The sequence below is a fragment of the Macaca thibetana genome, chromosome 1, assembly GCF_024542745.1.
Source record: "Macaca thibetana thibetana isolate TM-01 chromosome 1, ASM2454274v1, whole genome shotgun sequence".
NCBI lineage: Eukaryota > Metazoa > Chordata > Mammalia > Primates > Cercopithecidae > Macaca > Macaca thibetana.
The window spans coordinates 84745573-84817661 of record NC_065578.1 but is presented as its reverse complement, the minus strand read 5'-3'; the positions used below and the strand labels follow the sequence as shown (position 1 = coordinate 84817661).

At 39.5% G+C, this 72089-nt stretch overlaps 1 protein-coding gene and 1 long non-coding RNA gene across 2 annotated transcripts in view; both read left to right on the top strand.

Annotated features, from left to right (window-relative positions):
- The first annotated feature begins 17908 nt into the window (after window positions 1–17908).
- On the top strand, window positions 17909–66334 carry LOC126943460 (uncharacterized). The gene is made up of 4 exons (XR_007721761.1): window positions 17909–18602; window positions 18719–18869; window positions 37333–37448; window positions 64850–66334. It is a non-coding gene; the product is annotated as an uncharacterized LOC126943460 (long non-coding RNA).
- A 1652-nt stretch (window positions 66335–67986) lies between these two features.
- The window catches only part of DDAH1 (dimethylarginine dimethylaminohydrolase 1), a 142768-nt gene continuing 138665 nt past the window's right edge, over window positions 67987–72089 (top strand). Inside the window, exon 1 of the mRNA XM_050771916.1 lies at window positions 67987–68444. Coding sequence (XP_050627873.1) covers window positions 68142–68444 — 303 coding nt within the window. The 5' untranslated portion in view covers window positions 67987–68141. The remainder of the gene's footprint in view (window positions 68445–72089) is intronic.

The following is a 72089-nucleotide window of genomic DNA, read 5'->3' as shown; positions in this document are numbered from 1 at the left end:
CCATGCTGTACATCCTCCCAGGATTATTTATTCTGTTTTTTTAAGCTTTTCTTTAGGTGCAAATTCTCAAGTTCACCTCTATGCCTCATTAAATTATCATTTTTACCTTCTGTTTTCATCTCTTTTACCTCCTTGAAAATCCATCTGTACTTGTTTTTTCTAAGAAAACAGTAAACTTATTGAAGCTCCAGTTACTTTAGATTTTACAATACTTTCTTGGCTGGGTGTGGTGGCTCATGCTTGTAATCACACTTTAGGAGGCCAGGGTGGGAGGATAGTTTGAGGCCAGAAGTTTGAGGCCACCCTGGACAATATGGTGAGACCCCATCTCAATTGAAAAAAGAAAAGAAGAGAAAAAAATACTTTCTTAATGCAGTTTTGATTTTCTCTTAAAGCCTTTTAATATAACCAAATCAATGTAGCAATTTGTAAAGGTTAATGTAAAATAAATTATTTTAGAATATAAAGAGATTTTCCCTCTAATATCTACTTGGTGTCTTGAGTAACTTAAAAATATTTAAGACCCTATGAGGTTCTTTGGTGAAGGGACAAAAAGTGCAGAATGTACCTAAGTGAGTTTTCTCCAGTTTAGTAAAAGACTATAAAACCAAGTCTTCAGCAAACCTAGAAATGACAACTATGATTTTATAAGTATGAGAACAAGAATCATGTTTCTTTAATGCTGGTTATACCTTCCAAAAAAACTTCCTTTTAAGATGAGCCAGTTCTGCCAAACCAACATATCATCTTGGAGCAATTAAAGGTTTTAGGGTTTCCCCCTCTAGAATCTTATTTCCAGTTGACAGATTTTGAAGGTTCCCCAAGGAGACCCATTTGGTAGATGTCACACACTTTCTAATGTAGGGTTGCAAAAAGTAAATGATCACTTTGTTCGAAACTGGGGGCTCATAGTTGGCTTTGCTCTGTGAACCCCAGAGTTAGCATCTAAAGTGGCAGAAGACACTTAAAAGAAGGATTCTCCCCTTCATATGCTGCTCCACCATTTGCTAGATAGCTGTGTGGTCTTGGGCAAGTTACTTAAAATTCTAGTGCCTTCTATAAGATGGGAGTAACAACAGCATCCAACTCGTAAGTTGTGAAATAAGATAATCTAGGCAAAGCACATGGCAGAGTGCCTGGTCCATAATAAACATGCAATAAACGTTAGATTTTATTCATCCCAAATGTGGTGAAACTGAAGGTGATTTGTGTTGAACTCAATTCTTTTAGAAAACCTTCAGAGAATTTAGTATTCACATTGTAGTTCATAGCTTTATAATACTAGAGACTTCTAGGTTTTTTAGTTACTCAAAGCACAAAAGATTGTTTTTCTTTATAGGGATGTTAGAGGAAAAAGTCACTTTATATTCTGAAATAATTTATTTTACATTAACCTTTACAAGTGTGTTATATTGATTTGGTCACATTATAAGGCATTTAGAGAGAATAAAGAGTGCAGATGGACAGTTTTTGACACATACCCTCTGCAATGAGGAGACAGGCAAAAAACAGACTACAGGGCCTCTAAGACAGCAGGTAGAATAAAAAGGCATGGACTCATAAAAAGGAGTTTGTGTCCTTTGTAGGGACATGGATGCAGCTGAAAACCATCATTCTCAGCAAACTATCGCAAGAACAGAAAACCAAACACCGCATGTTCTCACTCATAGGTGGGAACTGAACAGTGAGATCACTTGGACTCGGGAAGGGGAACATCACACACTGGGGCCTATCATGGGGAGGGGGGAGGGATTGCATTGGGAGTTATACCTGATGTAAATGACGAGTTGATGGGTGCTGACGGGTTGATGGGTGCAGCACACCAACATGACACAAGTATACATATGTAACAAACCTGCACGTTATGCACATGTACCCTAGAACTTAAAGTATAATAATAATTTAAAAAAGGCATGGACTCTGAATTGGGAGCTGGAGGTGCCTGATCAACGGGAGGAAGTTGGTTTGGTGATTCCCAAACTGCATTCTCCAAAATTGTTAACTGTGGTAATAGGCATGCCCTACAGATAATGAAACACTGCCCAAACTTCTCCCCAGCCCAAAGCAGGGAACTCTGAGTACGCGATTCTCAATATACCGTTCCATCCCCATTCCCACCTGGCTATCTTCATATCGCCTCACCTGAATTGCCCACCATACTCAGTTGTAAGTGCCTGCTGACTCCTGCCTCCTGTGGTAGATTGTGGGTGGCAGAGGCTAGGCAGGGTGCTCTCCTGTCCAATGTTGCATCCCTACCCTAGCACAGTTACTGGACACATTTTCTGGTCACTCCATAACAATGTGTTGAGGGAAAGAATAGATAAGTAAATGAATGTTAATCACCACTTTAACTAGTAGACCCATCCCAGAGTCAGCTATCTCCTAACACCTGGCCCAGTGTGAAGGAGGTGCCAAGTACTCTTAAGGGAGCTTACTTCTCGGGCCCTCCCACCAGTGTCTTATGACAGCTACAGCTCCGTGGGAAGAACCCTGGGTATCTCGGAGGGGTTGGAAACTGCTGACCCGGGCATTTGGAAAACCCAGAAACAGCAGAGCTGGTGGTGGTACCCAGGGTCTGAAAAAAATATTCAGATGTCATTTTTTGGCTTATCTTCCTCTAAACCTTTTGCAACAAGTATTTCACTGATAAAATGGGAGGGAGGGAGGTAATATTTTACAGGTAAGTTGCTATGGACAGCATATCCAAAGTATATAATAAGCTTTCCATAAATATTTGCTCAATGGGGGTACAAACTGGGAGAATCCAGTCCTCACACCCTCATCGTCCTCCTTCAGGTATTTGGAAGGAGTACCTGAACCAGGTGGATGCAAATGGCACTTGCAGTCACTATCCTAAATATTAGTTTGAACCATATGAAATTGTCATTTTAGTAGGTCAAAAATGGTCAAATATCAGCAATTTCACACAGTTCGAAATGTTACAGGTTGAAATGTGCTGCCTCATCACTAGAAACAAGTCAAGGTTGAATTCTGCTGATAATAAAAAGTCCGAATGGTAAAGCAGGCCATTAGCAGCCTTTTGGGAGAACAAAGGACCAAAGCAAACATGAAGGATACACAATTGCCCTTTGTCAGTTTTTTGTAAAGTGCATTCTAAGCCATTCTATGAGGAAAAAAGAAAAGCACTCATTTGGGAAATGCTGCAAACCATATCCTTTTCCTAGAGTTTCAAAATGTGAATTAAAGGCTGGGCGCGGTGGCTCACACCTGTAATCCCAGCACTTTGGGAGGCCAAGGCGGTTGGATCACCTAAGGTCAGGAGTTCAAGGCCAACCTGGCCAACATGGTGAAACCTTGTCTCTACTAAAAAAGAAAAAAAAATTAGTTGGACGTGGTGGCACATGTCTGTAATCCCAGCTACTTGGGTGGCTGAGGCAGGAGAATCACTTGAACCTGGGAGGCAGAGGTTGCAGTGAGCCAAGATCGCGCCTTTGTACTCCAGTCTGGGTGACAGAGTGAGACTGTGTCTCAAAAAAAGAAAAAAAGAGTGTCACTGAGGAAGAGGCCAGTCCAAAAAGGAGATTCTCAAAGGGTCATTCTTATTAGAAGAGTCTGTTTTGCTGTCCAGGGAATCTATATTGTCATGTGTGGAGTTTTGAAATATATATTTCTCAGTATCAATCTATAAACTCTGTAGGCAGCATCAAGAAAAGGTATGGATAGGCCCCTATTTTAATCCAGCTCAATATACAAAAATTTATACTTATAAACCATATGTGTTAAGGTGGAATACATGGGATCTACTGGGTTCTGACCAGTCCATCAGTTTTAATTAATGAGTGAAGGACCTCTGAATTAGAGTCAGGATTCACATTACAGAATGATTCTTCATTTTCACAGATGTGATCACCACAAAGTTTCTTTAAATAATTACCCTTTTTTTGGTAATTAATATCTGATCCTATCTTCAAAAGTTAAATTTACACATCCATTTTAAGGAACCATCGAGTGTCCAGGGCCTGAATCTGCATTCATCCTCCTGCTGCATATGGCCTTCTTAGAATAGGATTAAGTGAGCTTATTCTAAAACCAGCTTTTAATTCTGTGCTCTGTTGCCCAGGCTGGAGTGCAGTGGTGTAATCTCAGCTCGCTGCAACCTCCCCCTCTGGGGTTCAAGCGATTCTCCTGCCTCGGCCTCCCGAGTAGCTAGGATTACAGGCGTGTGCCACCATGCCCGGCTAATTTTTGTATTTTTAGTAGAGATGGGGTTTCTCCATGTTGGTCAGGCTGGTCTCAAACTCCAGATCTCATGATCCGCCTGCCTCAGCCTCCCAAAGTGCTGAGATTACAGGCATGAGCCTCATTATCTTTTCTTTAAAAAAAAATTGGATGGGATATAAGAAGCCTAAAGGAAGGAAGTAGCTTGATTTTTAAGTTTGAGAAGTTGCAAAAAATGTTCTTTAAAAAGCAAAAAAGAGATTACATGTCTATCTTCTTCTCTAAAAAATTAATTTTCTTCAGAATATGATAATTATAACAACAGTGATCATAACTAATGTAAGTAAAAAATAGAGTCCTTTTATTAGCACACTTTTATTTCCTTGAATCATTTAAAATCATACCCATATTATTGCCCTATAATATTTTATTTACTTTAATACAATTATGAAATTTTGTAAAGGGCTTGGTAAAGCAGTGTTTTCCAAACTTCAGGTCATGACCCATTGGTGAGTCTGGAAATTAATATAAATTTTATACAAATGAAGTAATAGAATGGAATAGAAATAACAGAATGCATCACACTTGGTAAGGGCAGATTTTGTTTTGTGAAATTTTGTTTTAGTTTTATATACATTTACACACATATACATGCATATACACATATATATTAACACATATTTATATGTGTATATAAATAACATATAAACATATACGTTTGAGTGTACTAACTCACTGTGGAATGCAGACAAAAAATTTAAGAAATCCTAAAGGAAAGAGTTTCAAAATAAAGGTAAAATGTAAAAAACCACATTACACAATAAATATGATTTTAAACTAAATAACCTTTGTTAAAACAATGCCTTCAGCTTTAACAAATTTACAAATTTGTTAAATAAAAGAGGCATGCAGGCAAAATGTACTCCCATATGTGTATATGTACATGCATACAGACATCTACCCATGAATAGAATTTTTAAAACCTTCAACTATATTTAAAAGCTTTAAAATGTAATTCAAAATAGAACTTCTGATTCCATGAATAGCATTTGTTAATAATATAAAGTAAAAGGTGCAATTATGCTGATATTTTCACAGTGTTCATTCATCTACTCTAAGCTAAAGACCAACATGAAAAAAAAATTTCTGGGAGTTGCTTTTTTATTTTAAAGTTTATAACCTATTTATATAGTACCTACCCTCTCATTAACCTGGGATGATAGTAGATAGTCTGTGTGATGCACGGAATCCAGAAGGAAATTCTGAAACTGCCTTTAATGGTTGCGAAGAGACAATCCTACCCTTCATTTTAATGATTTCTTCCTCCATTTCTCTCTGATCTGAACCAGTCTTGCCTAACATTATAATACTGCTTTTCCCATTCTTCATCATGAACTATAAAGGCTTCTTGCAAGCTCTCAAGGCTAAACACATTCCAGACATTCCTTTACACAACGTTCCTGAAAAGGTTGGTTTCTTAGGATCCTGCAGCAACACTGCCTGCATGGTTCACAGAGACCAGACCGCTGCACAGGGCTTTTACTGGCAGACAGCCAAAGGTGCTGCCTCTCCTCTCCTCTGGAAGACTTGCTTTACTCACCCAGAGTCCATCAAACTCACTTTTCAAGGGGTAGATGAGGACAGCAGGATCCTCAGTAAAGAAGAATCACATAGCGAGGCAGAGTTTCCAGCAGCACAGTGAAGCTACACATAGGTTGTATATCTTGGTATGATGTGTATTTGCTTTGGAAAGAGGCATTTAAACAAAGTTTTCCTTAGCAAAGTCTTGCCTCCCCCACCACCAATCCAGGAGTCTCAAAATTACTTTTAATGAATTCAAGAAATAGAAATTCTACACTGGAACACTTATTAGCTGCCTTTCTTATATAAATAATTACAGGACACAACATTTTCTTCCTTTTTCCTATTAACATTTCCGATTCTGCCTCTCTTTTCTCCGTCCCTCCTTCTCTTCTCACTTTGTGTCACATACACTTCATTTGAAATTCTCTAATTCTCTTTTAAGACCAGGGAAAATCGGTATCAAACATTCCAGGGCCAAAGGTTTTCAAGAAAGACAAGACAAAAACCACAGAACTTCTTTCACATATGACTGAATCCCTTCACACTCTTTCTGGCCTATGGGATACTTGTTGCTAACTGAGAGGTTTAATTTGTCTAGAATTCTCTTTACCCCCGCTTCTTCCCAACTCAGCCGCTCCTCTTGGTATCCACATTCCTTGATAAATACAGTCAAACTCAGTGTCTTTCTCAGAAACACAAAACCCTAGTGCAGGGCCTCACAATTCTCACTCCATGAAATATGAGTTCCTAGTCAAGTGTTAAAGGCTGTGATCACACACCTAGATCTGGGCGCTCTGACCAGTGGAGTTTGTCATAAGGCCCTATTCTTTCTCAGTGATCCATGAGACACTGAACAAATTAGAGGTGCTCTATATTCAGCATGTGACTGACTGCCAATGAAATAAAACTCAGAGCCCAGGGGTGCATCACAGAATGAGGAGATGATTCAGAAGCTGAGGGAATCATTTGTCACTGCAAACATATAGCATTAGAGAGAGAAGGAAAGCTATTAGCTTCAGGAATAAGCCTTTTTCTCCCCTCATCTCTCCATGAGCTGTGGGGCTCACTGAAAGTGTTGCTGAAATGAGAGAAGGGTGGGCAGCACTTTTTCCTGTAGTACATACAGGACACTTATATTTCCATGTCCTTTGTCATCATATCTGTTAGTAATTTTTCTGGATCCATTTAACCAGACAGCCTTCTGACTTCAAAATCTATGGCAGAATTTTCAAATGGCCATTCTGAAACAGGAGCTCACTTAGACAAATCCTGTAAGACACGGTCACCTAAAAATAACCCTAGCAAATTATTGGGAGTAGGAAATGAAGCAGAGATAGCAAGTTCCCACTGACTTTTTAAAGAATCACTGTGAAGTGTTTACAAGGATACCACAGATGATTAAAATTAGTTTATTCTGCACAGCATTATCCACTGCTGACTCAAGATGGTGATACAAGCAGTGTTAAGCTGTGAGCTCACCAGGAAGCTCATTCCCTAAAATTACTCTCTTGTAGGGATAGACCCCTAGTTCACATTGGTGAACGGAAGATGGGGTATAAATAGCAACTTGTTACACCATCACTCAGAAGCTATGTGTCCTGCTGGTCTCCAGTTTTGTTTCTTGCAGATGTAAGAGCCTCCTGCTCAGTCTGTTGTCTCTCAGTGTTCAAGGGTATGGGGAGAGGGAGAGAGAGAGAGAGAGAGAGAGAGACTATCATTCTTTCAGTTGTACAGTACAATGATTAGAAAACTTAGAAGTTAAGTGATGTGGTAAAGATCATACAGAAATTCCCTGACACTTAAAACTGAGTTTTTATTCCTATAATCTTCAAAGACTTAAATGTACTGAACCTTTGCTGTTTCTCCTATGAGCCAGAGGACATGTCCTATCAACTGAGCTAAGTGTCACCAGTCAACTTGCTAGAAACATGTTCAGACATGTGTAGCGAGAGAAGAATATGTAGATACATATGCTGTACGAGTGGGTTCTTATGAAAGAAAGGTTTTCTTTATATTTAATGGCAAGTTTATTTGAATTAAGCTGCATCCACACTCTACTCCAAGTTATCATTTTGGTTGCTTCACTTAAATAGTCAATTCAATAAAGAAAAAAAAGTCAGCATCTCCAGCATTTCTGTATCAGCCCATAGCCTGTGATGTTCTCTCCTGGTGGCTGATTTTGCATTTGTTTTCATAACTACTACAGATTTTCTATAGCATTCATTTCAAGACACAAACAGATATTCTTTAATGTGTGCCAGTCAGTCATTTTGGTTGTAAATAATTCTGTTTCTCTGTAGGTGCCCATTCTTTGCCGCTGACAACTTTCCCCCATCTGCTTAATCCATTTTCTGGCTTATTAAGTACTGGGATGATTTCTTCAGTGACAGAAGAAACTATGCATCACTGGTTTCCTATTTTTGAAGCCCTGGCATTTTTCTTGCTGGGACACTGCGTGCTTCATTTCTAATTAGGTTTTTCTTCTTACTCATATTTGGCTTTGCTTTATCAATACATTACGCAACCAGTAACTGGAAACAGAATCCCAGAGAGTGCCTCAAGCAAGCTTCCCAGTGACCTAGGGGAAAGAAGGAGTATTAAGGGGTGAGATGGAATTGGAGTTGCTGGCAAGATGATTATCAGGCTTGATGATGTAATGGGAAGTTGTTAATTTTTAAGCAACAGCTGGATTCTTTCTCAGGTTGATAGTAGTTCTGTTTTGCAGCCAGATGAGTCTTCAGTAGAAACAATCCCATTTTATCAGATAAAGTATTTCCTTTAAGATAGTCTTTATACCAAACATCTTTAGAGAAAGCCATCGGGCCTATTCTGTTGTACAACCAGGGTTAAGCAAAATGCTCCAGAAGTAGTGATTTTTAAAGGTCCTATTCAAATGCCTCCACTTCTATGAAGTTTTTCCAGATCACCCCAGCTGAGAGCTATCTCTCCATCCTCTCAACTCCCACAGCACCCTGGGATAATCCAAGTAAGGCACTTAGCATGGAGCCTGGTGTAAAGAAGTGTTCATTATTATTGTCCCTACCTCTTTGTAGTATGTATCACCTTCCTTCTTGTGTCTCCATTGTGAACACACCACTTATCTCCCCCATTAGCCTGTAAGCTACTGGAGGGTCTGATGCATCATTTTTTTTCCCCATCAGTGACTTGCTGTTTCTGGGTACTTGGTAAATGTGTATCGAATGAATAATAGATGATCGGCCTTCTCAGGTATCTTTGCATCCTCATGCCTGATATCAGTAGATACTCAGTAAGTGTGGGGATAATGATGTTCAATGAATGGATATAGGTAAAAAATTAGATTGTTAACTCTTTTGAAAGGCTGCCAAAGTTCACCCTTTGTGTTCATAGAGTTAACTTTCCTAATATCCTTAATGTTAATGTCAAAGACAGCCAAAAATAGCAGCTTTACTCCTGAACCCATTTTCTGTAAATGATGTGCTTATTATTTAAATAACTAGGTGACTAGTTTCACTGACACTTCCCACATGAGGAGTAAAATTATTATGGCTGATACTTTCTGGGCATTTGCTTTATGCCAGGCTCTGTTCTGTGCTCTTTCACACACTCACTTAATTCTTGCTGCAGTCTATTTTAAAGATGAGGCTCTGAAGTACAAGACGGTTAAATCCCTTGCTCCAGGCCAGGCTCTTGCTGAATACCACATTGTAGCCAGAGCTGGGCTGGAGTTGCAGACAAGTTATGGTTTGATGGCACCATTTCTCCATGTTTCATACAAAATACTAAAATAAACAAATACCAGAATTGGTCAAGCCCACATGCTACTGCATAGAGACTTAAATGTCTGTCTCAAATATATTCAAATATACTGTCTCAAATATGTCTCCCTCAACTGTTCTCTGTATTGTAGGTGCCCCAGGTAGAGAAGGGGAGGAGGGCTGTAGAAGTTGTTACTTGGTTGTGAGCACAGAAAACAGTCACCTAGAGACTCAGACTCACTTCTGTTTGTAAATATCTGCTCTGCTGCATCAGTAGGCGTCACCCTGCCTCATCTACTTCCACTTCCCATTTCATACTCTGATCTCTTTCAGGTATTCCCTCAGCTTTGAATTTTCCGCTTTCCTACCCTCCTTCAACTGCGTAAGCCCTACAGGCCATTCGAGAAGCAACAAAAATGGCCTCTGACCATCTCAGACAGGTGTTGGTATCCCTGCAACTCCTCGTGCGTCCTACCCCCAACAGCTCTTAGTGTTTTATTTTGTAATTTTTGGTTTAATTGTCTTTACTACTAGACTACAGTCTCAAGGGTAGGGACCCTGTCTTATTCATGGGTATCCTGAGAGCCCACTACAATTCTGGGCACATAGAAAGTGTCTCATAATGTTTGTTGAATGAATAAATGACAGTGTTCTTTGCATGTCCATTCCACTCTGAAAGTATTATATAAACCAACTACAGGGACTGTGCACCTCCACATTCAGATGCCCAAGATTTGGCAGGAAGGACACAGCCAAGAATAACTGGTTAGAGATGTTGTTTCTCTGTCCCTGTATATCAGAGAGAAAATATCCCACTGTTATCCAATATAAGACCATAAAAATGAACAGTCTTTGATGAGGAAAAAAAAGTAAGCCTGAAAAATGTGTGGCTGGAAAAAAAATGTTTCAAACAGCATTTTATTTTTCCCCTCTGTGGACTTGTATAAATTATGTGTGAGGCAAATATGTGATAGAGAGATGCAGTGGTAATTACTTGTTCTCAAATGTTTGGTTAACTATGCCTCTTAATCCCACATACAGTAGCTTAGTACAGAATTAAATTCTGCCCCTTAAGCAGAATTAGCATTTGGAATTTCTTATTTCTGTAGTTTAAATGTTTTTATCCCAATATTTGTACTTTTCCATTTAGAATAAATAAATGTACTGAGTGTGTGTGGAGAAATATAAATAGCATGGAATTTTTATGATTCAACTCATTGTTCTTATTGGTTTGTGGTCAATTTTTATGGGTACCAATTTTTTAAAAATTACTCACCCATAATTAGTTACAGGAACATAGAAAGAATCGCTAGACCACTCTTTCCTCCAACAAATGTAGTATCCTCTCATTGCCAATAATTAAGGTCTTTAATTTTATGAGGGAAAAAATAACTTCCTTCAGGCTTTACTCTCAAAATGCAGATATTTCATGATACAGTATTATATGAAATAATTAGGAAGAAAGGTTTTTCTTTGCTGCCACATATAGTAGGAATGGGAAAAAATTGTTGCTCTGATTAACTGGGGAGTCTACTCCATGTGAGTGGTAGTACTAATTTACTAATTCATCCTTTAACATCTGCTGTGTGCCTAAAATGTGCCAGAAACTGCTATTTACTGGAGATGTAAGAAGAGCTAAGACTTGGCCTCTGTTCTTAAGGAGCTTACAATGAAACGGGAGACGTTCGTATAAACAATTGCAACGAAACAAGACAATTCTTAAATGGAAGTCTGTACAAAGCACAGCAAGCCTGTAGGAGAAGGACGTGAGTCGGACGGCGTGGGATGGGCGCTGAGATTTATGGGTTCACAGAGAGAGCATCTGAGCCGAGACCTGCGGGAGGAGAAGGAATTTGCCAGGCAGCACAGTTGGTGACTCGGTGACGGGGGAAGGCATCTAGGTACAGGAGTGAGTCTATGGAGTCTTTGGGGCTTTATTTTAGTAGCAAATGGCCTGTGACCCACCTCACAACTCACAGAAACACACCAGTGAGGCAATCCGTGGTAAGGCTCTCTTATGAAGGTTTTTAGCGTAGCAGGGATCTTTCAGTTTGGCCATTAAAGACAGCGTGAGTTCACTCTGGCGGCCGTTGGTGGAGACAGCATCTAGAAGCTGCCTCAGTGTTGGGGCAAAAGGGGATGAGCCCAGATCTGAAACAACACTGGTAGGAATCAGGGTGTGGAGGGCAATAATGAGGCCAAGGCAGCGGGACGCGGTGATGAACCAGGCAGGTCACAGGTGCCTTGGGCTGTAAGCCACAAGATCTGGACGAACTCAAGTTTCTAATCAGTGGTTGTGACTGTCTGCATCACCCAAAATAGAACATAGGTTGAGTATTGCACTCAAACTAACTTGAAGGTAGAATGATGAATAGCCAGACGTTAAAGTATTGTGATGACATGAAGTAGGATATTTTCAAAATAGATGATCCTTTCTGGGGAAGAATATTTGTCTGTGTCGATCTCTTCAATAACTGCATCTGGCCCTGGAGAGGTAACTTTAACACTTTCAGCAGGGAAGGAGCTGAGGCTGACTCACAGCTCTCCATCAGCATTTCCCATTTTTGTTTCAAAGCAGTTCATAAATACCTTCTTTATGCTTTACATTTTTACTGGGGAGCCAGTGAATGTGTAAGGAAGAAGTTGATTAGCATGGTTAATCTAAATCTGTGACATTAGACCTATTCTCCTAGTAGCCTACCTCTTCTATTTAATTGCACATTGACATATTCCTGTGCTTATGCCCATAAAATTCCTGCATCTGCTTTCACAGCTCTTCAGAATTTCGGAAAGAAATCTGTTCCAGTCACACTGAACTCCTATTGTCCCCTGCATTCGGTAACAAGGTCCCTTCTTTGTGCCTCGGCACAGTCCATTTTCCTATCTGAATTGTTCCCTCTTAGAACTCCATAAACTTCTTCATATTCTGGCTCAAAATTAAACTTCTCTGAGAAATATAGTCACAGTTCCAATTGCCTCTTTGTTTTTTGACATTTCTGAACTGTATTAACTTTGCATACAAGTGTCTACTTAAGTCTTCTCAAACATTTCATGTATATATTTTGGGCATTTTCAAACAGTATCATCCTTAACCTAGTGTAACTGTTCAATAGATGGCAACCGTAACCAATGGACAAGTAGTGGAAATACATTTCCCTCTGTCTGCCCTAGTTCCATGTCTATCTTTAAAAGTTTAGAATTTTTTCTAGAACCCAAAATATATGTGCCATTAGGTCAGCATCTCTATTTCTGACTTCTGAGTACAGTTCTTTGAACAAATATTCAAAATATTTTATACACACAGAAAAGTACAGGATATAACAGAGCAGAATTTAAAAAGGTAAATATCTTGTACCATGTTTCAGATATTTTATTTTTATGAAAAAGATTAGGAGCTAAGCTATGAGGATGCAAAGGCATAGGAATGATACAGTGGACTTCGGGGATTCAGGGGGAAGGGTTGGAGGAGAGTGAAGGATATAAGACTACATATTGGGTATTGCTTGGGTGATAGGTGCACCAAAATCTCAGAAATCACCACTGAAGAACTTATTCATGTTCAATAAATAAATAAACAAATAAATAGAAAAGAAGAAATGAAACATTACAAATATAGTTGATATGCTTTTTATAGTCTTCCCCCATGCCATTTCCCTCCTTTTATTCCTAGAGGCAATCACAAGCCTGAAATTGATGCATTTATTTCCCATCTCTGTTCCTATAATTTTACTAAATATGTATCTTTCTGCGATCAATATATTAATTAATGTTCGTGTTTTAAGATTTTACCCAAGTGATATATTTACACATACAGCTTTTGTTATTTTCTCCAACTTGAGAGTCTCTGTATTTTGATAAGCAGATGTGATCTTTTATATTTATTGAGATTATTGATAAGTTTGAGATTGTTTTTAGCATTTTTCTTAGAATTTTTTATTTATCAAAATTTTTCATGCTTTTCTTCTTCTTTTTTGTCCTTGTAAGTAATCATTTTAAAATTCCTTTTTGTTTCCACACTTGTTTGGAAAATAAACATTCTATTTGTCTTTTTAGTGGGGCTGCCACTTTAAATACGAAAATAAAACTTGTGCATTATTTTTAAAACTCCAAGTCTGTATTTACCTTCTCAGTCTCAATCTGTTGATATTCATCCATTTTTTCCCTAAGCCAATACAATGATCCATCTTTCCTCCTTTTTTCTCCTTTTACAGAAAAATGGTTATACTATAAGCAGCCTTCCATAGCTTACTTTGCCATTATAACTTTTGAGTATCTTTCTATGTCAGTAGCACAGTTCTATCTCATTCTTTCTAATGGCTACATAGCAGTGATGATGCTGGCTAACATTTTCTGAGCAATTGCTATGTGCTAAGAACTTTGCCTCATCTAAAAGTCACAACAATTATATGTCAAAAGAAGTCCCATTTTAGAGATGAGGGACCTGAGGCTTAGAGAGGAGTGGCAGATAGAATAATGGTCCCCGAAGATGTCTATATCCAAATCCCTGGAACCTGTGAATATGTTATCTTACATGGCAAAAGAGACTTTGCAGATGTGATTAACAGTAAGAACCTTAAAATGGAGAGATTATGCTGGACTATCTAGGTGGACCCAATCTAATCACTTGAGTCCTTAAAGGTGGAGCTTTTTCCAGCTGGATTAGAGAGAGCTGTGATGGTAGAAGCAGGGTCAGAGAGACAGCAGCCTGAGAAGGATTCACCGCCGTGTTGCTGTTTTTGAGAGGTTGACATTTATGTGCAGGGACAAGCAAGAGGCCTCTAGGAGCTAAAGGCTGCCCTCAGCTAATAGCCAGCAAGGAAACAGAGATCTCAGTCTTACAACTGCATGGAACTGAATTCTGCCAACACCTGAACGAGCAGGGAAAGGGATTTTCTCTTAGACTTTACAGGAAGGAGTGCAACCCTGCCCACCCACTGATTTTAGTTCATACCAGACTTCTGACCTGCTGAACTGTAAAATAGTAAGTCTGTGTTGTTTAATACCTATAAAATTGTGGTGATTTGTTAAGGCAGCAATAGAAATTAATACAAGCAACCACAACTAATAAGTTGTAGTGAAATGGGAGCTCAGGTAGTCTGATTCCAAGGTGTGTATATATATATATATGTGTGTGTATATATATATATATATAGCTAAATGAGAGTCTATTTAGCCAGTCCATACTGGTGGGCATTAGGTGGCTTTCAGTTTATAGTATTTCAGACAATGGGACAGATTTCCTCATAGCTCTCTCTTTATACACTTTAGAATTTAGGATTTCTATAGAGATATTCCTAAAACTGAAATTATTAGGTCAAAGGATGTGCACTTTAAACATTTTTTAGATAAATACTGTCAAATCGCCTTACAAAGGGTTCCCAATGCAGTTCATAGACGAGAACTGAAATCAGTAGAAATAAAATTAACGAAGAGTATTAATGGCTCTGACTCATTGGTGACCATTTCAGCAAAGCAAAGAACTGAAATGACCACAAAACTGAAAGTTCATTTCTCCTTCAATTTAGATGGAAAGGCTGCAGATGTCTGTTCTGAAAGAATCCCTCTGGCTCTGTCTTCTTTATGTGCTGTGTAACTTCATTACTTTGTGCTTTTACTTCTGGGTCTTGCTCTTTTGCCCTTGAAGCAATAAAGACTGACAAAATAAATAGTTTTTAAGTATCACTTGTGCCTCACATCTGTTCTAAAAATGCTATATTTCTTTAACAGAGACTAGAGTTTCCCATGTGCACAATTAGGTACTTTAAGAATAGTGTCTCATTAATTTTGAACGATACGCTGTCCAACAGGGCCCTGAAACCAACTGTTGAAAGAAATCACTGATTTTAAAAAATTAACATAGCAGCCAGCTCAAACATGAGGGCCCAGTGAGTAGCCAGCATTTTACGGGAGTCACTGGTGAAGTCTCCCATCAGGATGTAATGGCCAATTCCTCATGTGACCCTACATCAGAACAAACCTCTTCACATTAGCAAAGCCCAGGCTCTGAAAGACAAGTAGTGTTTCTTGTTGGAAATAATTTTATTTTCTTTTGGCATCTTACCTTCATTTTTTAGATACAGAAATTGGTTTCTTTCTTTTCTTTTCATTTCTTTTTTTTTTTTTTTTTTTTTTGTGGTGATAAAAATGTGTATTTAGAATTAGCCAGCTAGGCTCAGTTTAGATGATCTCAATTTTATTGGCAACATCCAAAATATCATAGTTTGGAACTTGTTGAGCGTATGTTGCCTTCTTTCCATCAGGACTGATCAGGGTATTGACGTTGGTCATGTCAACATCAAAGCTTCTTCATAGCCTGTTTGACCTGGCACTTGTTGGCTTTGCCATCCGCAGTGAACACAATGTGTTGTTGTTGTCCATCTTCATGGCTGACTCAGTAGTCGGGGGAACTTGATTGTTGCATACAGCTCAAGCTTGTTTCTCTGAGGGCACTATTCTTTGTTTCTCCTGGGGGCTTGGGCTGCCTTTGGGAGCCTTAGTATCCTGGGACTCTGGAAGGTGGGTGATGGGTAGATATTTATTTGTGGCTGTGATGCCTTTCAGAACTGTCTACTTGGCCTTCAAAACCTTTGCTTTAGCTTCTTTTTTGGAAGGAGAAAGGGCTTCCTTTGCTATAGGGGCTATCTTGAGGAAAAAGCTAGAAAGTGGCTTCTTTTACTCCTGACTCGCACTAATATTTTGGTGAGCTCGTAGATCTGATAGCAACCTTTCTTTTTTCCCACGCTCTTTCTTTTGTTTCAGAACTTCCTTTTCTCTTATTTTACTGCCTTGGAAATTTTTGTTTTCTCCTTCAGCTGTGATTTTAAATAATTAGAGTTATAAAACCCTTTGACTCAATTATTACGCTTGTTTTTTGTCCTTGTGCTCGACTGCTTGATCCTAGCACGTTGCAGTAAGCATCCTCTTGGTTGTGAATTGGAAAGATGTCAAATTAAAGAGGTTTGCCTGTTGTTACTTTATTTTTTGCTTCATTTTACCTAAAAAAAAATAGAAATTTGAATTCTGATAAATTTTAGAGTGTTATGATGAATAACAACACCTCCTATTTATTGAACACTTACTATGTACCTAACACTATTAATTTTTCAAAATGCTTTAACTTACTTAAGTCCTCGGGGCTGTTCTGTGGTAGGTGCTATTGTTATCCCGATTTTACTGTTGAGGAATTTGAAGTTTTAAGAAATTAGACAACCTGCTCAAGGCTATATAGCATTGGAATGATAAAGCTGAGATGCAAGCATAGGCTTGTTTGGCCAGTCTGCACCTCTTAACCACTGTACTATAATGTTCCTTAGCATTTCAAGTTATTTGTAAGCAATGCTTCCAGGAACATTTTTTAACCAGAAAAAACTAAACATAGAACTACTTTGTTGTGTAGAAGCAGAAAGAACACTGGGATATGAGACAGGAGACAGAGCCCTAGCGGTGTGCCTAACTAGCCAAGCAAGTCCCTGAACCACTCACTTCACTAGCCCCAGCCCTGTGCTTTTCTCATCTGTAAAAGTGCCAAACTTATAGCATCCTAAACAAAACTTGATTTCCTCTCCTTTAGTTTTCCCTGTAGATGAAAGGTAGATGAAACCCACCATTCCCATATCATTTATGACAACTAAGGCTGGTATCAGATGAGGCCATTGGCACAGGGCTACTTGTCCTGAAAAAAGAGGGAAAATGCAATGATTAAATGCCACCCACCCCGGTCAGAAAGCAAACTAAGCATAATGACTCAAATCCAAAGCCTAGAAAATCTTGGTAGAAACAGGGTGGATATATTATTCTGTCTTCAGTTTTCTCCGTGTGTATTCATTGTTGACCATAGAAATGTGGACAAACATGTGGCTCACCATTAATCATCATCTCCAACTTGCTCAAGCTATTGTGGAGTAATAATGCCATTGAACTTTGTCCAGCTAGAAATGAGACCCAGTCATAGAGAAGACTTCCTGAGTTTCTCAAGCATGTATCTGTTCTATCACAAGGCTTTTTTCTGTCCCATGTGTTATGGGCTGAACTGTATTCTCCCCAGCAAATTCATATGTTGAAATTCTAACCCCCAGTACCTCAGAATGTGACTGTTTGGGTATAGGGCATTTGAAGAGGTAGTTAAGGTAGAATGAGGCCATACAGGTGGTCCCTAATTCACTATGACTGTTGCCCTTAGAAGAAAAGTGGATTAGGACACAAACAACACAGAGACCAAAGGGCGACCATATGAGGACACAGCCTGAAGGCAGACATCCACAAGTCAAGAATAAAGATCTCAGAAGAAAACCATCCTGTCAACATCACCTTGATCTTAGCCTTCTATTCTCTAGAACTGTGAGAAAATACATGTATGTTGTTTAAACTACGCAACCTGTGGTATTTTGTAATGGCAGCCCTAGCAAACTCGTCCACTATGTTTTAAATCCAGGTTGCTTCTTTTAAGTTTCTCTTTATTTTTCAGAAGTTTCTCACCTTAATTTTAAATTTGTTTTTCTTTCCTCCTTAGCTTGAGCTAGATTTCTACACCCTAAGAAGTCATACTTAGGTTTCTTGCTTCATCCACATACTGGAGTACAAAGATTCCACAAATTTTAACAGTATTTGAATAGTCTTTGAGATGAGTCTTGGCTGTACTTTGGATATAACTTACATTTTATATTTCTGTAAGTTCCTTTTCATATTGCTCACCTGTGTCAGTTCTCAAATAGATTATTTAATTTTATAACAAAGCAGCAAATAAAACAAAGTACTGAACTATGTATAACGGACTTATCCCCCACCCCTGCCCTATGAATTTTTTTCTTTTTCTTACTCCTTACCTTGGGTAAAATGGCAGCAGCAACACCATCGACCCAAGTTCAGGTTCTCAAACTGGGAACTTAGGGACTCATTCTTCATTCTTTCTTTGTCCTTGCCTCTTACATTTAACTCATTATTCAAAGTCTGTTCGTGCTTCTTTTAAAATGTCTAATAAAAACGCTTGTAATTTTTTTTTCTTTTTTTTAGAGATGAGGTTTCACCATGTTGGCCAGGCTGGTCTCGAAGTACTGACCTCAAGTGATCTGCCCGCCTCGGCCTCCCAAAGTGCTGGGATTACAGGTGTGAGCCACCATTCCCAGCCAACACTTGTAATTTTAAACTATATTAAATTTGAATTGGCAATATTAATATGGACTCATGAATTAAAAACATATATATGTATGTGTGTATTCTAGCTCTGTACACTGAAAGAACATAGAAGCAATGATATTCCTCTAGCAATGAGCAATACCTAGGACCCAGATATTGGTTTCTACTCATCTTTGCTTACGGAAAATATCTTTGGAGAAATAGCTGATTCCAGGTGTTGAGCATGGAAACTACAAGGTAAGTTTAGGACATTTTGCTATACCAAGGAAGTGCTCAATGATTTATGGGGACATGATACAAGGACACAGGGGCTAGTGTGAAAGGACTCCCAGTAGCCAAAGTTTGGACAGTTTGAACATGGCTATATTGATTGCAAAACATTGAATACATAAAAATTCATTAGTCTATAGTAATACCAAAAAAAGTGAAAGAAAAGGAAAAAAAAAAAAAAACTAATTTGCCATCATTGGAAGTGATTATTCAATAAATCCTTACTCTGACATTGGTAGTAAAAGGGAAAGAACTAAATATTTACCTTGCCTTTTTTTAAAAAAAAAAAATACTTTAAGTTCGAGGGTACATGTGCACAACGTGGAGGTTTGATACATAGGTATACATGTGCCATGTTGGTTGGCTGTACCCATCAATTCATCATTCACATTAGATATCTCTCCTAACGCTATCCCCCAGCCCCCCAGCCCCTGACAGGCCCCGGTGTGTGATGTTCCCTGCCCTGTGTCCAAGTGATCTCATTGTTCAGTTCCCACCTATGAGTGAGAACATGCAGTGTTTGGTTTTCTGTCCCTGTGTTAGTTTGCTTAGAATGATTGTTTTCAGTTTCCTCCATGTTCCTGCAAAGGACACGAACTCATCTTTTTTATGGCTGCATAGTATTCCATGGTGTATATGTGCCACATTTTCTTAATCCAGTCTGTCACTGATGGACATTTGGGTTGATTCCAAGTCTTTGCTATTGTGAATAGTGCTGCAATAAACATACGTGTGCATGTGTCTTTATAGCAGCATGATTTATAATCCTTTGGGTGTATACCTGGTAATGGGATTGCTAAGTGAAATGGTAATCCTAGTTCTAGATCCTTGAGGAATCGCCACACTGTCTTCCACAATGGTTGAACTAATTTACACTCCCACCAACACTGTAAAAGCATTCCTATTTCTCCACATCTTTTCCAGCATCTGTTGTTTCCTAACTTTTTAATGATTGCCGTTCTAACTGGCATGAGATGCTATCTCATTGTGGTTTTGCTTTGCATTTCTCTGATGACCAGTCATGATGAGCATTTTTTCATGTGTCTGTTGAGTGCATAGATGTCTTCTTTTGAGAAGTGTCTGTTCATATCCTTTGCTGACTTTTTCATGGGGTTGTTTGTTTTCTTTCTTGTAAATTTGTTTGAGTTCTTTGTAGATTCTAGATATTAGCCCTTTGTCAGATGGGTAGATTGCAAAAATTTTCTCCCATCCTGCAGGTTGCCTGTTCACACTGATGGTAGTTTCTTTTTCCATGCAGAAGCTCTTTAGTTTAAGTAGATCCTATTTGTCTATTTTGGCTTTTGTTGCCATTGCTTTTGGCGTTTCAGTCATGAAGTCTTTGCCCATGCCTATGTCCTGAATGGTATTGCCTAGGTTTTCTTCTAGGGTTTTTATGGCTTTAGGTCTAACATTTAAGTCTTTAATCCATCTTGAATTAATTTTTGTATAAGGTGTAAGGAAGGGATACAGTTTCAGCTTTCTACATATGACTAGCCAGTTTCCCCAGCATCATTTATTAAATAGGGGATCCTTTCCCCATTTCTTGTTTTTGTCAGGTTTGTCAAAGATCAGATGGTTGTAGATGTATGGTGTTATTTCTGAGTCCTCTGTTCTGTTCCATTGGTCTATATCGCTGTTTTGGTACCAGTACCATGCTGTTTTGGTTACTGTAGGATTACAGTATAGTTTGAAGTCAGGTAGCATGATGCCTCCAGCTTTGCTCTTTCTGCTTAGGATTGTCTTGGCAGTGCAGGCCCTTTTTTGGTGTCATATGAACTTTAAATTAGTTTTTTCCAATTATGTGAAGAAAGTCATTGGTAGCTTGATGGGGATGGCATTGAATATATAAATTACTTTGGGCAGTATGGCCATTTTCACAATGTTGAGTCTTCCTATCCATGAGCATGGAATACTCTTCCATTTGTTTGTGTCTTCTTTTATTTTGTTGAGCAGTGGTTTGTAGTTCTCCTTGAAGAGGTCCTTCACATCTCTTGTAAGTTGGATTCCTAAGCATTTTATTCTCTTTGTAGCAATTGTGAATGGGAGTTCACTCATGATTTGGCTTACTGTTTGTCTGTTATTGGTGTATAGGAATGCTTATGATTTTTGCACATTGATTTTGTATCCTGAGAATGCTGAAGTTGCTTATCAGCTTAAGGAGCTTTTGGGCTGAGATGATGGAGTTTTCTAAATATACAATCATGTCATCTGCAAACAGGGACAATTTAACTTCCTCTTTTCCTAATTGAATATGCTTTATTTCTTTCTCTTGTCTGATTGCCCTAGCCAGAACTTCCAACACTATGTTGACTAGGAGTGGTGAGAGAGAGTGCATCCTTGTCTTGTGCCAGTTTTCAAAGGGAATGCTTCCAGGTTTGCCCATTCAGTATGATACTGGCTGTGGGTTTGTCATAAATAGCTCTTATTATTTTGAGATATGTTCCATCAATACCTAGTTTATTAAGAGTTGTTAGCATGAAGGGCTGTTGAATTTTGTTGAAGGCCTTTTCTGCATCTATTGAGATAATCGTGTGGTTTTTGTCATTGGTTCTATTTATGTGATGGATTATGCTTATTGATTTGTGTATGTTGAACCAGCCTTGCATCTCAGGGATGAAGCCAACTGGATCCTGGTGGATTAGCTTTTTGATGTGCTGCTGGATTCAGTTTGCCAGTATTTTATTGAGGACATTTGCATCGATGTTCACCAGATATGTTGGTCTCAAATTCTCTTTTTTTGTTGTGTTGTGTCTCTGCCAGGCTTTGGTATCAGGATGATATTGGCCTCATAAAATGAGTTAGGAAGGATTCCCTCTTTTTCTATTGATTGGAATAGTTTCAGAAGGAATGGTACCAGCTCCTCTTTGTACTTCTGGTAGAATTCGGCTGTGAATCCGTCTGGTCCTGGACTTTTTTTGGTTGGTAGGCTATTAATTATTGCCTCAATTTCAGATCCTGTTATTGGTCTATTCAGAGATTCAACTTCTTCCTGGTTTAGTCTTGGGAGGGTGTATGTGTCCAGGAATTTATCCATTTCTTCTAGATTTTCTAGTTTATTTGCATAGAGGTGTTTATAGTATTCTCTGATGGTAGTTTGTATTTCTGTGGGATTCGTGGTGATATCCCCTTTATCATTTTTTATTGCATCTATTTGATTCTTCTCTCTTTTCTTCTTTATTAGTCTTGCTAGTGGTCTATCAATTTTGTTGATCTTTTCAAAAAACCAGCTCCTGGATTCATTGATTTTTTGAAGGGTTTTTTGTGTCTCTATCTCTTTCAGTTCTACTCTGATCTTAGTTATTTCTTGCCTTCTGTTAGTTTTTGAATGTGTTTGCTCTTGCTTCTCTAGTTTTTTTAATTGTGATGTTAGGGTAATGATTTTAGATCTTTCCTGCTTTCTCTTGTGGGCAGTTAGTGCTATAAATTTCCCTCTACACACTGCTTTTAATGTGTCCCAGAGATTCTGGTATATTGTATCTTTCTTCTCACTGGTTTCAAAGAACATCTTTATTTCTGCCTTCATTTCATTATGTACCCAGTAGTCATTCAGGAGCAAGCTGTTCAGTTTCCATGTATTATGCAGTTTTGAGTGAGTTTCTTAATCCTGAGTTCTAATTTGATTGCAGTGTGGTCTGAGAGACAGTTTGTTGTGATTTCTGTTCTTTTATATTTGCTGAGGAGTGCTTTACTTCCAATTATGGGGTCAATTTTAGAATAAGTGCGATGTGGTGCTGAATAGAATGTATATTCTGTTGACTTGGGGTGGAGAGTTCTGTAGATGTCTATCAGGTCTGCTTGTTGCAGAGCTGAATTCAGGTCCTGGATATCCTTGTTAACCTTCTGTCTCGTTGATCTGTCTAATATTGACAGTGGGGTGTTAAAGTCTCCCATTATTGTTGTGTGGGAATCTAAGTCTCTTTGTAGGTCTCTAAGGACTTGCTTTATGAATCTGGTCCTCCTGTTTTGGGTGCATATATATTTAGGATAGTTAGCTCTTCTTGTGGAATTGATCCCTTTATCATTATGTAATGGCCTTCTTTGTCTCTTTTTGATCTTTGTTGGTTTAAAGTCTGTTTTATCAGTGACTAGGATTGCAACCCCTGCTTTTTTTTACTTTCCATTTGCTGGGTAGATCTTCCTCTATCCCTTTATTTTGAGCCTATGTGCATCTCTGTAGGTGAGATGGGTCTCCTGAATACAGCACACTGCTGGGTCTTGACCATTTATCCAGTTTGCCAGTCTGTGTCTTTTAATTGGGGCGTTTAGCCCATTTACATTTAAGGTTAATATTGTTATGTGTGAATTTGATCCTGTCATTATGATGTTTACTGGTTATTTTGCCCATTAATTGATGCAGTTTCTTCATAGCATCGATGGTCTTTACAATTTGGCATGTTTTTGCAGTGGCTGGTACTGGTTACTTCTTTCCACATTAATGCTTCCTTCAGGAGCTCTTGTAAGGCAGGCCTGGTGGTGACAAATTCTCTCAGCATTTGCTTGTCTGTAAAGGATTTTATTTCTCCTTCACTTATGAAGCTTAGTTTGACTGGGTATGAAATTCTGGGTTGAAAATTCTTTTCTTTAAGAATGTTGAATATTGGCCCCCACTCTCTTCTGGCTTGTGGGGTTTCTGCTGAGAGATTTGCTGTTAGTCTGATGGGCTTCCCTTTGTGGGTAACTCGACCTTTCTCTCTGGCTGTCCTTAACACTTTTCCCTTCATTTCAACCTTGGTAAATCTGATAATTATGTGTCTTGGAGTTGCTCTTCTCGAGGAGTATCTTTGTGGTGTTCTCTATATTTCCTGAATTTGAATGTTGGCCTGCTTTGCTAGGTTGGGGAAGTTCTCCTGGATAATATCCTGAAGAGTGTTTTCCAACTTGGTTCCATTCTCCTCATCACTTTCAGGTACACCAATCAAACGTAGATTTGGTCTTTTCACATAGTCCCATATTTCTTGGAGGCTTTATTTGTTTCTTTTTACTCTTTTTTCTATAACCTTGTCTTCTTCCTTTATTTCATTAATTTGATCTTCAATCACTGATACCCTTTCTTCCACTTGATCGAATTGGCTATTGAAGCCTGTGCATGTGTCACGAAGTTCTCATGCCATGGTTTTCAGCTCCATCAGGTCATTTACAGTCTTCTCTACACTGTTTATTCTAGTTAGCCATTCTTCTAATCTTTTTTTGAGGTTTTTAGCTTCCTTGTGATGGGTTTGAACAGCCTCCTTTAGCTCAGAGAAGTTTGTTATTACTGGCCTACTTCTGTCAACTCATCAAAGTCATTCTCCGTCCAGCTTTGTTCCACTGCTGGCGAGGAGCTGTGATCCTTTGGAGGAGAATAAGTGCTCTGATTTTTAGAATTTTCAGCTTTTCTATTCTGGTTTTTCCCCATCTTTGTGATTTTATCTACCTTTGGTCTTTGATGTTGGTGACCTACAGATGGGGTTTTGGTGTAGATGACCTTTTTGTTGATGTTGATGCTATTCCTTTCTGTTTGTTAGTTTTCCTTCTAAGAGTCACGTCCCTCAGCTGCAGGTCTGTTGGCATTTGCTGGAGTTCTACTCCAGACCCTGTTTGCCTGGCTATCACCAGCATAGACTGCAGAACAGTAAATATTGCAGAACAGCAAATATTGCTGTCTGATCCTTCCTCTGGAAGCTTCATCCCAAAGGGGCACCCACCTATATAAGGTGTCTGTCAGCCCCTACTGGGAGGTGTCTCCCAGTTAGGCTACACGGGGGTCAGGGACTCACTTGAGGAGGCAGTCTGTCCGTTCTCAGAGCTCAAACACCGTGCTGGGAGAACCACTGCTCTCTTTAGAGCTGTCAGAAAAGGGACATTTAAGTCTGCAGAAGTTGTCTGCTGCCTTTTGTTCAGCTATGCCCTCCTGCAGAGGTGGAGTCTAGAGGCAGTAGGCCTTGTTGAGCTGTGGTAGGCTCCAAGCACTTTGAGCTGCTTGGCCACTTTGTTTACCTACTTAAGCCTCAGCAATGGCAGACGCCCCTCCCCCAGCCAGGTTGCCACTTCACAGATTGATCTCAGACTGCTACCCTAGCAGTGAGCAAGGCTCTGTTGGCATGGGACCTGCTGAGCCAGGCACGGGAGAGAATCACCCTGTCTGCTGGTTGCTAAGACCCTGGGAAAAGCTCAGTATTTGGGCGGAAGTATCCTGTTTTTCCAGGTACATTCTATCACGGCTTCCCTTGGCTAGGAAAGAGAAATCCCCCAATTCCTTGCACTTCCCAGGTGAGGCGACACCCGCCCTGCTTCAGCTCACCCTCCGTGGGCTACACCCACTGTCCAACCAGCCCCAGTGAGATGAACCAGGTACTGCAGTTGGAAATGCAGAAATCACCTGTCTTCTGCGTCAATCACACTGGAAGTTGCAGACCACAGCTGTTCCTATTCGGCCACCTTGTCCTGTCTTACCTTGCCTTTTTAAAAGGAATTTTATATCATCTACTTAATGAGGGAAAACTCATCTTTAGAGAAGAATGCCAATGAAGGAGTGATAATATTTGAAATTTACTAATTTGCAACTCCCAATGAACTAATTGATTCAGGCAAGGATCTTTAATAGTAAAAGATTATTGCAAAACAGGTTATCCACACAGTTACAAAGCATCACAGAACATGTCACTTCCTAATTGTAAAAAGTGCAAAGGAGAGATCTGGCAGTCACCACTTTAACCAAGTGATCGAACTTACAATTACTAATATGGGACAAGTTTGTATTATGTTCCTCCTGATGGGGTACAGAAGAAATTCATGAAATCATTTATGAAATATTCTTGCCAAAAGGGCTTAACCTGAATCTAAGTAAGCTTTTACACAGGCCTAACCTCAAATAAATAGGAGTTACAGGGAATCAAAGAAAAATCAAATTACAAAGAAACCTGCAGAAGAATCTGAATTTGAGATATTCTATAAAACAACTATTTTTTTTATTCCTCCAAAAGTCATTTTCATGGGGGGAGAAGGACTGGGGGAGCTGTCCCAGGTTAAAAGAGACTAAAAGGCCATAACGACCAAATACATGAACCTCAAAGGACTCTTAGCTTGAAAAAAACAGCTAAAATTTTTAGAAACATTTAGGGAAAACCTGAATATGAACATATATTAAATAACATGGATATTATATGATATTAAGGAACTAATATTAATTTTATTAGAAATGATAATGACATTGTGGTTATGCATAAGAAAATTCTTGTTTTTAGGAGATGCTATTTATTTATTTATTTATTTATTTATTTATTTATTTATTTTGAAGCAGGGTCTCACTTTTTCACCCAGGCTGGAGTACAGTGGCACAAACATGACTCACTCCAGCCTCAACCTCCCGGGCTCAAGCAATCCTTCTACCTCAGCCTCCCAAGTAGCTGGGACTACAGGTGCATGTCAGCACACCTGGCTAATTTTTGTATTTTTTGTAGAGATAGGGTTTCACCATGTTGCCTAGACTGGTCTCAAACTCCTGGGCTGAAACAATCTGTCTGAATCAGCCTTCCAAGGTGCTGGGATTACAGGCATCAGCCACTGCATCTGGCCTACAGAAGATGTATATTTAGGTGTTAATGTTTAGGTGTGACATGAAATGACTTCAACAACTTTCAAAATATATGTATACACACATACATATATATATATGTATATATGTGTGTGTGTGTATGGAAAGATAAAGCAAATATGGCAAAATAGTAACAATTGTTGAATCTACATTGAAGAGACTGTAGAGATATTTATTTTACTGTTCTTTCAAATTTTCTAGATGTTTCGTGTTAAACAATTTAGAAAAGAATTGATGCCTCTACCCCCTCTTCTTGTTTTGTGCCTCTGGCACTCCTTTCTATTCCCATGGTCACTCTCTACCTACCACTCTTCATTGCCTCTTACCTGAACCTTTGTGGTGGCCTCCTATGTTTCTGTCTTCAGTCTAAATGCTTCCAAGTCATCTATCCAAGGCAGCTTCCTAAAAATCAGTTGTCATCACTTCTCTACCTTGCTTCACTCTATCAGTAGTCATTCCCTTCCTCATCACCCACATGGTAAAGTCTGAATAAGCTTAGCAAGCAAGGCCATTCACTCTTTTGCTTCAAGCTACAATGACATCACATCCTTGTTCAAGGTGTTCTCCTACCACCTCATAGCCTAAGCTCTACCTGGGTCACAAACTCAAATGCCCGCATAGAGGGCTGGGAATAAAAGACTTTAGGGTGTGGCTCTAGGGTGAACTGGGGATCGGGAGCCCTGTCTGAAGGGGGCAGCTCTTACTTGGGACCAGGTGAGTGTTACTATGAGAGGATGTGGGCCGAGTGTTGTGAAATCTTTGTTTCCATTAAGTCAGAAATAAAGATGTGTATACTAATACTGCCCTATTTTAAATGCTAATAGGTAATTTATCATTTTAAAAAAACTGCTGCAGAATGAAAAAATTGTGAACTGCAGAGTATGATTCTGTGATAACCCATGGGACTGAGTGCTCACTCTTTCACACTGACCTCTGTCTTCTTCCTTCTCTATCCATGGTGGGAAGACTTTCTGCATCCTTTTCCTGGTGAAATCTGGTGAATACTTCAAATCCCAGCAGGCAAGGCCATTCATGTTGCCCTGTTAGGCCCAGGCAGACCGAGGAGCTCTCTCTTTAGTGCACCCCAGCCCTTCATTTGTACAACCTTCCTTCTAGAACTTATCATGGAATTACATATCTGGTTGTTTGTCTTCTCCCACTGGATTCTGAATCCTCATGATTAATAGCCACATTTTATACATCTTTTGTCTCCCCTGAGCTGCTCACAGTGTCTGGTATAAAGTCAGCATCCAATGAACATCTGCTGGTTAAGTTGCAGGCTGTTAAAGGTAATGCTATAGAAGAATTTAGGACATGGCTTCTATGACATCCAGTTTAAAATGTACTAAAAATGTCTATAAATCAATTAAAGAAAATTTTCTATTATTATAATATTCCAAGTAAGGTTCTCTTTTGAGATCATTTGTCTACTGTAGGAAGTCAGTTAAACAAGTTTAATTTAAAAAAAACAAAAAATTCTCAAATCAGGATTCTTTCTGACCCTTTAATCTCAGATAATGATAATAGAGTATTGTTTCAAGTATTTCCCTTCTAGCACCATCTTGGTCAAGATCTGGCCAAGGATATAGACAGGTTCAGTAAACCACAAGTGCTCTAAACCTGCTTGAACCTATGTAAGAACTGAGCAGTGGTGTGTGCACTGGATCAAATCACCTTCTCTCCTTGGGACATCAATTCCTATCAGTGCTGTATGCACCTGGTTCTCCTATTCTTGTCTCTTTCATGAAATACTTTTGCCCTCTTAGCAGGTCTTCCAAAATTCAGCCCAAAACTTACTTCTTCCTAGAAGTGTCTGCTATCACCTGCCTTGATTGTTTCGCTGTATTATATTCTCCATTTATCTGTGTTTCTTTTTTGTTAGGTATGACCTACTCTGGTGTGAGACATATAATAAGAATAATTATGATATTAAGAAAAAGATAATATGGTAATAATAATATTTGGCTTTGGGAGGCAAAGGCAGGTGGATCACCTGAGGTTAGGAGTTTGAGACCAGCCTGACCAGCATGGTGAAACTTTGTCTCTACTAAAAAAAAAAAAAAAAATCAGCTGGGCGTGGTGGTGTGTGCCTATAATCTCAGCTACTTGGGAGGCTGAGACAGGAGAATTGCTTTAATCCAGGAGGCAGAGGTTGCAGTGAGCTGAGATCACGCCATTGCACTCCAGCCTGGGCAACAAGAGTGAAACTCCGTCTCAAAATTAAAAAAAGAATCATTGAGGGCCATTGTTAAAAGAAATAGCTTACCAGACCCCTCCCTGGAAATTCTGATTCAGTGGGTCTGGCATGGGGTAGGGAATGAGAATAAGTATTTGTATTTTTAACAAGTGCCACAGATAGTTCTTATCATCAGGCAACCCTGGGAAACACTGCCATCATCCTTATAAGCCTGGTTTTGGGAGCAGACTAGTCAAGGTTTGAGGATGGGTTCTCATGCTTTTTAGTGTATGTAACAGTGGGCAAGTCACCGCGTCCTAAGCTGTGATTTTTTCATTTAGAAGATGGGGATGATAATCACTGTCTCAGTGTTGTTCTGGCGACTAAATGACTCATTTAGAGCATGAGCACTTAGAATGTCTGGAACATTCTATCAAGTGCTCAGCAAATATGTGACAATCATATTCATATTTTGCTTGTAGTTTGCTTGGTTATGTTACTGTGATTCAAAATCTGAATGATGGTTTCCTTGGTTCTTCTGTAGCATTATGGTGATTCAGAAGAGTGACCCAGGAGATTTTATCATAGCCAAAGACTATTGTTGAGAGCCTGCTCATCTCTGCCAACTTTTTATTGCCTTAATAAGTTATCACCCTTTGTTCTCTTTAATTTTACCTGTCATCTCCATTGAATTACAGAAAGGTCTTTGAGGCCAGTGACCCTGTCATCTAGTTTTGTTATGCAGTAGATCCAGTATCCTTTAGAGTGGGCTATCAACAGAGGGCATGATCTAATAAAACACACATTTATTTCATGGAGTTATAGAGCTATCATCTCTTACTTAGGTTATGACAGCTCCTAATGGGTCTTGGAGTCTTGAGGTCTTATGCTCTTGCTTTCCTACAATGCAGCCTACACTGCAGCCAAAATGATCTTTGAGCAATATCATCACAGCATGCCATCCTATTTGAAACCTTCCAGTGTTTTCCCTGTATTTATAATAAAATCCGAACTCTTTACTGTGGACTTGTAAGCTCTACCTAATCTGGGCTAGTCTGTCTGTCTGACGGCATCCCCTGTGATTCACCTCCTGGATCGTTACATTCCAGCAACACTGAAGTTCTCCCTCCCTAGACTGCCCTTTCCCTCCATCATCACCTGCCACTTAGCCCAGATGTCACCTCAGAGATCTTCCCCCACCTCCATATCTCATGTTTTCCTGCCATTATTTCCTATCCCATCTTCCTGCTTTATTTTCTTCTCATCACTTACCACTGTCCAATATTGTACTTATCAGTAAGTGATGTTAGTTTATGTGTTTATTGAAAGCTCCATTATAGCAGGCATCCTGTCTATCTTGTATTCCAAGTACTGGGAACAGAACCTAGTACCTTCATGGGCTTGGTATACATACATATCAAACTGATAAATGGGCTTTAAAGAACATCAGCCGGGCGCAGTGACTCACACCTGTAATCTCAGCACTTTGGGAGGCTGAGGTGGGTGGATCACCTGAGGTCAGGAGTTCGAGACCAGCCTGGCCAACATAGTGAAAACTGGTTTCTACTAAAAATACAAAAACTTAGCCTGGTGGCGTGTACCTGTAATCTCAGCAACTCGGGAGGCTGAGGCAGGAGCATCACTTGAACCCAGGAGGCAGAGGTTGCAGTGAGCTGAGATCACGCCATTGCACTCCAGCTTGGACAACAAGAGTGAAACTCCATTTCAAACAAACAAACAAAAAGATAAAGGACACCTATATAGTCTAATATATCTCAACTTTTTTAAAGCAAGGAACTCTTATCAAACAAAATGTTTGTTTTTAAATTATTAATTTGGTTGGTTGGTTGGTTTTGTTTTTTTTTTTTTAACTTCTTTCTTGACAATTAATAGGATTCCATACACATAAAAAGTTCTTAGTAAACACTTAACAATTTACTGAGTGCTTGTTCAATGACATCCACCACCAGGGGGACATCAGTCCACTAACTGGTAGCTGTGGATAGTGAGAAAATCTGGCTGAAGGAGAAGCAGATCTGACCCCAGGGGACAAAGGCAGGCAGAGGCACCTAGTGTTCTGGTAGTGTGGCTCCTCCAGGGCTTCCCCATGGCTCTGCAGACAGAGGTGGTAGGAGGCAGGAGAGGCAGAGTTATCTCTGGAGAACCCAAAAGAGAAGCAGCAAGAGAGGACTCTAATGCAGGCAAGCTGCAATGAGAAACTGCCTGGCCTGGAGCAGCCCTGTACCAGTGGCTGCAGCATTGCAGAAACGATGGCAGTGGTGGTGGTGGTGGGGATAGGTGGAAGCAGCAGTGGTGGTGGTGCCACAAGAAAAACTTCTTAGGGAGGTACTAACATGGGAAGCAGCCTCTCACCAGGCTCAAGCCAGAGGGACCTGAGAAGGGGGCAATGATGGCAGTGACAAGCAAGGGGCAGCAAGGAGGTCCTCAAAAGTGTCACATTTTCCCAGAAGGGATTCAAAGAACTGAAATCCCAGCAGTTGAGCATGTGTGATCTCAGTCAGAGCCATTGGTTTTGTTGTCATTTGGGTTGTGTTTACTTTTCAGTATCATTCTCAAGAATTAAGCAAGATAACATGTGCAAAGCATCTAGCAGAGTGTGTGGGGTGTAGTCAGCAAATGTTGTTTTCTCTCATTGTTGGGCAACCACCAGTAGCACCATATCAGAATTAAAGCTGAATAGAAGAATACTGTGTTAAGCTCTGTGGAAGAAACAATGATAAATTAGACATTGTCCATGTCTTCAAAGAGTTTACAATATGGAAGTGACGTGATCATTCAAAAAGCAGAAAGTGCAAAGTGCTGTCTGAAGCAGTGCCAATAAAGTGTTAAGTATGTTCATATATGTTCATATATACTTATACCTGGCATAAATTCCAGTGTGGGGGACTGGATAAGCTTTATGGAGAGACCTTGGGTCTTAAAGAATGGATATAATTTAGGCACGGGAAGCATGGGTAAAGGATAAAGAGGAAGAGAAGATAGTGAAGGAATAATAAGAAATTTAGGAGGAAAATCAAGATTAGAGTAGTAAAAATAAGGAAGAATTTCAAACAGGAGATGATGAGCAAAAGTATCCAGTGTGAAGGACTTCTGCTTCTGGCTTTGATAAAGTTACTAGTACCAGCTCTCTTACTATAAATAGCTGTAAAACTGGACAAAATATATGGAGCAACTGTTTTCAGACACTGGAATTCAGGCAGTATTGAACTTTGATCCCTGGGGAAAGGGAAACACATGAGATGAACCCCTTGGTCACCTTGTCTTGTTTCCTGGAAGGACAGCAAAGTGGAGCCCAAGTTGATAACAGTTGCTTTACTGTTCTGAGGAGGCAGAGATCACAGTTCAGGGCTGTTGAGGTGGTTGGAATTTGTAGGTCAGGGTAATGAAGAGAAAGCTGCACAGAGAAACAGGTCCAGAAATCTGCATATGGGTACTGTAAAGTCTTTGGACAAATGCTAAGCTTCTCACTTTCTGGGTGAGAGTCTACAAAGTCTGGTGGCAAATAGCTACTGGGGAGCTGTAAGCTGGATGGAGATTCCAGGAGGTGCACAAAACTGGAGATGCAGATGTTCCGAGTGGAGATGTTCTCAGTGATTCCCCGGGGTTTTCAGTGAAGAACCCAGAAAGGCCAGGCAGTAGGAGCAGGGCTACCCAGCCCTGGACTCAAGGCTATACTACATCCAAATAAAGTTTAAAAACAGCTTGTAAAAATTAAGCTTCTCCACTAGTAAAGTAACGTAACAAAACTTAACGCTCTTTAAATCCAGACCTGATAATGTAGTATTTAATGTCTAGCATAAAATTCAAAAATTACTAGATATGTGAAGAGGCATGACCACAATAGATTTTTTTAAGTCCATAGAAACATACTCAGAGATAGCAGATATGTTAAAATTAGCAAGCAAAGGCTTTAAAACAACTCTCATAAATATGTTTAAAATTTTAAAGAAAATATGGACTCTAATAAATAGAAATTCTCACTAGAAAAGTGGAAATTATAAAAGAAAACCAGCTAGAAATTCTAGAACTGAAAACATGTAATACCTAAAATGAGAAAAAAAAATCACTAAATGAGCTTAACAGCAAAATAGATTCCATAGAAGAAAAAAAAAATAGTGACATTGAAGACATGGCAATATAAACGATATCAGCTGAAGCACATAGAGATAAAAGCACTGAAAAAAATGAACAGAGCCTCACTGACTTGTGGAATAGTATGAGGTGGCCTAACGTCTGTGAAACTGGAGTTCCAGAAAAAGATGAAAGAGAAATTGGGGAAGAAAATACATTTGAAGAAGTGGTAGCTGAAAAAATTCCCAATTTGGTGAAAAATATTAACCCATAAAGTAAGAATCTGAATAAACACCCTGCAGGACAAAAAACAAAGAAAACCACTCCTGGGTACATTATAACCAAGTTTATGAAAGCCGAGGATCAAAGAAAAAAGTCTTAATAGCAGTACAAGGAAAAGACCCATTCTGCGCAAGACCCAGGGGAACAATAATGCTGATTTATCAATAGGCCAAAAGAGAATTGAATAACACCTTTAAGGTGCTAAAAGAAATAAAACCTGTCAACCTGGGATGAGAAACCTAGTGACAGATAAAGATCCCTTAAAAAATGAAAGAAAGGAAAAAGGAGAAAATGGGAAGGGAAAGGAAGAAGGGAGAGAGAAAGGAAAAGAGGAGGGAAGGAAGGAGAAAGCAAGCAAGAAAGAAAGAAGGAAGGAAAGAAAGAGAGAAAGAAAGAGAAAAGAAAAAGAAAGAATGAAAGAAAGAGAGAGAGAAAGAAAAAGAAAGAAAGAAAAAGAAAAGAAAAGAGAGAGAAAGAAAGGAGAAGGGGAAGAAGAAAAACACTGCCAAGCAAAAACCGAATGTATCAATGGTACACATATACTATAAGAAATATTAAAAGAAGTTCTTCAGGCTAAAGGAAATGATACCAGATAGAAACTCAGATCAACATAAAAAAATGTCTAGTGCTAGAAGTGGTAAATATGTGGGTAAATAGAAATTACTTTTTTCCTTGCCTGTTATTGAATAAGTAAAACTTAATTATAAAGCTGAGTTTTTGGTAGACATTGCAGTAGTCTGGGAGTCAGGAAATCTGGGATCTGGTCCACTTCTGTAACCTTAGGTAAGTGGCTTAATCAATACTTGATATTCCTCTCTAATTGGTAACAATTCAAGAAGTTTCTTTTTTTTTTTTTTTTTTTTTTTTTTTTTTTTGAGATGGAGTCTCACTTCGTTGCCCAGGCTGGAGTGCAGTGGCGCAATCTTGGCTCACTGCAACCTCCACCTCCTGGGTTCAAGCAATTCTCCTGCCTCGGCCTCCCGAGTAGGTGGGATTACAGGCATGCACCGCCACGCCCAGCCAATTTTTTTTTTTTTTTTTGTATTTTTAGTAGAGATGGAGTTTCAACATATTGGCCAGGCTGGTCTTGAACTCCTGACCTTGTGATCCGCCCACCTTGGCCTCCCAAAGTGCTGGGATTATAGGCGTGAGCCACTGCAACTGGCCTCAAGAAGTTTCTTTTTATCATTGCTGAATACCTCAAAAGGGCTATCTACTTATTATTTATTAAATTTAATGTATATATGAATTACCTAGGGATCTTGTTAAATTCAAGATACATTAATAAAGTTATTGTGGTATAGTAAAAAGACAGACAAGTAGATCAATGAAATTAAAAATATATATATATTCTTTTTTATCCCTTTTACTTCTAACTTATTGTTTATACTTATGCTTTAGACATAAAGCATCTCTCTTATAAACTGTATAGCATTAGTTCTTGCTTTTTTATTCTGTTTGATAATCTCTGCCTGTTAATTGGAGTGTTTTGTTCACTTTACACTTAATAAAATTTTTGATGTTGAGGTTACAGCTACCATTATGCTATGTTTTCTTCCATCTATTTGTTTTGCTTTGTCTCTTTTTTGTTGTTTCTCCTTTTCTTCCTTCTTTTGAATTTGTTGAGAATTTTTTTATTATTTTTATTTTTATTTAATTTTATCTTATTTTGAGACAAGGTCTCACTTTGTCGCCCAGGCTGGAAGGCAGTGGCGCGACCTCTGCTCACTGCAACCTTCACCTCTTGGGTTCAAGCAATTCTCCCACCTTAGCTTCCCAAGTAACTGGGACTACAGGCATACACCACTACCTCCGGCTAATTTTTGCATTTTTTGGTAGAGACAGAGTTTCACCACGTTGACCAGGCTAGTTTCGAACTCCTGACCTCAAGTGATCTGCCCACCCAGCCTCCCAAAGTGCTGGGATTATAGGCATAAGCCACCACACCGGGCTCGAGAATTTTTAAATATTTTGTTTTATTTCCTCTATTGGATTGAAAACTATATGTTGTTGTTTTATTTTGGGTGATCTAGGGACTGAAATATGCATCCTGAGCTTAGCAGAATCTACTATGATTTCACATCACTACATGTGTAGTATAAAAAACCTACAAAGCAAATTTTCTGTTTTCCAATATGTTCTTTGCACTGTTGTCATACTTCTACATAAGTTAAGAGCTCCATGGTAAGTTTTATTATTTTTGCTTTAAATAATCAATTGTCTTTAAAAGAAATGAAATAAAGGTTGACATTAGAGCAATTCTAGAAAACTTCCTAGGTTTACTCTGATCACTGTATTTTCCAAATGTCATATGTGAAGTCCTTTACAGGCCCTACCTACTGGGTTGGATGAAGCAATCCTTGAGGGAAGTCACTGCTATAGTCCTGTTGGCTATCCCTCAGAATCTCTTCAAAATTCACCCTGGAGAAGGAGAAGAGAAAGATGCTTAGAGAGGAAGGGAAATACTGGCAAGGGGATGGGGAGAATGAAACTACTTTAAGACTGTATTTTAAAGGCTCGTTAAGCTTCACTTTTAATGCAGTACAATTTGAAGAGATATATTTTCTTTTGGAGGCAAGTTTTAAGACACTAGGCGGTTAGTTCACCCAGAGAGATGCTGGTAATTATATTTGAATTGTCAGCAATTCTAGTTCCATCACCAGAAAGCAAAATGCAAGTAGTAAAAGATGACTCTTTACTTGAAATCTGGGGGGGGGGGGGAAGAAAGAACTTTGCTTTTCTCAAGGTCATCTGGTATTCAAAGAAAATGTGTCATTGATGATTTCATAATATATAACATGAGAAATTGCATTAGTATAATTATGTTATGTTTTATCATCTTATTTTTTATGTAGAGAACAGATTGCCTTAAATCTGCAAGTATCATATTTGAGTTAAAATTGCATTCAACATACCATAAATATATACTTCCTAATCATTTAAATGTTTGCAATCATTGTGTATCTCAGTTAAAATATATGTTCACATTATACTTTAAATTTCTATTTCCTTTGGACATTATTGTATTTTGCAGGAACAGAAAGATTATCTAAAAATTTTCTGTAGTGATAATGGAAACCATGTTAACATCTGAATCATGTTCAATGTGAAAAAGAGAATTTGGGCCAATTTAACAGTTAGTACCCTTTCTTGGCAGAGAATGATAGAGCACTGCTGTAAAAAGGACTGCTTTCTTTTCTTTTTAAATCTGCAAAGTGTTACTAAGTACCGTAGTCCCTCGCCTTTGGAAATACCATGACTTTTTGGGTCACCAGCTGTGTTTTATATACCAATGGAGAGTACAACTCATGGCCATTTTTTGCATTCTTAGTGCTATTCGTGGCTGTTTCTTTACCTCATGAGCTATATGACACCTTTTATTTAAAGAAGTCCTCATGTTTGTGATCACTGTGCATCAGGTTATCAGGTCCATGGCTGGCCTTCCAGTTGTTCATCAGTCTGAGCTCACGAAAAGCAGACACAATTGGCAGAGTCATTGTGCTGTTCTGTTAGATTAAGTCATCCTGGTGGTATCCAAATAATTTCTGGTGTAAGAATTATTTTTTTCTGTTTGAATTAATGAAGCAGAAACACAAACTGTGAACATTGTCTGTAAATAGCCTTTGTTCTTTTATGCAAAATGTCCTTGATGTTAAGGCCTGTAAGAAAATAGTATGTGTTATATTAGTAGTGTTCATGCAGAATGATGGTGGGAAAACCAGCTAGGTTTAATTTCCTACTGGTTATTATTGGTTGATGAATTCCTGTGAAGGTTTATGGCATTAGGTTAAATCATATGAAATTGCTATCTGTGTAGACAATTTCATATGACTCAACCTAACAGGAAACAAAGCAGCTTCAGTTCTAGGATACAAGATATAATTCAATTAATTCGCTCTACATCATTGTGAGTCTGCTGCAAATATCTTAAATTAATACATATAACTTAAAAATTGGAACTGGAAAGGCAAGATTTGTTTTCCTTTTATTCTTGCTTTGCTTTTACTCTGTGTCATTGCTCTCTTGCTTTCAAGGAAAATACAGACTCTATATATAGAACATCTCCCGACATATGCCATTCTGTAGGTCTTGAGGGGTAAACAAGTAAGAACACAAATATTACTTACTTAGTTGTGGGTTAAAGTCATCTTTCTATTATTCTAACAATAACTTAAACTTGCAGCTCTTCCTTAGTGAATTTTCACGAATTCTCTTCTCTCTAGAGAAGACTATTTCATCACAGAAATATATTAGAGGTATTAAAATGCCTTTCCCCTCTCTCTTCTTCCATATTTCTCCATTTGCAGTTTTATCTGTATGGAAAAGGAGCTCTGGTTGCTTTGGCCAAGACTTTTCAGTAGGAAATGCTTCAAAATACAAAGCAAGAGCTATTTTCAAGAAAGACCTTCTAAATTTATATTAGGTAAGTTAAATTTCAGATGTCCTCCTTTACAGCTAAAAGTAAACACATTTGATTTAATTATATCAATCAAAATGTACTTGCGTTCAAGTGTTGTTATATGTCAATACTCCTGGATAGATTTAAATTACATTGACAGAAAACATCCATTTCCTCACATTTTCAAATACCAAGCAAGCAGCAGAACCTAGTCTTTAGCATGGTTGTATTTGAAAAAAATGTAATCCAGCCAAGGCTGATCTTGTTTTTCCTTTATTCTTTAAGCCAGAAGCAATTACTTTTCATTTCAGGATTAAGCATCTGTAACGTTGCCACTCGTCGCTGAGGCTCCTGGTTTCAGCATGTCTCCTTGGTTCCCAGCCAGCTCTGGGTGTTCAGGTAGCAGCTGTGGCTGGGAGTGTCTCTCCAGCCCACATTCCTTGGCCATGAATTTTGCAGCCCTGTTTATCTGATGAAGACCTCCCAGTAGTGAATTGCTCATGACATTGTCACACAAACCTTAATGAATGATATGGAAAGATACTCAATATTTTTCCTCCCGGAATGCCTACCAATCCTCGGTGTCCCAGCCCCTTCACTCCAGCTGATCACCACAAAGGTTTGGTACTGAGATCCAGTGAGACGTTTGTCCTGCAAAAACCACATTCTCACTGGATGCCTACAAGTCCTGTCTATGGGACTGTTACCCAAGCCTGTTTAGAGAATTTTCAACAATTACATCTGCCCATTTGCTGAGTCTCACTTCTCTGCACTAATTATTGACTTCAATTTATATTTTTAATGTACAATTGCTATCATCAACTTCAGTGCATGAAGACCTCTCTTCCTTCTCTTCAAACCCATGACTTTGCTTGGGATAACAGGGATGGCTTTATAGCATGGCTTTCTCACTATTTCATGTGTCTTCATTTTGCTTTCCCAAGTCAGATTGTAAATTCCTTGAGAAAGGAGGCCCTGAAAACTAGAAATACCTATACAGACAGATAGTTTAAAAAAAAAAATTGGACAGAAAGACATTTGTTGCTCTAAGAATCCAGAAAATTTGCCTTAACACGTTCAGAAGAGATCTTTGGCTACAATATACACTCCTCTCCTTTCCCCCGCCTGCCCTCTGCTGGAACTGCTAATGAGCAGTAAGATGGCAAAAGCAGGACATTGCATGGGAAATGTGGGAAAACAGGGGCTAGTCTGACTAGAAGGCGAGTTGAGTAACTGTGATTTGTGAGTCCACAATGGGGATCTTTGAAGTCCTTCATAATGTGCCTCTGTATGACTAGCAACCTCCTCACAAGACTCTGTGGTTCACTGCACACAGAGATATGATTCGGCCTGCCTGCCTGAGATAGACCAAGTGGCCTTGTGTGTTCTTTTCCTCCTCTGTGCTTGTTTCATCTGCAGAACCATCTGATGGATGGCAGACAGCTGAACCAGGTACTGCCCCTTCCCAAACACAAATGCCCTCCCCACTCACAATTCCCCAGAGCCTTCACCACCTTCATCTATGAAAGGCATTTACTAGGGTCTAGCAAGACTGCCAATTTGGTAATGCAAAGCAGGAGATAAGTGTGAAACTCTAGACTGGTTTTCTGTTTCAAAGGGCAGCAGGATGTGACAGCTGCTGAGGCAGCCCTTTGCCCTTGGAGAGGAGAAGCAAGAGTGTAATCACTAGATGACCTCTCCCTCCTGCTGTCTCCTGGGTGGTAGGGACAGTCTCTCTCCCAACCCCACTCTTGGTCAGGTGGCTACATATTATGAAAAAGAGGAGGAAAAACATGTTTTTGCTTTTAAAATTATTATTAAGAGAGAGTACTCTTTGGGGAAGCAGAATCCATTAGCTGAATTCATTTCAGTATCTGTGGTTAATTAAGTTAGGCAGCCTTAATGCAATTTTATTATGTAGCCTTTAAGAGCTGTTCTGGTAAATGCCCATCCTATAAATACTAGCACTACCTTATATGTGTGATATCCTTTTTGGAAGGGTAAATATGAATTATTATCCAGATATTAATCTGCACACAACCCCATCCAGACAATGCAAAGGTGCTTCCTCATATTTTGAACATTGTTCAATACATTTAGAAGGGGGAAAAACTGCTCAGATATGACTTTCTACAATTTTAAGTCAGTGGATAAGTCAGCCTGGTTGCATCCCAAAACATACTTTTGAACATCAATTTCACCTTACTCCTGACCAAGTAATTGATTTCTATATTTCATTCTGTAAATTAAACACTAGACTTTGAATTACTAGAAGAAATACACAGTTAGCCAATAAACCTTTCTTATAAAATGACAGTATTTTAATTTATCAGATGCATTAGCATGTATTCATGCCTAAGATTTCATCAATCAATTTTCCATTTTAAAAAGCGGTCTCTGGAAGCAACAGTGGAGAGATGCTGAGTTCCAAAAGCAATGTTGTGAAAGGCAGCAGGTCTAGCGTTCCAGGTACATGCTTAACTAAATTCTAGTCAATAACCATGTGGCTCCAAGTATAAACCCACAGTTTTTAAAGTATCTGCCTTCTGAACTGACTCTTTTGGAATGTCAAAATTTTAAAAAGAAAATATTTAAATTTCTCTATTTAAGAGGTGTGCTATGTTTGTTCAATATTGGAGCAACCTCTGATATTATTTTAAAATATTTATTTTGCCACTTTGACAGCCTTCTACACTGCTGTTGGGTTTTGATTTTGTTTACAGTACTAAATTTCAATAGTTGGCTTCAGATTAAATGCATATTCGTATGTTGTGGTGATTTTATTAATTAGTTGCTTTTGAAAAATCTTTTAAGCCCAAAGTCACTCCAAAATAGAAGCTCTAAGAATTACTACCACCAAGTTAAATTGAAGTCATGTATTCATTTCATTCAGTCATCAAAAATATATTTAACACACAGGACTTGACTAACTTATCTCTAAGCAAGGTAGGCATAGCACCTGGGGCCCACAATACTTTTAGAGGCCTATAAAAACAGTCTTTTAAATCAGAAGAAAAAAAATTTTTTTCTTTTAAAATCAGAAGAAAAAGATAAAATTTTAAGTCAAAGAAAGTATATATAATATTAATATATTCATTTTCATACCAGCATGATCATAAAATATAATTTTAATTTTTTTTTAAATGAAGGAAGGGGCCCATGAAGGCAAAAGTTTCCAGGACCCATAAAATGATAATGCAACCCTTCATGACATATGCCAAGTTTTATCTATGCTAGATTCTAGGTGTAAGAAGATATGTAGGGCACAGTTTCTGTACCCAAAGTACTCATAGTCTAATGAAGAAAATGGACATAAAGCAGGCAGTTCATAATGTGGTTGGTTCCCTTGAAACTGTTTGAAAGAGTAATTACAAGCTGAAAAACACAAGGGTTTTACTACAAAATGTCATTTAACACATAGACTTGGCCTTGTGTTTCTTTCAGTTAAACTTATACAAAAATTAGGTTTATATATATATCTTAATGCTACATAGACAGTGTAAGTATATATGTTTGTTCATTTTAAACATTACTGATACTGCCATTCAGATCTGTAAGTCAGAATGTTCATTATTTTATAAGTACTGTCCATCAAAAGGACCACAAAGGAAGTTCCACGTGCTGGTATCAATGGTCCAATGAGGAAAATGAGAAGTGAGATCTAGTTCTCCCTAGCTTAGCAATGCTTACCTATGTCCTTTCAAGTTTTACCAAGATTTCAGAAATGGAACAGAATCCTGGTTGCACTCTCCCTCTTAATAAAATTTCACATATATGTGAGATTCCGCATTTATTTTTTTTCTATTACTGTTTCTAATTCCAATAATTTGGGTAGTCACAATGTTCCCCTAAACCTAAGCTTCCTTGTTAATATTTGAGTCCATTTTTGCATTTTTTGATTGTCAATTAGAGAATGATTTCTGAACATTTTCTATTTTTAGAGCAATTTTACCTTCATTATCTCATTACACACACAAAAGCTTTTTGAATAAGTAGGACATCATAGGACATTCAAAAGAACACAGACTCAGACAAGCCTGGGTATGAATCTCAATTCTGCCAATCAAGCTCTATTACTTTGGTCACTTCATTTAACCTCATTTGCATCTCAGCTTCCTTATCCATAAAATGAGGATCATTATGCATGTCTCATAAAGTTGCCATAAGAATTAGGATAATGTATGTTAAGTGTTAGACCAGCACCTGAAATTTAGTAGAAGCTAAATAAGTAGCTGCTATTATTATTTGCCATATTTTATAAATTAGGAAACTGAAGCATAGACATATTCCTCATGCCAGTATAGGGGGTTAGGGCACCTAGTTATTACAGGCAAACTGCAGACTTTGTTTTGAACAAGGCTTATTGAAAATGAGGGTATACACTACAAAGTACAGAAGAAAAAGATGCAGAAAAAACACTGACATCAAACCAACCAGATAACCAATATATGTTTATTGGGCACCTTGTAAGTAGAAGACATTCTGTGTACAAGTTGGGCTACTTTGCAAATGACAGAATTCCAACTTGATCACGCAAAAAAGAGAATTTGCTGACTGATGTCACCCAAACACAGAATGTGGACAGCTGGTCCTACGGATGTCTGGACTCAGTGGCAAGTACACTTTTAGGGCTTATACTCTCTATTTCTGATGTATGTTTCCGGTTCTCTTTGCAGATGAGCTTTCTCCATGCCATGGGAAACATGAATCCTAGCAACTATGATCTCTCATCTCATCCTAACTAAGCAGTTCTACCAGCAAAGAAAGAGAATTTCTTTTTCTTTGTCTGCAGTTTGAAAACAATCCTAAGAATCACTTGCATACCAATTTAGGTCACATACTCTTCCCTAAGCCAATCACCAAGCCAGGAAGATGGGGTAATATAATTGGTCCAATTAGGAGTACATGACATGTTAGGAACTTGAGACCAGCGTGGCCAACATAGGGAAATCTCATCTCTACAGAAATACAAAAAAACTAGCTGGGCGTGATGGCACACACCTGTAGTCCCAGCTACTTTGGAGGCTGAGGTGGGAGGATCACTTGTGCCTGGGAGGCAGAAGTTGCAGTGAGTGGAGATCGCACCACTGCACTCCAGCCTGGGTAACAGAGCAAGACCGTCTCAAAAAAAGGAGAGTACATGTTACTGTTGTCATTAGAATAGAGGGAAGTGCATTGGGTGAGCAAAAATCACAACCTTTACCTTTAATGAGTTATAATAGAGAAATTAATATTTTAATGGTAGAGTTGGCTCAAAGAGCCAAGAGGCCAGAATCTCAGAATGTCTGGCTGAGATGCCATGAGCCCTGAGCGGACATGTCACATGGACTGCTCAGCCAGGAAGGGAGGCCTGTCATACTTCTGTCCCCTACTTGTGTTATCTCATAGATTACAGACTTAAATTTATTTCTTAATATGCATACTATTTAAAGAAGGAAGTTATAAACATTTGGGCATTATCTTAGAGAAAGCAGAACTTTCTAAAAAGAGTGACTAGAGGCTGGACCACAGACTAACATCCCTGTTGGTTGAAAAATTGCAGGCTGTCTTGTCCTGTTGGAAAGCATATTCTGTCAGATTGCTTAATGCTTTTCCTTCCTGTAGCATGGGCTTGGGGGAGTGGTACTCAAAGCAGACTTACACATTGGATTATATAGTGAATGAACTTTTCTTAATGGCTTTGCTGGGTTTATTTAAGACATTGAACTGTTTGCCCTTGTCTCTAGTAATTCAATGACTACTCATCATTACATTAGTGGGAGAACTATTATACTGTATTAGAGATACGGAGATCTTGTGACTGGGTGAGGAGTCAGTGTTTTGACTTTTTATGCCAACATCATTATTTTCCCACTCATTTCACATTTCTCCTGTCAGTTCAGCCCTCAATTCAAGGTTACCTTGATTACTTTCAGGTCTTTTAGTCATGAATCTTTCTAAACTATTTTTACCTCAAAATGTTCCTATCTTTTCATGTACTCACTTTGTCTTCTTTTCTGTCTCAGAATTAGAGGTTTTCCTAGTCTTTTCCAGCACTAAATTCTTCCCTCTTCCACCTCCTTAGAAAACTAACTTCATTCATTACTTCATCTTCTATTTGCATTTTCAACTATTCCTCTTCATTGTTTCTTTCTCCACTTATGCACCACAAGCCTACCTCTTGAAACAGTATCAAATGAGATCATGTATGGGAAAGTGCTCTGTTACTCTGAAGTGGAATATAAATATGGAATAATATCATAATCCTATCTTTCTTCTTCCCTCCATGATCATTTCAAAAAACCGTCGCTATAAAGTATTTTTTAATTTTACTATATCACTGTTCAACTCATTACCTAATGTCTTAAAATCTGACTCTGTCTCCTAAAATACTATGTTGGGGGTTCATAACTTTATTTTCCAGTATTTGATGCAGTTAACTACATCCTCCTTCCTTGGTTTCTGTAACCTCATAACCTTGGTTTGCCTCCTCTCCCTTTAACCATTCCTCTTTCCTTCAATGTCCATCTTTTCCCTTCTACCTCTAAATGTGAGTGGTATCTATCATTCTGTCCTTGCTTCTCTCCCTCTCTCTCTGATTTTCATAAATACTCCTTGAAACCACCAACAAATTCTTTTCTTCAACCTCTGTTAATTGCCTGCTGAGAATTTTAACTTAGATGTCCCACAAGACCCCAAAGAAAATGTATTTTAAAATAAACTCTTACCCCACTCCAAATATCTTCCACCTTATCTCAGCCAATAGTGTTACTCTTTTACTGAGTCACCTAGGCTTGAAACCCTAGTTCCGTGATTCATTTTTTTCCTCCTCTTTATCCCTGAATCTAATATCAGCCATATTTTACAGATATTTACTCTGTCTCTGCCTTTTCTTCCTTCAGGTAGTGATAGTTCAGGCTGCTGGGATAGCACATAGCCTATTATGTTTGCTTTCAGTGGGGTTGTCCAAACATATTTTGTGGTCATACTCTTTTTCCCTTCTTTGTTCCTTAGCCCTTTTCTGGGCTGAATAACCATTTTAACTTTATTCACAAAGACCACTAAATCTTCTATGCTAATATTTTCTCAGAACTTGCACTAAACATGTTTAGAATAGCTAGAATGGCCTGTATAACATGCCTGGTAAGTAACAGCTGGGTGCAAGTTGACTATTGTTTATAAGTAGTGACATAACAAAAATACATTTCATAGCTATATGTCTTTATTAATTTGCATTTTCAAATATAGTCAGCATCTTCATATTAGCAGATTCAACTGTACTTGATTCAGAATGCTGAAATTTTGAGGATCCAAAGACATGCTAATGAATACACACTGAACATGTTGCCTGAGTTTTAATACTTTTTCACCAATCATCAGAATATAATTCTGGTTTATGTCTAACCTCATCAGAAACATCACCTTTCAGGCTCTAGGATTCTAGCTCTCTAACCTTGTTTCTGCAGATCCCATTAGCAAAAAAATGATTAAGGAAAGCTTCAGTTTTCCCAGTTTTGACATTAAGGGTATTTGATGCCACAGTAGCATACTGTGCAACTGTAAAAAGAATAGAGAAGCTCTTTATGTGTCTATATGGAAAGATCTCTATTAGGAAATGAATGCTCATGTCTCCCTCAGAATTCATGTGTTTAAGTCCTAACCCTCAATTTGATGATGATATTTGGAGATGAGGCCTTTGGGATGTAATCGGGGTTAGATGAGGTTATAAGGGTGGGACTCTCATGATGTGATTAGTGCCTTTATAAGAATAGATGCCAGAGAGCTTGCTGGTTCTCTCTCCGCCATGTGAGGACATGGTGAGAAGGCAGCCATCTGAAAACTGGGAAGAGAGCCCTCACCAGAATCTGACCATGCTGGCACCCTGATCTTGGACTTTCAGCCTCCACACTGTAAGAAAATTAATTTCCATTGCTTAAACCACCCAATCTATAGTCTTCTGTTATGGCAGTCTGAGCTGACTAATATAATCTCCAAGATGATTTATTATTATTATTTATTATTATTATTATTATTATTATTATTGTTTTGAGACAGTCTTGCTCTGTCATCCAGGCTGGAGTCCAGGGGTGTGATCTCACCTCACTGCAATCTCCACCTCCTGGTTCAAGTGATTTGCCTTCCTCAGCCTCCTGAGTAGTTGGGGTTACATGTATGCACCACCACACCTGGCTAATTTTTTGTATTTTTAGTAGAGACGGAGTTTCACCATGTTGGGCAGGCTTGTCTCGAACTCCTGACCTCCAGTGATCTGCCTGCCTCAGCTTCCCAAAGTGCTGGGATCATAGGTGTAAGCCACCACACCTAGCCTCCAAGATTTATTTTTAAGTAGGGGAGAAAAGGGTGCCAAAGTATACTGCAATGGGAGTAAAAAAAAAAGGGGAAATATACTTGTACTGGCTTGCATATACATTTTTTAAATCTTGGGAAGTGTAAATGAGAAACTGATAATGTTGGTTACCTGTTTTGTGGGGATAGGCAGATAGAGAATAGGGGAGGAAAGGAGACGTTGCTGTATATCTTTTTATACTATTTGATGCTTGAACTATGTGAATGTGCTACCAGTTCAAGAAATTAAATAAAATTTACTTTTTTAAAGAAATAAAACAAAAACATTTAATAACAAAAACATTTAATTTGGAAAAATAAGATTATATTCAAAGAAGAAAAATACTGATTATGTTGAAAGAGGATGGCTGACTAGCAGAATAACTAAAGCAGAAGTTTACATTTGATGCAGGCACAATTTGAACAAGATGAAGGAATAGGAGCAGATGTATTAAATAGCTTTCCCAGTCAGCTCTTTAATAACCCCCATGACAGTATAGACAGTTCTTATTGTCTACTGCCCTTTTCTTGGATCTGGATACTGCCAGCAGAGCTGGAACTGCCCACATGACATGTATTCAATTGAAAGGTGACAACCACAAGTTCTCAATACTCTCAGTAATGCTCAGATGGTGCCTGAAAGTAACACCTTCGCCTTCAACTTCCCTTGGTTGGAGGTCCTAAGTATAAGGAAAGCAACTACTGAGAAAAGGACCCAGTCATCCATTTGAAAGAGGTTAATGTCTCATCCAAGAACACAAATGTAACTTTTCTCACAACCTACTTTGGCCAATTAAACATCGAATTGTTTTACAGACACTATATCATATTGCCCCAGAGCATTGTCCTTATGTAGTTCTGATCATTTTATTTCTGTTTAATATCTATCAAAGAATTATTCTCTATTAGTTTCAGGGTAAAATCCAAAATTCAAAATATGATATTCAAAAACTCTGGTCATCAGGCTTCGGCCTATCTCTCTACCCGCATTTGCTCATTTTGAGCTGTTTTGCCGTGACCCCAAAGTGCTTTTCTTTCTCAGACCTCCATACCTTTTTAAATGCCATTTTCATTGCCCGGACTACTCTTCTATTTCTGCCTTTTGATGATGCTTTTCCAAATTAAAGTGAGTGTTCTTTTTCTAATATCACCCTGTATTTATTGCATACCATTGAGATTCTCTATATGCTTGTCCTTTCTATCAGACTCGAGAAGTTCAGGGACCATGGCATATTCAATTTACATCTCCAGTGCTGGCATCCAGTAAGCATTTGATGGTTGAATGAATGAATAAATATGTAGTCTAGCTGAAGTTTTAAAGACAGAACATTGTAGTACCCTATAATAAAATCCTAACCAAGGCTTAGGAAAAGTGCCTTGCAGGAGGATTCTAACTCTGCATTTTAAGAGCGTAATTCAGCCTCAGATTGACTTGTAAGAGCTGAATGCTGTCAGGACAATTCTCCCCGAGCCTTCTGATTTTTTGGAAGGCTTTCAGTTTTGCAGATTTGTGTGTGTGTGGTTTGAAAACTCTGGTGAGCACTGCCATACTGAAGTAGTTCTTTGACAATCTCCTCTGTTTAAAAGCGTTTTACTTCTCATATTCTAAAGCATAGATGACAGCTTGCAATCCAGTGGATTTTCATCCTTATCTCCTGAAAACCACATTTCTTAGGCATTGTGGTGGCAAAGTTCCATATCAATGAAAATCATCCCACGGAAGTGAGTCTTCAGCTCAAACCTCAGATCCACATTTGCTTGTCAGAGAGCAACAGTGACAGCAGGGCAAACTCAACCACTTTGTAGTTAGATGTCTTTCTCATGTGTCTTTCTCAAAGATGTTCTTTTAAAATGTGAAATTTCCAGAAAAATCTAACAGTTTCTAGCCAAAAGAGTTCACTTCCCAAGCTAAAGGGGTTGATCTTGGTGGGCTTCAGTTGTGTCAATAGGCCACTAGTGAGGCAGACGTCAGAGATAAGCCATCTTTTGTTAATTCAGTTCACTCTGAACAAAACAGACAGAATGAATGCTTGAACCCCACCTATTTAGACATGCTTGCATAAACACGGCTTCATAATAGTTTGTTTTCAGAGTCCACTGACTTTAATTGTCCTATGGATGCTGTTTAAATGCCTCCATTGATAAATTTAATGTGTTAGTGCTCATTTTCTATAGTAATGAGCATAGTCACAAGCCTGAGTTCAGTATACATTTGAGCAAAATCCTGGCACAAATCTCAATATAAATAGCACATTTGATCTTACTGACATGTGGCTGAAGGCAAAATGTAAATCCAACAAAATTTGCAGGACTTTAGTTCTGATGCCATTTTTTGTAAAGTTTGGGGATAAAAATGATAGGAGTCCTGAATATTTTTCCCACTCTAGGATTTTAGTTATTCTGCAGTTACCAAATCGGCAAAATTTCTGAATTTGTCCTCCTCCAGGAAACACTGTCTTAATTAAATAATTAATTAAGCTCATTTAAAAGCCAGTGGTTCTCCTGTGGTTTGCTTCCATAATTGCCTCTTTACTCATTTAAAAAAAAAAAAAAAAAAAAAAAACTACCTAAGTTAACTCTTTTATTTGTTCTTAATATGATTCTTTACCTAGTCTATGCAATTGTTTCTCATATGGCTTAAATGTCTCTCTGTGTTGTCATTGTTGGTATCTGTAGAAAATTGTTAGGTCCCAAAAGGCAAGACCTGAGTATCCTTACTTTCTGTGGTGCCCACACAGCATTATATGATATTAAACAGGTAATAATGATTTTAGTGTGATGAAGACAGGACTCTATAGCATGCTGATGTAATGTGAATTTAACATCAAAAAATTAAGTTACTGAAGCTCTGGTATGCTATTCATAGCACACAGTAACCTGTATCAGTTACTAAGATGGGTTTAGTATTATGTGAAAGCAGTTGATGAAATGTTCCAAATAGCCAACTTCCAATGACTCAGAGTACATGTGTCCCTTAAATTGCTCACCTGCTTTTGCTCTCGAGCTATGTTTCAGCCTTGATGTTTCCAGAAAGAGGCTGGAAAGGAGGTCAAATCAGCCAACTTATACATTTTGGTGGTTCTGGTGATAGGGTTACCATAAGAGATGGTGATAATGATTGTTAAACCATTATTTTTAGGGATTAATGTGGAATTTACATATTGATGGTCAGTTTGCATCAGTAAATTGACACGCATTATCAAATGCACTGTTTGTAGAACTGTAGAGAAATTCCTTTTTCTATCAAAAGGTCTACATGGTTAGTCTGACTGCGGATCTTTTATCGACATTCTAGTCTTGATGGACTAGCAGAGCTCAGAGGAGCAAGCCTTAAACACAGAGCACAGTTTCCTAGAAGTAAAGAATTTAACCTTTGTTCTAGTCCTTCTTTCTGTCAGCCTCATCAGCAGGAAAACTGTGAAGTTTGATTTCAAATGAATCATCCTTGGCAGCATTTTTCCTGCTAAAACCACTTATCTGTCACTTTATGGAAATTGCTACTTGCCCTCAGTGGTATGCAATATTAGCTCAGACATTACACATAATTCATTATACCACAAAGTTGAATATATATATATATATAATATATATATATAAATATATTATACATTAAACATAAGTAAATAGGTAGATAGATAAAATTTCTCCTGAACCAGCTATGTATCAATGAACTCAGCAGTTTTACAGTTAAGTTCTGAAACCACAGCCTTTTGGTCACTTGTCACCGGCATTCTTCCAAGAGAGATTAAGAAATGTTTGGCCTAGAGGCAACCTTTAAAATGTACCAAGAAGTGCATTTTTGCCAGCTCTATTAATATTACTTCTACCTAGATGACCCTCATATTTCTTGATATTCTTTAAATGTTTGCAAATTGGGTTTATAACATTTCCTCCTCCTTCAAAACAACCCCAGCCCCTTAGGCACTGTGTCTTTAAGACATAGCATTAGAGAATTTTTACTCCTGGAGTGTGTATCTACAATCAAATGTGATTATATGCTTTATTCTGAATTGAAATTAGCTTTATGACTTCTACAATCAGAGTGAGTGTTGGGCTTAATGAGTTGAGACTAGATAACAGAAGATGCATCTTCCACAGGCTGTAGCACTGAGTCGCCACATTTCTCATACGGGTCTGCAGTCCATGGTCTGCAGTTCAGAAATCCAAAGGGCTCTGAAAAGAAAAAGTTTTAGTAACAAAATTTGGTGGCCAAAATTGATATGAAGCTTTATAGTCCCCATTCATCTCACTTAATGGAAATATTAATATGCTTGATTATGGGTTGCTGCCCAGGACCCACTGGGGGTGTTACACAAACAGATACACTCACCATATTACCTTCCTAAAATCCAAAAAGTGTCACATCTGGCATCAAATATTTTGGATAAGGAATTGTTAACTGTACCTTTCCTTAAAATACTAAAGAGTTTTGACTGAGGAGAGCGAGCCAATCAGGTTTTTAAGTTCATGAAAGGCAAATCCTTCCAGCATGAGAAAACCAAGAAGAAGCGGGGCAGCTACTAGGGAGATTCAATCCCTGTCCAGGTCAATTCTGTCAAGTTTGACAGCGAGTGGCCTGGGGCCATCTTTGGTGACACAGGGGTGATGATCAGAGACCACTCACTTTCTCCAGTGGACCTGGGAACCCTCAGCTCCGTAGACGAGGGTCTTGATGAGGGCAGAAGTTTAGACTTTACAATGTAACATCCTCTCTGGTCCTTTTCTGGGTTCCTAGTTTTGTACAGATTTGTTTTTGAGTGTTGGTCAAAATAAGGGGACAAAATAAGGGGAATATTATCTTTTAAGATAATTCTTTTTTTTTTTTTTTTTTTTTTTTTTTGACAGTCTCACTCTGTTGCCCAGGCTGAAGTGCAGTGGCATAATCTCTGCTCACTGTAATCTCTGCCTCTCAGGTTCAAGTGATTCTCCTGCCTCAGTCTTCTGAGTAGCTGAGACTATAGGCATGTGCCACCATGCCCAGCTAGTTTTTGTATTTTTAGTAGAGATGGAGTTTCACCATTTTGGCCAGGCTGGCCTCGAACTCCTGACCTCAGGTGATCCGCCCGCCTTGACCTCCCAAAGTGTTGGGATTACAGGCGTGAGCCACCATGCTGGGCCAAAAATTCATTTTTATTATTGTCCTCTTCTTCCTTTTCTATGAAAGTCCTCATCCTAAGAAGTTTATATATTTTATATTAAATCATTTCCTGTCGATTTTTGTTGTGATTTTCAAAGGTGGATTCCCATAGATAAAATCTTAGCTATTGCCCAAGACATAGTAAAGGGTCACATGTATGAATTTTTATAATTGGAAGGAAACTCTGCCTTTGTGAGTACACATGTCCATCCACATTTCATCCCTCCATCCCTCAAAACCCTAGTGAGGGGCATTAAAGAATGGTTGATGTATATGCAATGTCTGTTAAGCATGCACTATGTATTTCATCCTCATTTACTGGGTCTGAGATTGAAGTTTTTAGCCAGCATGGACCTAACCTACTTTTTGAGATAAAATATACTGTTTTGTTACAGGCAAAATTCTGGTGTGGTGTGAATGCTGTGGGTCAGTCTGAATATTTTTTTTTCTATAATTTTATCATTATTATATGATTGCAATACCTGCTTTGTTTTTTAATTGGAAAGCAACCTTTTCTACTGTTGAAAGATATTTTTTTGACAACTTGACCCTTCCTAGTGTTGAGTACTAAGTTGAGGACTGCATCTTCCTGTTTTTTACATTATAGAGAACAAAATACTATTGATTTGAAAAATACATATGACTTGGTATCTCTATCTTGGTTGCAGTGGTGATACAGAATTGGTTTCATTAACTCCTACATAATTGGTAATCACTGATCAAGAAAGTGGGAAAACAAAACTTTAAAACCTCAATCCTCAGTAGAAAGCAGGTTACATTAGGTCAATTTATAGGTAATCTATGTATGTGCTAATGGGATTGGAAACAACCTTACAGAGCACATTACCTGATAAACTTGAGTGGAGTGAGTTTGGGAGAACAAACTAACAGGATTATTGTGCCTCCTAGTTGGTACATGGGAGCAACTGACACGCCCCCTTCAGAACTTAACTGTTAGTAACAGTGGTGGTAACAACACAAACCAGTGATGTTGGTTTTAGGCCAACATCTAAAGCTCTTAGGCCAAGCTGGCCAGACTGTATGGCTGCAGGAAGTGACTGGCCAGTGGCAGTGCTCAGCCAGACCAAGATGAGAAGGGAAGAGTCAATAAGCTTTCTGGAGGCTAAAGTGTTCCCGTGGTGGGAAAGTGTGCCCCCAGCCTTCATGGATGAGTTATTGGTCTTAAAGTTGGTCTCCTCTTGTTAGGATTTCACACTCATTAAATAACCTGATAATAACCTGGCTTTCCACGTAACTGCCTCTAGGAAGAAAAGTACTGTTCATGTTGACATAGGTATTTCAGTCTGCATGGTAAAAGTTCTATATCTTACTACAAAATAATAAACTAGCTGGTTTATAATGTGTAAAAAAGATTTTTGAGAAATCATTGGGGGTGGTATCATATTAAGTGATATCATCCATATGGGTAGTTGTTCTCATAACATCTTGTATATAACTATAACACTTATCATAATGTACTAATCATTTGTTTTCAATCTTTTAATTTGGACTAGACATAACCCTTTCAGAGAGAAATTGTCTTTAGGCTGGGTAGGTGGCTCACATCTGTAGTCCCAACACTGTGGGAGGCCGAGGCAGGTGGATCACCTGAGGCCAGGAGTTTAAGACCAGCCTGGCTAACATGGTGAAACCCTGTCTGTACTAAAAATACAAAAAGTAGCTGGGTGTGGTGGTGCACACTTGTCATCCCAGCTGTTCAGGAGGCTGAGGCAGGAGAATCACTTCAACCTGGGAGACGGAGGCTGCAGTGAGCTGATATTGCGCCACTGGACTCCAGCCCAGGTGACAGAGCGAGACTCCATCTCAAAAAAAAAAAAAAAAAAAAAAAAAACAAGAAATGATTTTTAATATTTTATAAAGTATATGCTTCTTAAAGAAAAATTGGAAAATACATAAAATTAAAAAAAAACAAAAATCATATATAATCCCACTTCTTAAAGATAACAAAAGTTACTGTTATATTTTATTAAGCCTTTTCACCTATATATGTTCTTAAAGTAAAACTGTGGTCATACTAAAACATTGTTTTTAAAAGCATTATTTTTAATGGCTACAGACTATCCCACAGGTATGGATGTACCATGATTTATTTAACTACTCTTTTATTATAGGGCTTTCCAATTGTTTCTGATTTTTAATTTTAATTTAATTAATTAATTTATTTATTTATTTATTTTTGAGACAGAGTCTTGCTCTGTCGCCCAGGTTGGGGTGCTGTGGCACTATCTTGGGTCACTGCAACCTCCATCTCCCCGATTCAAGTGATTCTTGTGCCTTAGTCCCCTGAGTAGCTGGGATTACAAGTGCTCGCCACCACGCCCAGCTCCTTTTTGTATTTTTAGTAGAGATGGGGTTTCGCCATGTTGGTCAGGCTGGTCTCGAACTCCTGTCCTTAGGTAATCTGCCAGCTTCAACCTCCCAAAGTGCTGGGATTATAGGTGTGAGCCACAGCACCTGCCTGTTCCTGATTTTTAAAAAGATGAATAGAGAAACCGTTTCTTAATCAGATCATTAGCCACAGTATCCAGCACACTTAGTCATTTAGTATCAAAGTATTGAATTGAAAAGTTATTTTCATCTGAGATCCTATCCCAAATAGGTTTCGTTAGGTTTCATTAGAAGCTTAAGAGGAATCTTGACAAAACGAACTCCAGAGCACATACATTTTGGTGTGAAAGGGAGCAGTTTAAGCCTGTGCTGAGAGGTGACCCAGGGATAGGGAACTACTAACAGTGTGTGGGGTGGAGCAGGGGTACATAGAAGAATTTCTAAGGTGAATGTTGACTCCGTCACAGTTTTACCTACTGACAGAAGTGTTGAACCATCCACAGTGGGTTAGTTCTCCTGCTCTTCTGAAGAATGAGCTGTTTTGTCACTTGTTCTGTTTCTCTTTTAATTGCTCACAGTTTTTCCTATGAGAGCAGACATGTGCTCTTTGAATTTAATTGAATGTCTGCTTCAGAACAATGTGACAAGGAAATATTATCTTCTTAGATTTCAGTATGTGTAAGATGGGCATAGTCGTTTATAAAAATTCCCAAATCAGAATTTTGTGACCTCTTCCAGAACATGTGACTAGCCTGGCCCAACATGACTCTCTCCCAAGCAGGGCCAAACAGATGCAAGCTGGAAGCACCATTTTCACCCTAAAGGGATCAAGACAAGGCCCAGCAAACTGAACTAGCAATATCTAATTGTCTGGGGTTCTCATGATGCTCACATGGGCCCCACCTCGAGAGTGCCTGTTACTGTAACATCTGGAGCTGTTATAACACTGCCCGTTTTGATATGTGGCCAAAACCACTCTACTTTCAGACTGTGTGAACACTGTTGTAATACTCAATAAGCAATTAGTAGTGCAAACCCCGATTGTGGTAATATTAGTGCCTAATTTGTTTAATTTAATTAAGTATTTAATTTCCATCTGATGTCTTTATAAAAGAAAAACAGGAGGGAGGAAAAATAATCTCAGATTATTAAGTACTTTAAGCTTTCACCTACTACCTCTTGGGCTATAGCAAATCATTAATCTTTTAAAAGCAAAATACAAAATAAAGTAAAATAAAAATTAAATTTTAACTTTCAAAAGGCAATAAAAATATAATTTCTTTTAAAGTATGTATTAGTTTCACCATATTTCTAGAATATTGTAAAGTAATATACAATTATATAGAATATAGCATTATACAGTAATGTAACATGCTATAGACTATCCCCCATAATATTAACAACCCATTCTTTATCAGTTGATATTCATTAGTCTTCCCTGACAATGCCAAACCTATTCCCTGATCTCCAACTTACCCATCAATGACCACTTCTGATGAGGATCTGAACACTAGTGCAATAAGACAGACAATATTATAAAATTCAAGAAACATTAAGTTACAATAGGAAGGATACAACTGAAAGAATGATGATGTGGTTTGGTTGTGTCCCCACCCAAATGTCATCTTGAATTGTAGTTCCCATAATCCCCATATGTTGTGAGAAGGACCCGATGGGAAGTTATTGAATCATGGGGGTGGGTTTTTCCCATTCTGTTAGTGAATAAGTCTCATGAGATCTGATGGTTTCATAAATGGGAACTCCCCCCTGCACAAGCTCTCTTGCCTGCCATCATGTAAGATATGACTTTGGTCCTCCTTCGCCTTCTGCCATGATTGTGAGGCCTCCTCAGCCATGTGGAACTGTGAGTCTATTAAACTGCTTTCCTGTGTAAACTACCCCGTCTCATGTATATCTTCATTAGCAGCCTGAGAGCAGAATAATACAGATAATTCCTAAAATTAATTAAGATGTCAGAAAGCGTTCTTGGCAAAAACCAAGTTAGAGTGGAAACTTCTCTTTTCTTTTTAAAGATATATCTTATGATATGGTCTTTAGTGGAAACTCATGTTTTCTATAAAAGTGAATCTGATTTTTCTATATAATATTCTTGCCTATTTCTCTCCAAAATGGTTTATCTGTCAGCATTCTCACAGAAGAAAAATTTGCTTTCCCAGGCAATTTCCTTTCTCTTTTTTCCCTATATTTTTGAAAAATTCTTTCTTTAAAGGCTTTTCTAAAATTCTTTTTTAGAAAGAAAGTTGGAGAAACTGAGATTAGGAGATTTTTGAGTTGGCAGATAGCATAGATCATTAATTTTTTTCAATTATGGTTAATATATTAAAATAACAAAAACTGAACAGAGAATAGAAGCCCATATACTAGGGAATAAAAGCATAAAATATCATATACAGTAAATGATAGTCAATCTGTACAGCATTTTTTATTCATGCATACACTAATTTGATGGTTGAGATGTTTAAATAAATTCCCTGAAAAATTTAGCAAGTAGCTACATATGTGACCTGTATGAACACAAATTACCATTTTCTTCTAGGTTTCACATCAAAATTTCACATCATAATATACTATATATATTTCTATATATATATAGTAGAGATAGTATATACATATATGTATACATATACTATCTCTGCTATATATAGTATACAATACTATATATAGTGTAGCAGAGATAGTAGTGTGAGTCATATATCATCTCTAAAGAGTAGCATAATCTTGGCGTGAGTTAATCTTGATTTACATTTTAACTCCACTCTATGATAACCACCAGGATGTGTTATATTTTCGTAGATAATGTTTTCTTCGGCTGGTTTTCGATGCTGACTTCTCTGAATCTGGATGTTTCTCATGTGAGATGTCATGAGGTTGTAGGGGACACTCTTCTAGTTGTAAAGGCTATAGAAAAGACCTGAGGGCAGATGCATATCATTGACAGGCCCCCCATCATTGGGGAGGCACATATTTGTGGAGCCCTTACCTGTGTCAGGGCTCTCAGCCAGGAGCTGACCCTCAGCTTTAAAACAAGGTTAACAATATCACTGACATTCCAGCTGTAGCACATAGATTTTTCTCTTCCTTCCTCCAACATACTAAATTCCCTCCCATCTTGCGCCTTTGCTCATATGCTCAGCTCAGTTTGGCAATTTCTCTCCACTCCTAATTAATACCTACTCATCTTTCAATTCTCAGCTCAGAAGTCACCTCTCCAGGAAAGCCTTCCTTTACTCCCCCAGACATATGGGATTTATGTTATTATGCATGCTCGTGGCACCCAGTCCTTTTCCTTTATAGCACTTAGTTTGTGAGTATTTAGTGATGGTTGGATTCATAGCTGTCTCTCTGCTAAACAGTATTCGCACCTACTACTAGTCAGTGACTAGTGCTAGTTGTGTAAATAAATCTGTGTTATGGACTCTGTTTTTAATTCAGAAAAAAAATTAGCAAAATTTCAAAAACTGAAAGATTTTTTCTGAAAATATTATTGAAACACTATATTGAAAGAATAACAGAACTTGATACTAAGAGTGTGACTGGTTAATGATAGACACTCCTTCCATCAAGAGAAAGTGTCTGTTCCCCTCCCTTTGATGGGCAGACCTGTGACTGCTTTGACCAGTACAGGACAGCAGAAATCATGCCATGTTAGCTATGTGCATAGCCCCTAAAGAACATCGCAGCTTCCACTTCTCACGTGAAGGAAGCCAACCACCAAGAAATGAGACTATTCTGAGACCACCATTCTGTGAGAATCCTGAGCCACAGAAAAAAGCTCTGGAAGAAGGGACCTGTGTGGAGGGGGTGAGCTGGAGGTCAGGCTGAGCAACACTGAGGCACCAGAGATGTAAGTGAGAAAGTCAGCTGGAAAGTGGTTCCCAGCTTCAGCTGCCCCAATGGACTCCATGTGGATCAGAGACACAAGCCTTCCCCCCCCGCCCAATTCCTAATTCACAAATCATGGGCCAAACAAAATGACTGTTCTAAGCCACTAGGTTTCAGGGTGGTTTTTTGTGCATCAACAATAACTGAAACAAAGAGAAAGAAACGTAAATTCATGATAAGAAAGAGCTGAGGAAAGATAATTCAGAGGAGAAAGTAGGTGAAGGGCAAAATAAAGAAGCATGCAACAACTACCTTGAGGCTGGACATGGTGGCTCACGCCTGTAATCCCAGCACTTTGGGAGGTTGAGGCAGACAGATCGCTTGAGTTCAGGAGTTTGAGACCAGCCTGGGCAATATGGCGAAAACTTGTCTCTATAAAAACACAAAAACAAAACCAAAAATTACCTGGGTGTGGTGGCGTGCAACTCTAGTTCCAGTTACTCAGGAGGCTAAGGTGGGAGAATTGTTTGAGCCTGGTGGAGGTTGCAGTGAGCTGAGATTGTGCCACTGCACTCCATCCTGGGTTACAGAGCGAGACCATGTCTCAAAAAAACCAAAACCAAAACAAACAAACAAACAAAAAACCCAACCACCTCAGAGGTAAGAGTTCAGGTACTAGGGACAGTGAGGCTTTCTCCATAAACCCACTAGAAGTTTGGAACCTCTACCCCCACCCCACCCCACCTTTTGCATGATGCAGGTCCCGATATATGGAACCCCTCTATAATTTTATAATGGTGCTGGTAAGGAAAAGAAAGTGTGGGGAAATAATCTGACAGTGTTTACATGATCTATGTTTCTACGAGTTACACCTATTGTGTTGTCAAACATATCGAATTAAGTAACTTGAATTATTTAAAATGTAGGAAATTCTTACCAAAATTTAATATAAGAAGGTTCCCATTCAGCGGGGGAAGTTGGGCAACAATTTTATTGTAATGGGATTTGACCCTCGAATGGGTAAATGAAGCTTTCCCCAACCAAGAATGCAATAGGAAAGAGGAAAGGGAGTAACCTTTGTTGAAAGTCAACTATTGCTATGCTTTGCTTATTTTCTTCTTCTTCCCTCCTCCTCCCACTTCTCCTCCTCCATGATCACAGAAGTGGCTAACATTTGTTGAGCACTTGCTATATCTACATGCTGCAAAGCTTTACATGGATCGTCTCATTAATCTTCATTACATCATAATATAGGTGTAATCTTTGTTTTACAAATAAAAAAAACAGAAGCTCTGTATGTGAAGTTAATTGACCAGGATTGTACAGATAGTAAGTAGTGGAGCTAGCATTTGAACAAAGGGCTCCTTTGAACAAACAGCTCCCTCAGCAGAAGGGAGAGGAAGAACATATTTCATATGTTGTCTAAGTTAATTTAATTTAGTCCTCATAAGAACTATGTAAGATTGATATTACTATCCTCATTTTTCAAATGAGGGGTCTGAGGCTCAGAAAGGTCAAGCAAGTTGTACAAGATCACACAGCGGTGACCATGAACTCTCCACTCTCCCATAGCAATTTATAAGCATTGGGAGCAACAGAATCATAGATTCTTAAAGCTGGAAGGGGCCTAGTATAACCTTCTTATTTTATAGGAACCGAAACCCATTCATATGAAAGTGGGCTGATGAGAATGGGGAGAGAGGAATGCCATCTATTGCTTTAATTCAGTCATTCTCTACACACCTGAATTGAGGATCCAGTAATAAAAAGATGTGCCTGTCTGCCAAGAGCTTGTTGGATTAGCAAGTTAAACAGTGCTTTGTCATAGGAGTCAAAACAGGGATACAGATGCATCTCATCCAACCTGGGGACCCAGGGAAGTCTTCTTGAATGGAGTGATGCCTTCAATGAGTCTAAAGAGGATTAGGAATTACCCAAGCAGAGATGGGGCCACACACATTCCAGGAAATAGGAAACCATGCACAGAAGCCCAAGTAAGAGAAAATAGGGATGAGATCACAATGAGGATGGCAAGTAGGCAGAGGCCACATCACGGGGGTGGGGTGTTGGGTGGGCTATGGTAAAACATGTGGACTTAATTCTGAGGATACTGGGACGCTACTGGAGGATTTAGACAAGAGAGTGGCAGTTAGATTTGCAGTTTAGAAAGATCGCTTTGGATAAGATGGCTATTGTAGTAATCCAGGAAACCAATAATTATTTTCTGGACTAAGTGGTAGCTGAGTGGATGAAGAGACATGGGTGGATTTGAATCATTTTAAGAAGATTGATTGGTCAAAACATGGTGATTGATTAAATGTGGAGGTAAAGGAGAATGTGAGGCAAAGGATAACACAGATTACTGGCTTAAGCAACTACCAGTATGAATGAAATAGGGATTGGAAGGAGCAATCCTGGGCAGGACATGATGAGCTGTGCTTTGGGATGTCGACTTTGGAGTGCCTGTGGAGCAGCCAAATAGGGATGCCTTTTAGGCAGTTCTGAAGCTGGGCAGGAAAAGACCAGAAATGAAGGTTTGAGCCATGTTGGCACTGGGGTGTATTTGAAGTCATGGGCCTAGATTCGCTCATCCAAAGCAGGGAGCATGTAAAGTTGGAAGAAAAGAGATGGAGGCTAGAGAACTCTGGGAAATACCATCATTTAAAGGAAAGAATGAGGAAAAGCAATGGAGTAGAAGCAGAGGGAGAGAGACAGACTGGCAGAAGAAAAGAAGCCATGAGAGGGAAGCATCACTGAAGCAAACGATTCTTTGGACATGTATATACCAATGCTATGTTAAAACCATTGTGCGTTAATATCACAAAAGCAAATACAGCGATTCCCTGGCATTGTGAAACTGGCATTTCTCTGTGCTTCATAAGAAAATGAAGCAACTTCATTTCACAAGGCAATGAAGGGGGTTGTCAGAGCCCTGTTTGTGTGTGTGTGTGTGTGTACACACACATATACATATATAACAATTTTAACTGTAGAAAAATGTTTTTCTTTTCTTCTACATTTAGATTTAGCAGAATTTGAAAGGTCTTTCCCCTCAAACTATTTCTTCCCCCATAAATATATATTGAATATCAAATGATCATAAACATACTTCTGGAAAAATAATGTTGCAAGAAGCTCTGAAAAACTGAAAAAATAGCTGATATAAAAGTTTGGGGAACTACCATTTGACCCAGCAATCCACTTCTACCCAAAGGAAAAGAAACTGTTCTACCAAAGAGACACTGCCACTCATATATTTATCACAGCACCACTCACAACAGCAAAGTAATGGAATCAACCTAGGTGCCCATCAGTGATGTATTGGATAAAGAAAATGTGGTACATATACACCATGGAATACTACACAGCCATAAAAATAATGAAATCATTTCCTTTGCAACAACATGGATGCAGCTGGAGGTCATTATCCTAAGTGAATTAATGCAGAAACAGAAAATCAAATACTGCAATACTGTTCTCACTTATAAGTGGGAGTTAAACAATGAATACCCATGGACATAAAGATGAAAACAACAGAAACTGCAAACTCCAAAAAGAGGCAGGAGGGGAGGCGGGAAGGGCTGAAAAACTTGCTATTGGGTACTGTCTTCACTATTTGGATGATGGGTTCAGTAGAAGCCCAAACCTCAGCATTATGCAACGTATCCATGTCACAAACTTGCACATGTACCCACTGAATCTAAAAAAAAAGCTTGGAGCAACACTCACCTCTGCTTATCATCATAATACATCACAAACTTGTTAAAATTCAACATATTTATATAGTACTTAGAACTTTTCAGGATATTTTGGTTATCTCATTAGCCCCTAATGTCATTGTAATGAGGTAGATGACTCTGGCATCCATGGGTTATTACACTGTGCTAGGAGAAAGTAATAAACAGCATAAGAGTGGTGTGGGGACCAAGGGCCCTTTGAAGTTTCATTGAAAAATCAACTCTCAAAAGGCAGATTAATAAGAGAAAAGGCATATAAATTTATTTAGGGTGTACACATGGGAGCCTTCAGAATGAAGACTCAAAGACACAGGAGAAATTGACCTATTTTATGCTTAGGTTTAACAAAGTATGGACAGCCATGTAGAAATATGAGTGGACCAAAAGGGTATGATCTAATGCCAACAAACTGAGCGAGGAAACCCAGCCAGGTCTGTCTGCCTGGATTCTCCTTCGCCTGTCTGAGCAGCATTCCTTCCTTCTGGGGGTGGGACAGGACCTTCTCTGGAATGGGGGTCTTATGATCTACAAACAAGGTATGTCAGATAATTTCTTTATGGCCACTTTTCACAGAAATAGGGCAGAAGGAAAACTGGAGTAATATTTTTAGGTTTTATGTCTGGCTTTGGGGAAAAAAGGCATTTTGGTTTCTATGACCCGCCTCGGGGAAGAGGGATTCTAGTTTCTGAGCCTAGCCTCAGTGGGGCATGGGACTGAGAGACAGAAGGGCAGGAGAAGGTCAGAGAACAAACCTACACCTCTGAGGCTGCTTCTGAGGCCTTCGTTTTGGGGCATTGTTTTCTGAGCCCCAACAGAGGAACACAGAAAGAGCTACAGAAATTCAGAAAAGGAATGTGTTGCTTGCACAGGAAGAGGTGGGGACCAGAGAAGGCTGAACTTTGAAGTGCAGAAAGCACTGAGAGCTTGCAGTGTCCCTATCACTGTTGTGGGCACTTTATGTTATCTCATTTGAAGGACTTGGGTATTTTAAGTGGTGAAAATAGGCATTTTATATAGAGGCAGATGGATACTCCATAATGAATACAATGCCTGGCACAAGGGCACAATAACTGTTAATATTAGTGGCTATCACAATTGAGTACTTACTGTGTCCTAGAAGCAATGCTCAGATTCCTTGTATATGCAGTCACATTTCAGCCTCAAAACTCTGAGAAAAAGGTATTATAACTCCCACTTTACACACCAATTCAAGACAATGTGTGTGCACACGTATACACATATATGTACATAACAAGTGAGTTATAAGTGAGGGCCCTGGTAAAAAAACAAATGGCATACTTAAACAATTCTGAAGACCATGTTTAATAAAAGGAATGTTTTTAGAGGTGTGGGCAGGTAAAGAGAACCAACGAGGAACACTGAGGCACCCAGGGACTAGCAAACACGAGAAGCCAATACCACCCCTAGATGGAATAATGGAAGGCAACAGCATTACCAGAACCCAGCTGAGAGCTGGAACCATGGAAGAGGGGCCACCAGCAGAAGCTATGATTGTAGAAGGATGGAGCTGTTGCTACAACCATGAAAAAGCAGGAAGGGAGCCAGAGAAATAAATACCCCAATCTCTCTCCCCTCTTGTCCTCCAGTCTCCTGTAAGTATATCCCATTCACCAAAACCAACAAAAATGGGATGTCAGGTGATGAAGTCCATGAAGATCAGTCCTCTATAGCTTCAAGCAAGAAAGAAAATGGTGAAACACGGGTCTTGGGTACACTAAGGTGATACAGCCAGAATGTAGGAGGGCCAGGAATCAAATTCAGGCTTGTCTGACTCAAAACCCATGCTTTATCCACTGCTTTTATGTATTCCTCTACCATACATACTGTAGATGCTTAGTAAATGTTTCTTTAATGAACGAAACCCCAGATGAAAGTAGGAGAAACTGAGATTAGGAGGCTATGTGTCTTGATTTTAGGAACCAGAGTCCTGGTTACCGTGGAACCCTCTCGGGGTCTGTAACTCACTGTCTGCCCATTCAACCAAACACCACTCACTCCTTGGATATAAAAGGTAATCTGCAGCAATGGGCTTCTTTCACAGTAAATATTTATGTAATAATTATGTTAAAACACTCAGGACTTAGTGTCAAATTGTAGATTTATGGTACTTACTTGGTCCAATATTTCTAGCACTTAGGATGGACAAGGACACTCTTGAGCCCTCCTTCTCTTTGAGAATTCCCACCTTGATATGGTTTGGCTGTGTCCCCACCCAAATCTCATCTTGAATTGTAGCTCCCATAATTCTCACATGTTGTGGGAGGGAACCAGTGGGAGATAATTGAATCATGTGGGGCAGTTTCCCTCATGTTGTTCTCGTGGTACTGAATAAGTCTTACAAGGTGTGGGGGTTTTCTAAGAGGAAACCCCTTTCACTTGATTCTCATTTTCTCTCTTGCCTTGTGGCCATGTAAGATGTGCCTTTTGCCTTCCACCATGATTGTAAGGCCTCCCCAGTCACATGGAACTGTGAGTCCATTAAATCTCTTTTTCTTTATAAATTACCCAGTCTTGGGTATGTCTCTATCAGCAGCGTGAAAACAGACTAATACACACCCCCACCTCAAAGCACCTGTCTCCTATGAAAGTAAATTTTGTATCTGCTAAAATGGAGTAAGAAAAGAGTAAGACAGGAATGCCTGTTTTAATCTTCAGATACTTGTTATCTAAAATTGACTTCAAATAAGGCAAGATACCAGCAATATTATCAATGGAAAAGAAAACTTGCCCCTGTGTTAATCAACATCCAACCAGAACAGAAATAGCTTTAGGTATGTCAAACAGAGGGAATTTAAAGGAAATTGCTTATAAAGCTCTTGAAATGTCCAGAAGCGCAAAAGGAACAATTTGACCATAAGCCATACATTATAATTCATAATTACATCCCCAGTGCCTAGCACAATACCTGGCAAGGGTTCAATAAATATTTATTGAATCTATGATTACACTTGTGGGTGAGATTTGGTCTGTCAACCTAGGAAGGCCACTAGTTCTACTGGAAAGCATACCTTCAAGCAGATATATGACTCTGATAATTCAGTGAATGTGCATGTGTGGTTTGGCCTTTGGTAGGAAATCACGTGCAAAGCCTTCTGTTCAAAACCTCTCAATGGATAATATTTACTGACCATCTATTAGGCTCTAGTTACTATTCTATGCACTTTGTAAGCATTTTGCAATATTAACATTTATAATGACTCTATGATAATGTGTTCATTACTCCTCATTTATAGATGACGATGAAACTGAGGAAAAGAGTAACATGCCTAAGATCATAAAACAAGGAAATAGTAGAGCCAAGCTTTCACTACAGTCTGGCTCTAGAAGCTATGCTCTTAATTTCCACAACATATGCCTCTCCACAGCTCATTTGATGAAGGTTTAGCCCACTTTCCCACTTTTGTTTTCCATTTTCCCCACAGTTCTCTGGGGACAGACACCAGTCAGCTGTTTCCCCAGCCTTGTGTTTTCTTTTCTTTCTAATAAAGAAAAATACAGCAGACTGTATTTTCCAGTCCTCCCTCAAGGTTATTGTAGCAGGGTGGCAGAATTTTAGACAGAAGAATGGGAGCAGAGGTGATATGCATTCCTTCTAGGCCTGACCCATTAAGCCTTTCACATGTGGTGGCTGTATATTCTTTCTTGTTCTTCCAGTTTGAGAAAGGTGAGTGATATGGGGTGGCTGTGTCCCCACCTAACTCTCATCTTGAACTGTAGCTCCCATAATTCCCATGTATTGTAGGAGGGACCAGGTGGGAGGTAACTGAATCATCGTAGTGAATCTTTCCTGTACTGTTCTCGTGGTAGTGAATAAGTCTCATGAGATCTGATGGTTTAATAAAGGAGAGTTCCCCTACACAAGCTGTCTTGCCTGCCGCCATGTACGACATCTCTTTGCTCTTCCTTCGTCTTCTGCCATAATTGTGAGGCCTCCCCAGCTACGTGGAATTCTAAATCTATTAAACCTCTTTCCTTTATAAATTACCCAGGCTTGGGTATGTCTTTATTCACAGCAGGAGACCTGACTAATACAGTGAGCATGGAAAACTTGGATGCCACATGTAGAAGAGTTGGAGCCACAAAATAGAAGAAAGCTGGATCCCTGAATATTGCTTGGAAAAAAGAGTTGAGAACCAATCAGGAACATCTGTGTTAGACTTTAAGTGAATAAGAGATAAGCTTCTATCAACTTTGTGCCATTATATGTGTTGGAGTTGTTTTGTTACAGCTCCTATAGATATGTAAATTGATCTACCTACTGTCCTTTGAAAATGCCTTTCCCTTAGAATTCTCATTCTCTCCTTCAGTTACTCACATCCAAAAATTATTCAAGGCCTAAACCAGGTCCAATCACCTTCAAGCAGCTTTCTTCCACTCCCACCCACCATAGAGATCTCTCTTTCTCTCACCTTCCCGTAGCACTTTGTTATGTATACCTCTCATGCGCACTTACCCCAGCTCCAATGCTGGATGTCTTGTTTTCCTAGTGAGATTGTGAGCTCTTCAAGGTCAGGATCATGTCTTTGTGCTTCCTTCTTTTGTGACTCTGAAGTGCATAACATGGTGATGTGCCTTGGGAATTTTCAATAAATATTCATGGGAAAAATGAACATATCAATGTATTAAGCTCAATAAAGTCCATTTTCCTAAAAACAGTCCTTCATTGCTGAAGTGTAAAAGCATGTAAACTATAATCTACTGGATTTGGTAATTTTATTATTCTTTTTTACTAATATATACATTCTAACACTTTTTGACAACTGCTTAGAGAAGACAGAAGGCATGCTTATCAAATTTCAGATGGCACAAATTAGAAGTAATAAGTAATGCACGAGATAACAGAATCAAAACTAGACAAGTTAGAAAGAAGTAAATAACATTTAACAGGGATAACTACAAAATTAGATTTTAAAAGAACACCTACCCAATTTCAGTACTGAAAGACATGGCTAACATCAAGTTTTAATTGGCTGCTAGATTGACATGAGCCCAGAGTGGTACACAGAGCCCTGTTCATAGTTAGACTCAGGGCACTGAGTGGTAAGTGAAGTTTTCAGGTCCAACAAGGCACAGGCATGAATGAAGATTGCTAGATGGTGGCCAGTTAGAGACATACGGAGCCTCAATGTCTGGTAAAGTCTGCAGTAAAGGGCAGAATGAAGTCCTATACTTTATTTAACCTGGGAGCTAAATAAATAAACAATATATAATAAGAGTAAATAAGCTGGGTGCAGTGGCTCACGCCTGTAATCCCAGCACTTTGGGAGGCCGAGGCGGGCGGATCACCTGAGTTCAGGAGTTTGAGACTAACCTGACCAACATGGAGAAACTCTGTCTCTACTAAAAATACAAAATTAGGCAGGTGTAGTTGCACGTGCCTGTAATCCCAGCTACTCGAGAGGCTGAGGCAGGAGGATCGCTTGAACCCAGGAGGCAGAGGTTGCAGTGAGCTGAGATCGCGTCATTGCACTCCAGCCTGGGAAACAAAAGCGAAACTCCATCTCAAAAAAAAAATAAAAAATAAAAAAGAATAAATAGTAAACTAATTTAAAAATAAATAAATTTTATATTTAACCTGGGTAAACTTAAGATCAACTTTCACCTGTAACTTTGATGGGAATCCTCCATCTGAGGACACCATTAAGTGATTTCTGACGCTAAACTGGGTCTATTGTGGCTGCCTGGATCCCCCAAGAATTTTGCTTTAGAAGTACTACCTAGTAGATCTTAAAGGTTTGTTATTTTACTTTTGGTCCCACTTCCCAACATCAGTGTCAGAGCTGTCCTTAAGACTCAAATTTCGGCAGGGCGTGGTAGCTCATGCCTGTAATCCCAGCACTTTGGGAGGCCAAGGCGGGTGGATCACCTGAGGTCAGGAGTTCGAGACCAGCCTCGCCAACATGGTGAAACGCTGTCTCTGCTAAAAATACAAATTAGCCGGGAGTAGTGGCGCGCACCTGTAGTCCCAGCTACTCAGGAGGCTGAGGCACGAGAATTGCTTGAACTGGGGAAGCGGAGGTTGAAGTGAGCCGAGATGACACCACTGCACTCCAGCCTGGGCAACAAGAGTGAAATTCCGTCAAAACAAAACAACAAAAAAAAAACAGACAAAAAAACTAAAATGTGAAGCTGAGAATTTTGAAGCTCATTTATAAATTCACACCACCCTTGTGGGAGGGGAGAGAAGGCAGATCACATCTCCGGGCTCAACTGGGGCAACCATTCTAGGATGCTCAGACAGACCTGCTCCTAGAAATCCAGTTTCCTAAAAGCTGGGATCAGAGTTCTGGCAAGAAGGCTGGAGCCTGGGCCTTGGCCCTAGACCACCAAAAAAGTGAATACAGGCTTAGGCAGTGTTCATAGAGGCCCAGCATCTGGAACAAGGGTGCTGCTGTAGTCTGTGCTGGTCAGACCACACAGGAAGAATTGTTTCTTTTCCGGATGCTATGATTTTAAAAGGATACAAGCAAATTGGTGTGTATCAAAAGGAAGCTGACCAGAATGTTGAAAGGACTTGGAAACCAAATCACTAGTTACTTTTCAGTGGTTTGGGCTCCAGGACTGGAGGGGGTTAGAGTTGGGGGTAGAGGATGGTGTTAGGCAGCATAGATAATTAGAACTGTTTTCAGATATGCAAATGCTGTTTTGTGTAAACACACACACACGCAAACACACAAAAAACAACAAAAAAACTTGTACTTTAGGTAAGGCCAGAAAACAGAACTGGGACCCGTGCGATTTAAGCTTAAAATGAAGAATCTGTAAGCCATTATAGCTCTTCAAAAGTGGACTAGACTTTGTAAGTAAGCAAAGTTTAAAGTGTTCAGGCAAAAACCATGAAGCCCTCCAGCCGCTCTGTCCAGACCGAGGCTGGCTCTCCAATTCCGCGCTGGGGACGATGGGAGGTGTGCACCTGCGACAGAACACAGGTACCGCCAGGTCTGGGTAGGGGTGGCTTTTCGCCGAGGTCCCCCGCCTGAACATACTTCTTGCCCTTGCTGCTTCCCCGGCCGCCTCTCCTGGCCCCACTCCTCGCGCGGCGCTCGCCGCCACAACTCCTGCCTAGGCTGGCGCGAGACCCGCCAGCGCCGGAGTGGGCGCGCGGGCTGCGCGCGGGCCGGCGCCCGGAGCTCTGGGCATGCTCAGTCGCGCGGGCAGGGCTCCGGGCGCGAGCTGGGCTCCTTCTGCACCACATTCAGCGGCTGCCAAGAGGAGCCGCCGGGCGCTCGCAGGCTTGGAGCGCACTGCCCGCGGCAGGACCCGGCCGCCTCCGCCGCCACCGCCGCCCCTAAGCCTCCGGAAGCCATGGCCGGGCTCGGCCACCCCGCAGCCTTCGGCCGAGCCACCCACGCCGTGGTGCGGGCGCTGCCGGAGTCGCTCGGCCAGCACGCGCTGAGAAGCGCCAAGGGCGAGGAGGTGGACGTCGCCCGCGCGGAACGGCAGCACCAGCTCTACGTGGGCGTGCTGGGCAGCAAGCTGGGGCTGCAGGTGGTGGAGCTGCCGGCCGACGAGAGCCTTCCGGACTGCGTGTTCGTGGAGGACGTGGCCGTGGTGTGCGAGGAGACTGCCCTCATCACCCGACCTGGGGCGCCGAGCCGGAGAAAGGAGGTAACTGCCCGCTTGGCGACTCGAGGGGCGCGGCCGGGGCGCGCGCTGGGCCCTCCCCTCCCGTCGGCAGCCGCGTTGCCTGGGGAGTAGCGCCATTGGCACCTGGGCTAGTTCACAACTTCCCGTCGTGGGGCGAGTGTGTGTGTGTGTGTGTGTGTGTCAGAGAGAGAGTTCATTGTTCACACCTCCAGGCTGCCGGCAGCCTTCTGGAGGATCCGATTCAGTGTGGTTGTACGGTCTCGGGCAGGTGGGTGGGCGGGGGAGTCCGTCTCACCGGCATTTTTATCTCTGAAAATTAAACGGCAGCGACGACAGTGCAACTTTGAGTGTTTCATAGGGAGCAGGGGCCACGAGGGGTGCCGCTCCGGGAGGGCAGGTGGAGGCTGGGCGTCCCTCCAGGGGGCAGCGCCAGTCGTGACACCGAAGCCCCCAAGTCCTGCCTGGAGCTTGGAGCAGGACAAGCTGTATTAATTAACAGGGTGTCGGTGCCCACAGACCTGGGGCTTCTCAAGTTCATTTTCAGTGGTGGCGAGTGAGTCCCAAAGAACGGGACTAGTAAGTGAATGAATGGAAGGAAAGTGTGTTTGTGAGCTGTGCTAAATGTGTGCATGAATGGACTAGGTTTGAAAAGCTCTACTCTGTGCGGTGTTGGGTGTGTGTTTAATTAAGACATGGTTGTTTCACAAATTCCGTAATTTTTATTGTCTATATTTTTAAACTCACAGCAATTAAGAGAGCTTTTCTGTTCTCAAGGGTTGTAACTACTTTGAAATACTGCAGCTTGTGAAATGGCTGATTGCTTTAAGTGCAATGTAGGTTAGTGGGGAGAGACAAATAGAGTGCGATTGGATTTTAAAATGCCATCTGGTCTGGGATTCTTCTCATTGCCAGTTACGAGCCCAGGCTCAAGACTCCGTTGCTGTTGGCATCCAGTGGCATTGCAAGAAGCTAGTGGTTTCTTTCATTTCTGGAGATTTAAGAATTTTTTTTCTATTTTGTCTGTATTCACTTCACGTTGGAAATGCTTCATAGAGCTTATGATAAAATATGCTTATTCCTCACCTGCTTCACTACTTGGTTGATGGAATCCTACATGGCCTGAGAAAATAGACATATTCTACTAATTTCTTAGTAAGATAATCAGCTTTTATTCCACCCTCCATTAGCAGAAAACCAAAAGAGTAACAGATCTCTCTTAGCCCTTTGATCTGTTTGCCACACCTCTCCATCTTTGAGTCTGTGAGATGTGCCACTCTTTTAAACTGATAAGGAATGTAATCCCATTTGAATACTTTCTAATGTGTTCTAGGCCAAATGGCAGAGCTATGGTTTGAACTTAAAAGAGCAAAATCGATTTGAAAACCCTTTCAAGATGGCACTCTTTTGATGAGAGTAGTCCAATTTCTCCTCAAGAGACTGTCACCATATTTATTCATCCATTTCATTTTATTCCTATAATAAAAGCTTCCAAGCTTTGGCCTCCCTGATACCTAAGTGAGCAGTGATCTTTTTCCCCTGCCCAGATTTTGAAGCATACATTTTAAATTGGTTTAATTCTGATATCAGCCTGGTGGCCCACTGCCAGAAGTCACATGGTGTAGTGGATAAAAACAGACTGAATCTCAGCTCCACCACTTTCCAATTCTGTGACCTTTAGGGAGTGTTTCTTGCCTCAGTTTTCTCATCTATATGGTGGACATAATAATACCTATTTCACAAAGTTGTTGTAATAAATTTATTAATCTACCTGAAATTCATAGGACAGGACATTTGATGAATGTTGACTATTATTATTCACTTAGCAATGGGTCATGGAAGATTTACTCCTTTAATAACAAGTCAGCTATACACTGATGTAGTTAGTGACATTTTTCTACTATGTGATACTGCCTCTGGGTTTGGGTCTCCTGCTGGTGCCTGCCTTTGCATTGCACATGATCTGGGTCACCAGGATAACAGGCCTCCCAGGCAGGGAGAGGAATATGGGCAGTCAGTGTTGGATAGGATGCTTCTGGACAGCAGGGTCATGTAGGGCAATGCTTGTAGCAATCTCTCACAGCACCAGCTCCCCGCCTTGGTAGGTGTTAATGCTTGTTGAGTGAGTGGATGGATGAATGAATGAATGAATGAAATACTAATACAAGAAGATAGTTACTTGAAGACCCTCTTTGGATTGCTATATATTTTTTTCATGTGATGTCTGCATTCCCAACTGTGAAAATCCACGGTAGCCAGGGAATTATTTTAACATTTTCATCACTGATCTCTGCCTCTAGTCTTGTCATTTTCCATTCCATTCCCACACTGTAGCCAAACTGGTCTCTTAAAAACTCAGATCTCATCCTGTCCCTTCTCTGACTAAAATTCTCAAGGGGCCCCCACTGAGCTTAGATAAACCCATTGAGCTGGACTGTGCTTGCCTTTCCAGCTTCAGCTTCACCTGTGATCCCACCCCAAGCACCCCCTGACCCATGGATCAAGCAAGGTTCTTTCAGTGCAGCTCACCAGACTATTGCTTTTATTTTGTACATTTTCCCTTTGTCTGGGTTCCTCTCTTCCCTTTTAGCTGCCTTAAGTTCTCAGCTTACTGTTATCACTAATATTAGTAGCTAATATTTATTGGGTACTTGCCACACACCGTATCAGATTTATGATGTGCATTTCATTAATACTCACATCAACTCTTTGAACTCAGTAGTATCATAATTCCTATTTTAAAGTTGGTGAAACTGAGGCCTAGAGAGATTGAATAAATTAGCCAGGGTTATAGAGTGTAACCTGTAAAACCAGGATTTGAACTCGAGTTTAGAGAACTCCAAAACTCTAGTCCCACTTAGACATCACTTTTCCAAGCATGGAATTGGTTCTCCTTTTATGAGCTCCTAAAACTCTATAAACTTGCTTTTATATTTATCATACCACATGATAATTGCCTGTTTACCATTCTGTATCTCCCACTATTACGTAACCTGTCAGGGCTAGAATCATGTCTGCATTGGTCAACATTTTGTCACCAAGGCCTTGCACACAATAGGCATGTAGCAAATATTTTGTTGAACAAATGTTCTCATTATTTTAGATTAACCTTAATTCTCCCTCCTTATGATGTATTTGGTGTTTCACAAGCATTTGCAATCAGTAAGGTCTCAAAAGTTCTATTATGAATGTAGGTGGTTTATAGCTATTTCTTCTACCCCCATCCCTGTCCCTGTCCCTCTTTCTGTTGTTATTGTTGTTTTGTTTGTTTTTATAAAAATCTTGAGAAGTTCCTTCTTAATCAAAATATCATGTTTCATTTAATGGCTTTTCTTCCTTGGAATTCAAGAAAGTATTCCTGTGAAAGTCCAGTGTTTGCCTCAGTGAGGCCTCAAAGATTAACAAAACACGGCCCCTGTGTGCAGGAAGCCCAAGTTTTAGTGAAGGAAACTGTATATACAGAAAGTCTGTAAATAATGTTAATTGTCTAATAATTTTGTATCTTTAGATTTTGAGTGTTTTTTATGTTTAATACTTTAAAGAAAAATCAGTCTTTAGAGGCCTATCAGATTTTACATGACTCCAACTTGCTTTTTAGGGAAGAAATGCAACTTCTCTATTTGTTTGTTTTTAGAGACAGGGTCTCACTCTGTCACCTAGGCTGAAGTG